The sequence below is a fragment of the Chlorocebus sabaeus genome, chromosome 21 (assembly GCF_047675955.1).
Source record: "Chlorocebus sabaeus isolate Y175 chromosome 21, mChlSab1.0.hap1, whole genome shotgun sequence".
Taxonomy (NCBI): domain Eukaryota; kingdom Metazoa; phylum Chordata; class Mammalia; order Primates; family Cercopithecidae; genus Chlorocebus; species Chlorocebus sabaeus.
In genome coordinates this window covers 122,104,667-122,174,518 of record NC_132924.1, presented here as the reverse complement: position 1 = coordinate 122,174,518, position 69,852 = coordinate 122,104,667, and the positions used below count along the sequence as shown (strand labels likewise).

The 69,852-nt window shown below is 46.8% G+C and overlaps 2 protein-coding genes across 2 annotated transcripts; both read left to right on the top strand.

Annotated features, from left to right (window-relative positions):
* Nucleotides 1–15,018: 15,018 nt before the first annotated feature.
* On the top strand, nt 15,019–36,219 carry ZNF425 (zinc finger protein 425). The gene is made up of 4 exons (XM_007983356.3): nt 15,019–16,613; nt 24,320–24,446; nt 26,992–27,150; nt 33,421–36,219. The coding sequence occupies exons 1-4, from the start codon at nt 15,840–15,842 to the stop codon at nt 35,373–35,375; spliced, it is 3,015 nt and encodes a 1,004-aa protein (XP_007981547.3). The 5' UTR covers nt 15,019–15,839; the 3' UTR covers nt 35,376–36,219.
* Nucleotides 36,220–49,460: 13,241 nt separating this feature from the next.
* On the top strand, nt 49,461–69,599 carry ZNF786 (zinc finger protein 786). Its single transcript, XM_007983355.3, has 4 exons — nt 49,461–49,636; nt 59,217–59,343; nt 64,831–64,983; nt 66,843–69,599. The coding sequence occupies exons 1-4, from the start codon at nt 49,619–49,621 to the stop codon at nt 68,888–68,890; spliced, it is 2,346 nt and encodes a 781-aa protein (XP_007981546.3). The 5' UTR covers nt 49,461–49,618; the 3' UTR covers nt 68,891–69,599.
* The last annotated feature ends 253 nt before the right edge of the window (nt 69,600–69,852 follow it).

The following is a 69,852-nucleotide window of genomic DNA, read 5'->3' as shown; positions in this document are numbered from 1 at the left end:
ATACCTATTTTGTGAATATAAAACTGAAGATGGGAACAAACTATAGTGTGCTTGTGCTCATAGCCTTTACTGTATTTTTCCATGGGAAATTAGACTTTCATGCATTTCTGTTTACTGAGTTTACATTCCATAAATTTTTCTCAAAGTCGGATTCACTGAGACCTAGGAATTTTTCATAAAGTAGGGTAAATGGAAACAGTTAAATTAATAATTGGTCGCTGTGTGGTCAAACATAAAAAATTAAGCTTTATTCTTCATATCCAAATATATACCAGATATATACAGTATCTGGTATATATACAGTTATATACTGTATATATCTGGTATATAAGACATTTTTAATATTGTTGCAGCATATTTAATATTTCATTAACCTTTTTGTGCACAGCAGAAAATGAATCAGAAAAAATATTTTAGGAATGTTTCCTAAAATAATATTTAGAATTAAGATATTGGGGAAATCGCAACCGAAAATGGTTACCAGTCTATAGCAGTTATCTCTACAAGCTCTAAAATCATTAGTCCAGGCACGGTGACTCACCTCTGTAATCTCAACACTTTGGGAGGTCGAGGTGGGAGGACTGCTTGAACCCAGGAGTCGGGGGCTGTATTGAGCCATGACTGCACCATTGCATTCCAGCCTGAGTGACAAAACGAGACCCTGTCTCAAACAAAAATAGCCTTCATGGATGCCAACCTATGATAACCTGTGTTACTAAAAGCATGCTTATAAAGTCTGTGGATTAGGGCCGGGCGCCATGGCTCATGCCTGTAATCCCAGCACTTTGGGAGGCCAAGGCAGGCAGATCACTTGAGGTCAGGAGTTCACGACCAGCCTGGCCAACATGATGAAACCCAATCTCTACAAAAATACAAAAATTTGCTGGGCATGATGGCGATGCCTGTAATCCCAGCTACTCGGGAGGCTGAGGTGGAAGAATCGCTTGAACCTGGGAGGCGGAGGTTGCAGTGAGCCAAGATCGTGCCATTGCACTCCAGCCTGGGTGACAAGAGCAAAACTCCGTCTCAAAAAAAAGAAAAGTCTGTGGATTAGAGAGAACAATTGTATTTGGAGTGCCCCATTTTAATCTAAACTTTCTCCTTTTCTTCATACGCTCTTTAAAAAAATTTTTTAATCATGTCTCAAACATGATTCAAAGATGATTTATCATATATGTGTTGTACATGAGATTCTCCCTCCTTGTGAAATTTTGAGGTGACCAAGTTGACACTGTGCTTTTTTCTCCCTAATGTGTGAAAAATTACCAAATAGGAATTTTTTTTTTTTTTTTTTTTGAGACAGGTTCTCCCTGTGTCACCTAGGCGGGAGTGCAGTGGCACAAGCGTGACTCACTGCAGCCTTGACCTCCTTGGCTCAAGCAATTCTCCTATCTCAGCCTCCCAAGTAGCTGAGACTACAGACCCGTCCTGCTACGCCTGGCTAACTTTTAAATTTTTAGTAGAGAGGAGGTCTTGCTATGTTGCCCAAGCTGGTCTCCAACTCTTGGGCTCAAGGGATGCTCCTGCCCTGACTTCCCAAAGTGCTGGGATTCCTGGTGTGAGCTACCATGCACAGCCAGGGATTTTTTTTGTTTTGTTTTTTGAGAGGAGGGAATGGAACAAAACTGTTAAACATTTGTTTCTAAAAAGTGTTTTATGGGCCTGGCTTGGTGGCTCACACCTGTAATCCCAACACTTTGGGAGGCCAAGTCAGGTGTGCATCACCTGAGGTCAGGAGTTCGAGACCAGCCTGGCCAACACGGTGAAACCCCGTGTCTACTAAAAATACAAAAATTAGCCAGACATAGTGGCATGTGACTGTAATCCCAGCTACTGGGGGGCTGAGGCAGGAGGATCACTTGAACCTGGAAGGCAGAGATTACAGTGAGCTGAGATCATGCCACTGCACACCAGCCTGGGAAACAGAGCGAGACTGTCTCCAAAAAAAAAAAAAAAAGTATTTTATGTACTGTTATGAATGCAACTGTGCAAAATAATTCCATAGTAACTAGAATGATTATATCTAATGTTCATTCTCTTTCCCTATGGTACAACTGTATTTTTATAAACATCTGTAGGCTCAAAAAGAACATAATGTTCTTTCTAAAGTTATCTAGATAACACACTCAATATCATACTGTCAATGTAACTATTTGAAAGTTCCTGTTTATTACATAAAATAACATCTTTCATAATCCTCAATAATTATTATAGTATTTCACTTTTGTAGTATTAAATATATATTCATATATAATTCAACTGACTGCCAGGATTTGAACATTAAAGCACATCATCAGATTTTTATTATTTTTAAATTTTTATTTATTTATTTATTTTGAGACAGAGTCTCTCTCTGTCGCCAGGCTGGAGTGCAGTGGTGTGATCTCACTCACTGCAACCTCCGCCTCCCGGGTTCAAGTGATTCTCCTGCCACAGCCTCCCAAGTAGCTAGGACTACAGGCATGTGCCACCACGCCCAGCTAATTTTTGTATTTTTAGTAGAGACGGGGTTTCACCATGTTGGCCAGGATGGTTTCAAATTCCTGACCTCATAATCTGCCCGCCTCAGCCTCACAAAGTGCTGGGATTACAGGTGTGAGCCACCATGCCCGGCACATCATTAGATTTTATACTTCAAGTTACATTTGGAATTTAGAATACCTAAATTTAAAAGTAGGTATTCACACAGTAACGATAGGCCAGGTACACTGGTTTATGCCTATAATCCCAGCACTTTGGGAGGCCCAGATGAGAGAATCACTTGAGCCTAGGAGTCTGAGACCAGTTTAGCAACATGTGAGACCCCATCTTTACCAAAAAAAATTAAAACTTAAAAAAAAAAAAATGGCCGGGCGCAGTGGTTCGTGCCTATAATCCCAGCACTTTGAGAGGCCGAGGCAGGTGGATCATGAGGAGGTCAAGAAATCAAGACCCATATACACTGTGGAATACTATGCAGCCATAAAAAAGGATGAGTTTGTGTCCTTTGTAGGGACATGGATGCAGCTGGAAACCATCATTCTCAGCAAACTATCGCAAGAACAGAAAACCAAACACCGCATGTTCTCAGTCATAGGTGGGAACTGAACAATGAGATCACTTGGACTCGGGAAGGGGAACATCACACACCGGGGCCTATCATGGGGGGAGGGGGAGGGATTGCATTGGGAGTTATACCTGATGTAAATGACGAGTTGATGGGTGCTGACGAGTTGATGGGTGCAGCACACCAACATGGCACAAGTGTACATATGTAACAAACCTGCACATTATGCACATGTACCCTAGAACTTAAAGTATAATAATAATTAAAAAAAAAAAAAAAGAAATCAAGACCATCCTGGTCAACATGGTGAAACCCCGTCTCTACTAAAAATCCAAAAATTAGCTGGGCGTGGTGGTGTGCTCCTGTAGTCCCAGCTACTCCGGAGGCTAAGGCAGGAAAATTGCTTGAACCCGGGAGGCAGAGGTTGCAGTGAGCCAAGATGTGCCACTGCACTCCAGCCTGGTGACAGAGCGAGACTCGTCTCAAAAAAAAAAAAAAAAAAAAAAATTAGCTGGGCATGGTGGCATGCACCTGTAGTCCCAGCTACTCAGGAGGCTGAGATGAGAGGATCAACTGAACCCCAGACGTTGAGGCTGCAGTGAGCACATTTATTATTATTTTTCTGTGCTTTGCAGAATATTTGAAATGTACAGGGATGTATGAAGACAAAAGCCACATATAATCATACAATCCAGAGATAATCACTCGAAGCATTTTGTTTCTTATCTTTCTGAGCTTATTTTATATAAATATATACACACATACACACACAATATTTATTTATTTATTTATTTTCTTAATACAGTTGAAACCGTAAATACTGTTTTTTGATTTGTTTTGTTTTGTTTTTGAGATGGAATTTCACTCTGTCACCCAGGCTGGAGTGCAGTGGCACGATCTCGGCTCGCTGCAACCTCTGCCTCCCGGATTGTAGCAATTCTCATGCCTTAGCTTCCTGAGAGTAGCTGGATGCAGGCATGTACCACCACGCCCGGATAATTTTTGTATTTTTAGTAGAGATGGTATTTTGTCATGTTATCCAGGCTGGTCTCGAACTCCTAACCTCAGGTGATCCACCCACCTCGGCCGCCCAAAGTGTTGGAATTACAGGCGTGAGCCACTGCACCCAGCCATAAATACTGTTTTGAAACCTGCCTTTGTTATTTAATATACTTGAATATCTTCCATAGCATTAAATATTTTTCTTTTTTTTTCCTTTTTTTTTGAGACAGAGGTTCGCTCTTGTTGCCTAGGCTGGAGTGCAATGGCCTGATCTCAGCTATCACAACCTCTGCCTCCCGGGTTCAAGCTATTTTCCTGCCTCAGCCTCCCGAGTAGCTGGGATCACAGGCGTGTGCCACCATGCCCAGCTAATTTTGTATTTTTAGTAGAGATGGGGTTTCTCCATGTTGGTCAGGGTGGTCTTGAACTCCTGACCTCAGGTGATCTGCCCGCCTCAGCCTCCCGAAGTGCTGGGATTAGAGGCGTGAGCCACTGCACCCGGCCAAATATTTTTCAAAAACATAAATTTAATGTCTACGTATTTCATCTTATGGGTGCTTCTGACTTATTTACATGATTAGGTTCCAGTTTTTCAAAATTAAATAGATGTGATTGTGCTTGCCCATAAATGCAGAAAAATAATTTGACAAAACAAATACTCACATTTACTCACAATAAAAACTCTCACAAAACTAGGGATGAATTAGCACAACATGATAAAAAGTATCTACACGCCAGGTGGGGTGGCTCACGCCTGTAATCCCAGCACTTTGGGAGGCCAAGGCGGGTGGATCATGAGGTCAGGAGTGCGAGACCGCCCTGACCAATATGGTGGAACCCCATCTCTACTAAAAATACAAAAATTAGCCAGACATGGTGGCATGTGCATGTTATCCCAGCTACTCAGGAGGCTGAGGCAGAATTGCTTGAACCCGGGAGGCAGAGGTCATAATGAGGGAGATCACGCCACTGCACTCCAGCCTGGGGGAAAGAGTAAGACTCTGTCTTAAAAGTATGTGCAAAAACCTGCAGTTAACATCATACTCAATAGTGAAAGACTAAATGGCTTCCCCTCAAATTGAGAAAGGCAAGGATGTCTACTCTCAACACTCCTCCAAAGCTACAGTAATCACGAGCATGTCATACTCGGGAAGGGATAGACACATGGATCAATAAAACAAGAATCCAAAAATAAACCCACATAAATTTGGACGACTGACTTTTTACAGAGGTGTAAGAGCAATTCAGTGGGCCGGGCATGGTGGCTCACACCTGTAATCCCAGCACTTTGGGAGGCTGAGGTGGGAGGATCACCTGAGGTCAGGAGTTTGAGACCAGCTTGGCTAACATGGTGAAACCCCGTCTCTACTAAAAATACAAAAATTAGCCGGGCATGCTGGTGGGCACCTGTAATCCCAGCACTTTGGGAGACCAAGGCGGGCAGATCACGAGGTCAAGAGTTCAAGACCAGCCTGGCCAACATAGTGAAATCCCGTCTCTACTAAAAATATTAAAAAATTAGCTGGGTGTGGTGGCGGGCGCCTGTAATCCCAGCTACATGGGAGGCTGAGACAGGAGAATCCCTTGAACCCAGGAGACAGAGGTTGCAGTGAGCCTAGATCATGCCACTGCACTCCAACCTGGGTGACAGTGCGAGACTCCGTCTCAAAAAAAATAAAAAATAAAAAAAAGCACTTAAATGAAGATAGAATAAGTTTTTCAACAAATTATGCCTCAACTATTGGACTTCTTTATGCAAAAAAAATGAACCTCAACCCAACTCTCACACTTTTTACGCAAAGTAAATAAAAACAGATCATAGCCGGGCGCGGTGGCTCACGCCTGTAATCCCAGCACTTTGGGAGGCCGAGGCGGGCGGATCACGAGGTCAGGAGATAGAGACCATCCTGGCTAACACTGAAAAACTGTCTCTACCACAAATAAAAATTAACCGGGCGTGGCGGCGTGCGCCTGTTGTCCCAGCTGCTGGGGGAGCTGAGGCAGGAGAATGGCAGGAACCCGGGAGGCGGAGCTTGCAGTGAGCCGAGATCCGGCCACTGCACTCCAGCCCGGGTGACAGAGCAAGACTCCGTCTCAAAAAAACAAGAAACAAACAAACAAACAAAAAAACCAGATCATAGATGTAAATTTAAACTGCAAAGTGAGGAGCGCCTCTGCCCGGCCGCCACCAGCACCTCTGCCTGGTGGCCGCACTGTCTAAAAAGTGGGGAGGGCCTCTGCTGGGCCGCCCCACCGTCTGGGAAGTGAGGAGCACCTTTGCCTGGCCGCTGTGCAACCCTCTAAATCTGAAGTGGCAGCCTTGTATGTGATCTTTATGCCCTCCCCAAGTTTGCTTTGCTTTTTTTTTTTTTTTTTTTTTGAGACGGAGTCTCGCTCTGTCCCCCAGGCTGGAGTGCAGTGGCGCGATCTCCACTCACTGCAAGCTCGCCTCCCAGGTTCAAGCCATTCTCCTGCCTCAGCCTCTGGTATAGCTGGGGCTACAGGCGCTCGCCACCACGCCCGGCTAATTTTTGTATTTTTTTAGTAAAGACGGGGTTTCACCGTGTTAGCCAGGATGGTTTCGATCTCCTGACCTCGTGATCCGCCCGTCTCGGCCTCCCAAAGTGCTGGGATTACAGGCGTGAGCCACCGCGCCGGGCCCCAAATTTGCATTTTTGACATTAAATTTTACTTTTAAATTAAAAGTTTTAAATACGGGAATATAAACATATACATAAATAAATTTAAAACATAAAACTAGGAAACTTCTAGAACAAAAAAAATCTTTATGTCCTTGAATTAGGCAGAGTTCTTACACATGACACCAAAAGTCCAATCCACCATAAGCCCAATCCACAAAAAGCAACAAAGTACAAATTGGACTTCTTCAAAATTAAAACTTCATTATTATTATTATTATTATTTTTGAGACGTAGTCTCCCTCTGTCTCCCAGGCTGGAGTGCAACGACCTTGGCTCACTGCAACCTCCGCCTCCCGGGATCAAGTGATTCTCATGCTCAGTCTCCTGAGTAGCTGGGACCACAGGTGCGCACCACCACACCCAGCTAATCTTTGAATTTTTAGTGGAGACCTGGATTCACCATGTTGGCCAGGCTGATCGTCAACTACTGCTTACCTCAAGTGATCTATCTCCTTCAGCCTCCCAAAGTGCTGGGATTACAGGCCTGAGCTACTGCACTCGGACTATTATTATTCCAATAGTTTTGGGGGGAACAGGTAGTGTTTAGTGACATGGATAAGTTCTCCAGGTGTGATTTCTGGGATTTGGTGCATTCATCACTGGAGCAGTGTACGCTGCATCCAATGTGTAGTCTTCTATCCCTCACCCCCGCTCCCACTCTTCCGAAGTCCCCATAGTCCATTATATCATTCTTATGACTTTGCGTCCTCATAGCTTAGCTCCCACTTAAAATTAAAGCTTTCTTTGTTGTTTTTTTGTTTTTGTTTTTGTTTTTTTGAGACGGAGTCTCGCTCTGTCACCCAGGCTAGAGTGCAGTGGCTCGATCTCAGCTCACTGCAAGCTCCGCCTCCCGAGTTCACGCCATTCTCCTGCCTCAGCCTACTGGGTAGCTGGGACTACAGGTGCCCGCCACCATGCCCGGCTAATTTTTTTTGTATTTTTAGTAGAGACGAAGTTTCACCGTGTTGGCCAGGATAAAATACTTATTAATCATATATCCAACAAAGGACTTACATTCAGAATAAATTAAGAACTGTCAAAACTGAACAGTAAGAAAATAAACCACTTTCAAATGCTTGCCTTCTTCAACTAGGCTTTGTTAATGTGGTTATTGCAATCAGCATTATCTCTAAGAGTCTTTAACATAATAAATGAGGTCAGGTGGTAATCCCAGCACGTTGGGAGGCGGAGCTGGGCAGGTCACTTGAGGCCAGGGATTCCAGACCAGCCTAGCCAACATGGTGAAACCCTTCTCTACTAAAAATACAAAAATTAGCCGCGCGTGGTGGTGTGTGCCTGTAGTCCCAGCTGCTCAGGAGGCTGAGGCATGAGAATCGTTTGAACCTGGGAGGCAGAGGTTGCAGTGAGCCGAGATTGCGCCACACATTCCCTCCTGGGCGACAGAGCCAGACTCTGTCCAAAAACATAAAAATAAAAGTGCTGAAGGAAAAAAAATCCAGCCTGGGCAACAGAGTGAGACTCCATCTCTAAATAAATAAGTAAATAAATAATACATGATTAGGTGTTACTCTTTTACCTATTACCTAATGTCTAGTTAATATATCTTTAGAAGTACTCAGAGTTGAAAAAATAAAATCTAAGTTGTACAGAAAGATCATTAAGAATATAACGGATGGGATGCCATGGCTCACACCTGTAGTCCCCAAAGATCCAAACTTTGGAAGGCTGAGGCGGGAGGATCTTGAGCCCAGAGGGTGGAGGCTGCAGTGAGCTATGATCACACCACTACACTCCAGCCTGGGCAAAAGAATGAGATCTCATATCGAAAAGACAAAAATGGGCCAGGCGTGGTGGCTCACACCTGTAATCCCAGCACTTTGGGAGGCCGAGGCAGGTGGATTACCTGATGTCAGGAGTTCAAGACCGCCTGGCCAACATGGTGAAACCCCGTCTCTACTAAAAATACAAAAAAAAAAAAAAAAAAAAAAATTAGCTGGGCGTGGGGGCAGGCGCCTGTAATCCCAGCTACTTGGGAGGCTGAGGCAGGAGAATTGCTTGAACCTGAGAGGCAAAGGTTGCAGTGAGCCGAGATTGCACCATTGCACTGCAGCCTGGGCAACAAGAGCAAAACTCCGTCTCAGGAAAAAAAAAAAAAAAAAAAAAAAGACGAAAACAGCACAGCTGGGCGTGGTGGCTCACAACTGTAATCCCAGCACTTCGGGAAGCCAAGGCTGGCAGATCACCTGAGGTCAGAAGTTGGAAACCAGCCTGACCAACATGGAGAAACCCCGTCTCTACTAAAAATACAAAATTAGCTGGACACAGTGGTGCATGCCTGTAATCCCAGCCACTCGGGAGGCTGAGGCAGGAGAATCGCTTGAACCCGGGAGGCGGAGGCTGTGGTGAGCCAAGATCACACCATTGTACTCCAGCCTGCACAACAAGGGCAAAACTCTGTCTCAAAAAAAAAAAAAAAAAAAAACTGAAGGTCACAAAAAACAAAAATATACATATATTTAAAAAACACAAAAATAACCAAAAAGCCAGGTGCAGTGACTCACGCCTGTAATCCCAGAATTTTGGAAAGCTGGGGCAGGTAGATCACTTTGTCAGAAGCCTTGGAACTGGAGCACCTCCATCTTGAATAGGAGCTAGGTAAAATGAGGCTGGTCTGCATTCCCGGATGGTTAAGGCATTCTAAATCACAGGATGAGATAGGAAGTCCTCACAACATACAGGTCATAAAGACCATGCTGCTGGCCTGGCACAGTGGCTCATGCCTATAATCCCAGCACTTTGGGAGGCTGGGGTGGGCAGATCACTTGAGCCCTGGAGCTCGAGATCGGCCTAGCCAACATGGTGAAACCCCATCTCTACTAAAATACAAATACGAAAGTTAGCCAGGTGTGGTGGCAGGCCTGTAATCCCAGCTACTCGGGAGGCTAAGGCAGGAGAATCGATTGAACCCATCAGAGAGGTTGCAGTGATCCAAGATTGTGCCACTGCACTCCAACCTGGGCAACAGAGCGAAACTCTATCCAAAAAAAAAAAAAAAAAAAAAAAAAAAACCTTACTGATAAAACAGGTTGCACTAAAGAAGCCAGCCTAAAATCTACCAAAACCAAGATGGCTATCAAAGTGACCTCTGGTTGTCCTCACTGCTGATACAGGAGTTAAAAAGAAATTATTTAGGCAGATAGTGAGGGTAAGAAAGTCCTCAGTAAGGGTTTCCTTTTAATAAAAAGCAGCCCCCAAATTTTATTTCTAACAAAGACCCTGTAAAATTGAGCTGCAGACATACACAAGCAAGTGGAAGCTTGCACGGGTGAATGCCGGCAGTTGTGCCAATCAGAAAAGGCTACTAGAGACTAGGCGTGTTCAAAATGGCGACACCATCTTCTCTTTTTCTTTCCAACCACTTGTGCAGTAGGGAGCAGACAACATGGCACTGGCCCAGTGGAAAGCCCATTTGCATTAAGAAGATTAGGGTGGGTGGCCAGCTTCCTGTCATGCTATGTAGATGTCACACCTGGTCCAACCCATCTTTGGGCCCCTGGTAAATCAGACACTGCCTCCTCAAGCCTGCCTATAAAATCCGGTGCACTCCCCTGAGGTCTGGAGGTCCCATTCAGGTGCCCCTCTGTCTCGAAAGAGAGAAAGTTGGTTCTCTGGGCCGGGCGGGGTGGCTCACGCCTGTATTCCCAGTGCTTTGGGAGGCCAAGGTGGGCAGATCACATGAGGTTGGGAGTTCAAGACCAGCCTGACAAACATGGAGAAACCTCCTCTCTACTAAAAACACAAAATTAGCCAGGTGTGGTGGCGCATGCCTGTAATCTCAGCTACTTGGGAGGCTGAGGCAGGAGAATCAGTTGAACCCCGGAGGTGAAGGTTGCAGTGAGCCTAGATCATGGCACTGCACTACAGCCTGGACGACAGAGCAAGACTCTGTCTCAAAAAAAAAAAAAAAAAAAAAAGAATATAAGGAAGTTGGTGGAGATATAAATTGATATAACCTCTTCTGAGCAACTTAGTAGTGTGTCAACTATAAACAAGTAGACCTTTTGATCAAGCAATTATTTTTCTAGTAATATAGTCCATAAATATATTTGCAAATGTAAGCCTCATCGAAAGCAGTATTTGATGCTTTTTGACTAAACTAAAATTTGACTATAAACAAAATGTCTAGTAGAGGACTGGATGAATAAGTTGTGGTAAATTGGTAAGCTGCATAGCTATTAAAGAAGGTGTGAACATATTTAAAATGTCTAAAACTGTTTAAAAGTGACAAAAGCAAATAATTTTCCACTAGGATAATAGACTAAGCTAAAACACGAAACCCTCCCCACTACTTCAAATTCAATAGAAATGCTAAATAAAATATATATTTTTAAATGTTTCCAAAGTTGGATTATGGCTGGGGTTTATTTTATTGTTCTCCGTATGTTTTTTGTGTGTTTTGTTTTGTTTTTGAGGCGGAGTCTTGCTCTGTCGCCAGGCTGGAGTGCAGTGGCCCAATCTTGGCTCACTGCAACCTATGCCTCCCAGGTTTAAGCAATTCTCCTGCCTCAGCCTCCCGAGTAGCTGGGACTACAGGCATTCACCACCACACCCAGCTAATTTCTGTATTTGTAGTAGAAACAGGGTTTCACCGTATTGGCCAGGAAATCTGATTTCGTGATCCACCAGCCTCGGCCTCCCAAAATGCTGGGATTACAAGTGTGAGCCACCACGCCCAGCCTGTTCTAAATACTTTAAAAGAATTGCCTATAATAAAATCTTTCCTTAATAAAAAGTCCATATTTATCAACCTGAGAAAAATACAATTTAAAAATGGGCAAGGAACAAGAACAAAAATTTAACTAAAAGTTGGCAATTTAGCACATAATTTTTTTTATATCATTAGCAACTAGGGAAATGCAAATAAAAACTACATGGAGATACCCCTACACTGAAACAGACCCAATTGCCCTATAGAGCTGATGTATACAGTTTCTTTGAATAAACACAGTAACTGATCCTTTTAAAACTTGAGACAGTTACATTTGTCTTATCTGAGTTCCTTTCTCAGGAAACCATCAGGCCTCCCAGATAGTATGAACCAGTTGAAACTCACAAGATCGGCGGTGGCTCAAGCCTGTAATCCCAGCACTTTGGGAGGCCAAGACAGGCGGATCACGAGGTCAGGAGATCGAGACCATCCTGACTAACACGGTGAAACCCCGTCTCTACTAAAAAATACAAAAAGCTAGCCGGGCAAGGTGGTGGGCGCCTGTAGTCTCAGCTACTCGGGAGGCTGAGGCAGGAGAATGGCGTGATGCCGGGAGGCAGAGCTTGCAGTGAGCTGAGATCTCACCACTGCACTCCAGCCTGGGCGACAGAGCAAGACTCTGTCTCAAAAAAAAAAAAAAAAAAAAAAAAGAAAAGAAACTCACAAGATCACTGCATTTGGACAATGAAAGTCAGATCCCTCACCTATCATGATTGCATAACCCACCACCTACTTCTTGTTGACCAAACCCTCTTCCTTACCCCTCACCAATTCATGTTTTTCCACATATAGTTACATTTCTTCCCAGCAATATAAGCCACTCGTTTTAGTCTGTCAGGGAGATGGATTTGAGACTGATCTCCCATCTCCCATCTCCTCAGCAGTAACACCCAATTAAAGCCTTCTTCCTTGGCAACACTTGCTGTCTCCCCGATTGGCTTTCTAAGCCACAAACAGCAGCACCTAGACCCAAACCCTGGTGTTTCAGTAACAACACCATTGATTAGAATGTCTAATAGTTTTTTAAAATGCTAAAAATACCAAATAAAGAACGTGGACCAACTGAACTCTCATAAGTTCACAAGGGGAACACATAATAGCACAGTCACTCTTAAAAATGGTTTGCTGGGCCAGGCACGGTGGCTCAAGCCTGTAATCCCAGCACTTTGGGAGGCCAAGACGGGTGGATCACGAGGTCAGGAGATCAAGACCATCCTGGCTAACATGGTGAAACCCCGTCTCTACTAAAAAATATAAAAAACTAGCCAGGCGAGGTGGCGGGCGCCTGTAGTCCCAGCTACTAGGGAGGCTGAGGCAGGAGAATGGCGTAAACCCGGGAGGCGGAGCTTGCAGTGACCTGAGATCGTGCCACTGCGCTCCAGCCTGGGTGACAGAGCGAGACTCGGTCTCAAAAAAGAAAAAAAAAAGTTTACTGGTTCCTTGTACAATTAAATATACATATTTACCATGACTCAGCAGTCCCACTCCTGGGTATCTACCTTAAAGAAATAAAAATTTATCTTCACACAAAAACCTGTACACAAACGTTTACAGCGGTTCTATTCAGAATTCCAAAACTTGGAAAAGGCTGGGCACGGTTGCTCATTCCTGTCATCCCAGCACTTTGGGAAGCCAAGGCAGGAGGATCACTTGAAGTTAGGAGTTTGAAACCAGCCTGGCCAACATGGTGAAACCCCTTCTCTACTAAAAATACAAAAATTAGCCAGGTGGGGTGGTGTGCACCTGTAATCCCACTTACTCGGGAGGCTGAGGCAGGGGAATCACTGGAACCCCAGAGGTGGAGGTTGCACTGAGCCAAGATCGCGCCACTGCACTCCAGCCTGGGCAACAGAGTGAGACTTCATCGCAAAAATAAATAAATAGGCCGGGCACGGTGGCTCATGCCTGTAATCCCAGCACTTTGGGAGACCGAGACAGGCAGATCACCTGAGGTCAGGGATTCGACACCAGCCTGACCAACATGGAGAAACTCTCTCTACTAAAAACAGAAAATAGCTGGGCACGGTGGCATATGCCTGTAATCCCAGCTACTAGGGAGGCTGAGGCAGGAGAATTGCTTGAACCTGGGAGGTGGAGGTTGCGGTGAGCCAAGATTGCACCATTGCACGCCTGCCTGGGCAACAAGAGCGAAATTCCATCTCAAAAAATAAATAAACAAACAAATAAATATAAAAAATAACAAAACACGGCCGGGCGTGGTGGCTCACGCCTGTAATCCCAGCACTCTGGGAGGCCAAGGCAAGCGGATCATGAGGTCAGGAGATCAAGACCATCCTGGCTAATATGGTGAAACCCCGTCTCTACTAAAAATACAAAAATTTAACCAGGCGTGGTGGCAGGCGCCTATAGTCCCTGCTACTTGGGAGGCTGAGGCAGGAGAATGGTGTGAACCCTGGAAGCGGAGCTTGTGGTGAGCTGAGATCGCACCACTGCACTCCAGCCTGGGTGATAGAGCAAGACTCCATCGCAAAAAAAAAAAAAAAAAAAAACAGGAAAAAATACAAATATCCTTCAGTGGGTAAATACTCTTCAGTATATTCATACCATGGAATACTATCAGCAATTAAAATAAAAGTGTTGTAGGCCAGGTGTAGTGGCTCATGCCTGTAATCTCAGCACTTTGGGAGGCCGAGGTGGGTGACTCACCTGAGGTAAGGAGTGGGAGAACAGCCTGACCAATATGGTGAAACCCTGTCTCTACTAAAAATATAAAAATTAGCCAGGCATGGTGGGATGCACCTGTAGTACCAGCTACACAGGAGGCTGAGACAGGAGAATCATTTGAACCTGGGAGGTGGAGGTTGCAGTGAGCCAAGATCGAGCCGCTGCACTCTAGCCTGGGCAACAGAGCAAGACTCCGTCTCAAACAAATAAAAATAAAAAATAAATAAACTGTTTTCACATACAATGATATGGATACCAACTAAATTGTGATCTTTTTTCCTTTCTTGTCTAAATTTCTAACTAAGGGACCTAGGGAGTCACGCCCTACAAACCATAAAAATCTCACCAGAAGGGTTTTATTTAACCCTATATACCAGCTTAGTTTCCAATGTGACTGTGGCATAACATTGCATGACAAAGAAGGAAATCAAAATATTTTATCCCCAAATATGCTTCTTTGCCATATATATATTTATATAAAAATATAGGGCTGGGCACAGTGGCTCATGCCTGTAATCCCAGCACTTTGGGAGGCCGAGGCATGTGGATCATGACGTCAAGAGTTTAAGAGCAGCCTGGCCAACATGGTGAATCCCAGAATCCCATCTCTACTAAGAATACAAAAATTAGCCCGGCGTGGTAGCACGTGCCTGTAATTCCAACTACTTGGGAGGCTGAGGCAGGAGAATCGCTTGAACCTGGGAGGCAGGGGTTGCAGTGAGCCGAGATCACACCACTGCACTCCAGCCGGGGCAACAGAGCAAGAGTCCGTCTCGAAAAACACCCAAAAAACAAACTATATATTTTTTATTTTATTTATTTATTTATTTAATTTTTCTTAGAGAGTCTCCCTCTGTCTTCCTCCGTCACCCAGGCTATAGTGTCATAGCACAATCTAGGCTCACTGCAACCTTCGTTTCCCAGGTTCAAGTAATCCTCCCACGTCTGCCTCCCAAATAGCTGAGATTAACGTCTTTGCCACTGTGCCGGCAAAGTTTTGTATTTTTTGTAGAGATGGGGTTTCGCCATGTTGCCCAGGCTGGTTTTCAACTCCTGGGCTCAGGCAATCCTCCTGCCTAAGCCTCCCGAAGTGCTGGGATTACAGACGTGGGCCACGGCACCCGGCCAGAGAATCTAGCACCTTTTAAGGTCTAAATAGGACATTTTTGCCATCTAAGGCCGGTCACTATGAGACATCCTAAGAACCTTGGTCTCCACAACTCCTTATCTTAACCCAGACACTCCTTTCTATGAACCTGGTCTTCCGATAACCAATTGCCAATCAGAAAATCGCTGAATCCTCCTATGACCTGTTAGCACCGCTTGGAGTTGTCCCGCCTTTCCTGACAGAACCAGTCATTTTCATTTGTTACTTTATTTAGCCTGACACCTTAAGCATGACTGGGACAGAATGCGAGGTTGATTTTCTGGGAACAATCGCCACCCTCTTCCTTGCCCTCTCTCTCCTTTCTGTCTCTCCCTGGTTGCCCCTTCTGTGTCTTCCCACCTCTCCCTTGTTTTTGCATCCCCGTGTTTCTCACGCCCTGTATCATGGTCTCCGTCTGTCTCCTCTCGCTCTGTCACAGTCTCCCGCGGGGGGCCGAGGGTGCCCGGCCCGCATCCCTGGGTGACCCTGAGTCCCCGCAGGCGGCCCCGAGACCGGGGTGGCTTCCGCATGGGGTCTCTGCCCGGGGCCGTTCTCTGCCAAGGAGGGAGCGTGGCCGCTCGGGGAGCCCAGAAGGTCCCTGGACCCACGGGGACCGGACGTGGTGGGCGGACCCCTCCTCCGCGTCCCCGAAGGGACAAACCCAGGGCCCCCACGGCCTCTGCGCCCCCGACAGAACAGACACCCACAGGCCACCGCGCGCCTCCCACCACCTATCCGGCCTCGCTGGATTCCCGGGACCCCCTCACGAACGAAGCCCTCGAGCTCATCCCTGACTCGGGGGCGGCTTTGGAAGGAACCGCACCGGACGCTCCCCTCTTGCTGCCTCTCAGTCTGGGTTTCTGTGGAGCGCGTCTCCCAGTCGCTGTCCCTACTCTCTCTCTCTCTCTGTTCCTGCTCTTTCCATGTTCACCTGCCCCTCCGTTTCCCCTCCCGTCAGCTCCCTCATCTGGTCTCCGACCGCCTCCCTCGCTTGCAGATCCCGGGAGTCCGAGGCTCCCTCAAACATCGGCGTTCTGTGGCCTGCGCGGAGGGTTCCCGGGCCCCTCCTCTGAGGACCGACCCCCCGGGCGGCGCCGCTCCTCCAGCCCGCAGGGGGCGCCATGGGGCGGAGCGGCCCCAGCCGTTGCCTGGCGCCGAGTCCCAGCATGCACGGCGCCCGGTCGGCGCTGCGTTGTGGGGCAATCCAGGCTGTGCCTGGGAGTCGGGTTGGGGCGGAGCGGAGGGGAGGCCGTGCCAGGCGGGGCCGGTTCGTGCGGAACCGCCATGGCCGAGCCGGCTTCGGTAAGAGGGGCCAATGGAGGATGCAGGACTGTCGAAACTCGGGTCCCTGTTGCAGCTGGAGTGGGGTCCGCGTCCAGGGAGTGGGGCGGCGGGGGCCTGGGTCAGGGGGTTGGCAGTGGCCCACGGACTGAACTCCGGGCCGGGCTGGAGAAGGCGCAGTCTTGCTGCGTGTGCTGTTCTGGAATTGACCTGGGCAAAAGCTGATCTGGCCAGGCTTGGCAGCGCGAGTCTGTGGCCCCGGCCACTCGGAAGGCTGAGGCGGGAGCAGTGCTTGAGCCCGGGAGCTCTGCGCTGTATATGCGCTGTGTCCATCGCGCGGTGCCTCCGAGTTCTGCATCTGTGTGGTGACCTCTCGGGAGCGGGGACCACCAGGTTCCCCAGGGAGGGGGAACCGGCCCAGCTCGGAAGCCAAGCAGAGCAAAACTCCCGTGCTGATCGTTAGTGGGATCGCGCCTGTGAATAGCCACTGCCGTCCAGCCTGGGCAACAGCCAGACCCCGTCTGTTTAATCAATAAATAAAAGTCGGTTTGGGAGAAAGAATCGGGTGGGAAAGATCTGTTTCTCGGCTTGTTGTCGGCTCAGATCAACAACGCTGTCCCTGCCTTCAGTGTCGGGACTCTGACTCTGAACCTCGGGGTCTCTCTGGGGTCCGTGCTCTCCTGCTGAAGGTAGTTTCAGAGAAGTACATCTGTGTTAAGCAGATGAGAAAAAGGAGAAGGAAAACTGGAACTGAGAGAAATTGGAGACTGCTCCCTCTAGGAAAGGACAGAAAACTTAAAATGAATTGGGTGGTTAGCGTAAATCGAATTTACCGTAAATGCTGTACTATTGTAATGGAAAATTTGAGCACCGGTTTTAGAGTTTGAAAGGCATATCCTGAGGCTTAATCCAGGAAACCCTGTTACATTCAGTTAAGTATAACCTTTTTATATGTGCAAGTTTTTCTTGTGCCCCCAATGAAATTTTATAGTCTTACGAATGTAATGCTCCTTGTTTATATTTGATTCTTCCCTTTTGCCTCCCACTCCTTTTCCCCAGCCTCCCTTGGCAAGTACAGATCCTTTTTGTACTTGATTTCTTCAAGCTGTGTTTCTGCAACCAGGCTTTCTTTTTTTCTCTCCTCTTTAAATGATTGGGAACCTCCTGGAATATTCCTCTCTGGGAAAGTTTGTGGTAGCTTTTCTTTGACTGTACATTTGAGTTCATAGAAAATGTGATAACAGTTTATTGGCTAATGTATTATTTGGGATAGGCAAGGAGAAATCGTTTTCTTGATTTTCCTTTCCACTGTAGCAGTTTAATGCTAATTGTAAATATGGTCATAAATGGGAATTTTATAGGTGGAAAACACATGGGTGGCTGGGCGTGGTGGCTCATGCCTGTAATCCCAGCACTTTGGGAGGCCAAGGCGGGCGGATCACCTGAGGTTGGGAGTTCGAGACCAACCTGACCAACATGGAGAAAGCCCGTCTCTACTAAAAATACAAAATTAGCCAGGCATGGTGGTGCATGCCTGTAATCCCAGCTACTGGGAACGCTGAGGCAGGAGAATCACTTGAACCCAGGAGGTAGAGGTTGCAGTGAGCCGACATCGTGCCATTGCACTCCAGCCTGGACAACAAGAGCAAAACTCCGTCTCAAAAACAAAACAAAACAACAACAACAAAAACACATGGGTGACGTACAAGAAAACTGTAGAGGATTTTGGTTTAAGTCGCATTATAAGAATAACAAGGCCGGGCACCGTGGCTCACGCTTGTAATCCCAGCACTTTGGGAGGCTGAGGTGGGCAGATCAACTGAGGTCAGGAGTTCCAGACTGACCAGGTCAACATGGCGAAATCCTGTCGCATGTAATCCCAACTACTCGGGAGGCTGAGACAGAAGAATCTGTTAAACCTGGGAGGTGGAGGTTGCAGTGAGCCAAGATCGTGCCACTGCACTCCAACCTGGGGACAGAGTGAGACTCCGCCTCAAAAAAAAATAAAAATAAAACAAGTTTGAACTTGTTTGTCATAATAGCTGATACTTCAGCTTTCAGGGCTTATGATAGTTTTGATGATAGAATTTTAGCTCTAAAACTTTTATCTCCAAAATCTTAAGTGTCAAATGTCAGGTCTCCTAGATTCCCTTATTGGGAGAATTGTAGTGCTTCTGACCAACATTTTCTAGACACTTGGGAAGAGCCTCAGCCATCTTTCAAAATGTCCAGTGCTTTTCTTGTAGGCTGTCATGTATATTTATAGCACAGAATCTGAAAGGAGTGAAAATGGAATTTTCAAAAGTTAACACATATTCTGTTGCTTCCCTATTGCCACAGCGGATCTGTTCTCAAACACCCAGGAAGAGCAGCCCTAGTTAGTTCAGTCCCTACTAGAGATTGTAGATTAATGGTCCACGAGCCAATCATGGCTTGCAGATATTTTGTTTGAAACACTCCTGTTAAAATTGTGAATTTTAGTTGCCAACATGAGTTCACATAAAATGATCTATGTTTCCAGTTTCTCTTTAAGAAAATGACACATCCCAGGCCGGGTGTGGTGTCTCACGCCTGTAGTCCCAGCACTTTGGGAGGCCGAGGTGGGTGGATCACCTGAGGTCAGGAGTTCAAGACCAGCCTGGCCAACATGGTGAAACCCTGTCTCTACTAAAAATACTGAAATTAGCCGGGCGTGGTTGCACATGCCTGTAATTCCAGCTACCACCAGGAGGCAGAGGCAGGAGGATTGCTTGAACACGGGAGGCAGAGGTTATAGTGAGCCGAGATTGCACCATTGCACTCCAGCCTGGGTGACAGAATGAGACTCCGTCTGTTGTAACTAAGTGAGTTATAGAGAAATGCCACACTTTGAGACAAATTATGGAGTCCTTTATTAGCCAGTGACCGAGAGACAGCGCTCAAAATTCTCTCGGCCCCGCGGAAGGGGCTACTTTTGTTTTTATACTGTGGTCTAAATGGGGGAGGGGGGAGTTTAGCTGAAGCAATTTTTACGGAAGCAGAACTGGCAAAAAGTTAAAAAAAAATTGGTTACAAAAACTATTACAAAAAATAAACAGTTCCAGGTGCAGGGGCTTAAACTATCACAAAGAGATAAATGCAGGGGCTTTGGGTGCCATCCACCGACCGCGTCCCCAGGAGCTGCTGGTGCAGCTTGCCTCATATCTTATCAGTAAGTGCATTCCTGGACGTGCTTTGAGTCAGTTTCCAATAGTTATGCCCTTAAGGGAGGGAGGTAAAGGGGCTATAAGTGAAGGAACTAAAATGGAGTGTGTCTGGCTCCCTCAGCTAAGAGAGAATCAGGTTAAAACAAGGTAGGCTATCACATGTCTACAAAAAAACAAACAAAAAACACATCTCAGTGTAAAACAAAGCTACAAACCCTGTAGAAGATGACACTGGAGAAAATCTTTAGAACCTAGGGCATGGTGGGAAGTTCCTAGATGTTGCACCACAAGCACAATCAATAAAGGGAAAAAAGGGATAAATTGGACATAATCAAAACTGAAAACTTTGGCTTTCTGAAGGATCCTATTAAGAGGGTGAAAAGATACGGACTGGGGTCAAAATTTGCAAACCACCTATCTGACAAAGGACTCCTATCTAGATTACATAAAGAGCTCAGCTAGGCAAGATGGCTCACGCCTATAATCCCAGCACTTTCAGAGCCTGAGGTAGGAGGACTGCTTGAGCCCCGGAGTTTCAGATTAGTCTACGCGACATAGCAAGACACCATCTCTATTTTAAAAATTAAGAATCTTCCTTGGACAGTTAAAAAAGATCCAATTAGAAAATGGGCAAAAAATATAAAGCGACATTTCACCAAAGAGAATATATGCATGGGAAAAAACACATAAAAAGATGTTTGGCCAGGCATGGTGGCTCACACCTGTAATCCCAGCACTTTGGGAGGCTGAGGCCAGCGGATCACAAGATCAGAAGATCGAGACCATCCTGGCTAACACGGTGAAACCCCGTCTCTACTAAAAATATAAAAAATTAGCCGGGCGTGGTGGCGTGCACCTGTGGCCCCAGCTACTGGGGAGGCTGAGGCAGGAGAATGGCGTGAACCCGGGAGGCGGAGCTTGCAGTGAACTGAGATCGTGCCACTGCACTCCAGCCTGGGCGACAGAGCAAGACTCTGTCTCAAAAAAAAAAAAAAAAAAAAAGATGTTTAACATCATTACTCATTAGGAAAAACCAAAATAAAACCACAGTTAGATATCACTATACACCTATTAGAACTGTTAAAAGTAGTGACATTGCCAAATGCTGGCGAGGGTGCTAAGAAATGCTGTCTTACAGATTGCTGGTAAGAATGTGAAATAGTGACGAAGCACAGTGGCTCAGGCCTGTAATCCCAGCACTTTGGGAGGTCGAAGTGGGCAGGTCACAAAGTCAGGAGTTCGAGACCAGCCTGACCAACATAGTGAAACCCCGTTTTTACTAAAAATACAAAAATTAGCTGCGCATGGTGGCACACCTGCAGTCCCAGCTGCTCAGGAGGCTGAGGCTGGACAATCACTTGATTCCAGGAGGTGGGGGTTGTGGTAAGCTGAGATCACACCACTGCACTCCAGCCTGGGCAACAGAGCGGTACTCCGTCTCAAAAAAAAAAAAAAAAAAAAGTAATGTAAAATGGCCCAGCCACTCTAGAATATAGTTTGGCACTTTCTTTGAAAACTAAACGTATACTTATCATATGACACAGCAGTTGTAGTCCTGGGCATTTATCCCAGAAAAATAAAAACATGTCCACCCCAAATCCTGTACATGATTGTCCATAACAGCTCTTTTGTTAATATCCAAAAAGTTAAAACCAAAATATTTCTCAGTAGGTGAATGGTTAATCAAACTGGTGCATCCATACCATGGAATACTACTCAGCAATAAAAAAGAAATGAAATACAGTCATGGGTTGCTCAACGACAAGAATGCGTTGTGAGAAACACATTGTTAGCCAATTTTGTGGTTGTGCAAACAGAGTGTGCTTCCAAAAACAGATGGTATAGCTTACTACGCACCTAGGGTATATAGTGTAGCTTATTTCTCCTAGGCTACAAACTTGTACAGCATGTTACTGTACTGAATACTGTAGGCAGTTGTAACACAATGATAAGTATTTGTGTATCTAAACATAAACGTACAGTAAACATGCAATATTATCACCTTATAGGACCACTGTTTTATATGTGGCCTCTCACCGAAGCATCATGTGGCACATGACTATATTGGTAAACATGACAACTTGGATGGATCTCAAGGACATTATGCTGAGAGAAAAAAGTCAATTTCAGAAGGTTGCATACCATGTGATTCCATTTATATAACTTTTTTTTTGTTTGTTTGTTTGTTTGAGACAGAGTGTCACTCTGTCTCCCAGGCTGGAGTGCAGTGGCACAGTCATGGCTCACTGCCATCTACGCCTCCCAGGTTCAAGCAATTCTCCTGCCTCAGCCTCCCGAGTAGCTGGTACTATAGGCATGTGCCACCATGCCCAGCTAACTTTTGTATTTTTAGTAGAGACGGGGTTTCACCATGTTGGCCAGGCTGGTCTCAAACTCCTGCCTGCCTTGGTCTCCCAAAGTACTGAGATTACAGACGTGAGCCACTGCACCCAGCCAACATTCCTGAAATGGCAGAATTGTGATGGATAATAGATTTGTGGGTGTGATTATAAAGGGTTGGAACAAGGGAGCTGTTTGTGGTGATGGGATGCAGTTGTCTCTCACTATCCTCAAGGAATGGGTTCCAGGACCCCTCACAGATACCAAAATCCATGGACGCTCAAGTGCCTTATATAAAATGGTAGAATTTACATATACCCTGTGCACATTTTCTTGTATATAAATTATCTCTCAATTGCTTATAATACCTAATACAACATAAATGCTATGTAAATAGTTATGCTGGATTTTTAAAATTTTGTAGTATATTTTATTATTGTGTTTTAAAATACGTTATTTAAATTTTTATTTTATTTTTTAATAGAGAAGAGGTCTTGCTATGTTGCTCAGGCTGGTCTCAAACGAGCTCAAGCACTCTTCCCACCTCAGCCTCCCAAAGTGCCGGGATTACCATACCTGGCTTTTATTTGTAAAGCAGTTTTGATCCAAAGTTGGTCGAATTTGTGAATGTGGAACCTGCGAATACAAAGGCTGACTGTAGTTGTGTTTTTTGATTGTAGTGGTGGTTACATGAGTGAGCACATGTGATGAAATAACAATTATATGCACACATTGTACCAATGTCAGTTTTTTTCCTTGTTTTGATATAGTACTATAATGTACAATATGACCTTTAGGGTAAACTGGGTGAAGGGTACGTGGAACCTTTTTAAAAATAATTATTTGGCCAGGTGCAGTGGCTCACGCCTATAATCCAGGCGTGCCACCACGCCCTGCTAATTTTTGTATTTTTAGTAGAGATGAGATTTTGCCATGTTGGCCAGATTGGTCTCTCGAACCAGGCATGGTGGCACACCCTGTAATCCCAGCTACTTGGGAGGCTGGGATAGGAGAATCAGTTGAACCTGGGAGTCAGACTTTGCAGTGAGCCGAGATTGCGCCACTGCACTGCAGCCTGGGCGTCAGAGTGAGACTCTATCTCAAAAAAAAAAAAAAAAAAAAAACCCAGGGTGGTTTTGAACTCCTGAACTTAAGCAGTCCTCCCGCCTCAGCCTCCCAAGTAGCTGGGACTATAGGCACACTTACAGGGAAGCCTTCTGTGCTGTTTTTGCAACATCTTGTGAATCTACATAATTATTTCAAAGTAAAACATTTTTCAAAAACTGACACATCCAACAATACTGGACCCAGTCTTCCACAGCAATAACTGGTTGCTGCTAAGTAAAGCATCCCTCTTTAGATGGTCTTTGTGTTCAAAGACCTGCTATTCATTCATTCATTCATTTTCTTTTTTTTTTTTTTGAGACGGAGTCTCGCTCTGTCGCCCAGGCTGGAGTGCAGTGGCCGGATCTCAGCTCACTGCAAGCTCCGCCTCCCGGGTTCACGCCATTCTCCTGCCTCAGCCTCCCGAGGAGCTGGGACTACAGGCGCTCGCCACCTCGCCCGGCTAGTTTTTTGTATTTTTTAGTAGAGACGGGGTTTCACCGTGTTAGCCAGTATGGTCTCGATCTCCTGACCTCGTGATCCACCCATCTCGGCCTCCCAAAGTGCTGGGATTACAGGCTTGAGCCACCGCGCCCGGCCCATTCATTCATTTTCGTTTATTTTTATTATTTTTGAGACAGTCTCACTCTATAGCACAGGCTGGAGTGCAGTGGCAGGATCTCCACTCACTGCAACCTCTGCCTTCCAGGTTCAAACAATTCTCCTGCCTCAGCCTCCCGAGTAGCTGGTACTACAGGAACGTGCCATCACGCCCAGCTAATTTTGTTATTTTTAGTAGAGATGAGGTTTTGCCATGTTGGCCAGGCTGATCTCTTGAACTCCTGACCTTAGGTGATCCACTCACTTTGGCCTCTCAAAGTGCTGGGATTACAGGCATGAGCGACCACGCCCGGCCCGTTCATTCATTTTACTTGGCTTCAATAGACATTTGTGACCCCTTTGTTGTTTATTATATAATATGGCACCATCTAGAAATAATTAACATGTTTTCTTTCTGTATCTCAATAAAGTAATGGATATTGAAAAACAAAGTAGCCGTAAAGTAAAAATGTATGTGTATACTATTTGTGATTCCAGGTAACTGTGACATTTGATGATGTGGCCTTATATTTTTCGGAACAAGAGTGGGAGATCCTGGAGAAGTGGCAGAAGCAAATGTATAAGCAAGAGATGAAGACCAATTACCAGACCCTTGATTCCCTGGGTAAGATGGGCTTCTAAGGAATCACGTTTTAGGAACCAACCTAATAGTGCCAGGCTTCCTTCCCTGTATGAGCCGTGGGCTGGTTGAAAATGATACTGGGCCCAGTTTACATTCATAATGTCTCTTCCCTTTCCTATAATGGCCTGGAAATATGAAATTCCTTTTTATCCAGTGGTATCTTTGCCTTCAGTATTATTAATATTCTGAATTCTCTGTCTCCCACCTTAACCCTCTTCCATTTCTCCCACAATTAGAATTAGTAATCTAATTGCCCCTGTTTTTTAAAAAAGTGTATTCTTTTATTTCTTTAATATTTTCATGCTTCCTTATCGTGTTGCCTGAATAAGACGAATTTCTCATCTTAAACCTGGCCTCATTAAAACCATTTCTGCTGGTATCACTGTAATAAGTGATCTCAGTCTAGCCTAAAGGACTCATTCCCTGTTTGTTGTGTGAGATATGAATGACAAGAGTCAACCATGTGAAATTAGGGGGAAGAGAATTTTAAGCAGAGAAAAACTAGGGCAAAGGCCCCAGGATAGGAGTGTCTGGGCTCAGTTTGTTGGGACCCACACTGAGCCTGTGGTAGGACATGCACAGAGGGCTGGTGAGAAAGTGATGCCGAGGCAGGAAGGGCCCCATAGGACAAGATAAGGAGTTGGATTTTATTCCTAACACAAGGGGAAGATTATGGGGGGATTTAAACAGAGGGGAGTGATTTACTTTTAAAATGGTTACTTGGGTTGCTATGTGGAGAATGAATCATAGTGGATAGCAGTGAAAGGAGAGAGACTAACCAAGAGTGTTGGCCGTTCTGGTGCAATTTCATGGCAGCTGAACCAGGTAGGTAGTAATTAAGACAGAAGAAGGTGGTCTCCAGATAGGCTTTGGAGGCAGAATCCCAGATTTTGCTGATGGATTGGATGTGGAAAAAAGAATCAACTCCTCAATTTTTGGTTTGAGTATCCTGATGGCGAGTGGCTTTGTTCACCAACAGCAGGAAGGGTCGGGAGGTCGCACATTTGGGCCACATTACATCTGAGATGCTCATAGACATTTCCATGGAAACATAAAGTATGTGAAACTGGAATTCCATGTTAAGGTCAGGACTGGATTTACAGAATTGGAAGACGTTATAGTGATGGTTTTTTAAACTATGGGGCTGGTTTGGGATCATCTAGGGAGAATGCGTAGACAGAACAGAAAGAGACCTGGGACAGGCCCTCATTTAGAGGCTAACCTGAGGACACTGAGGCCCAGTAGCCAGCAGGGTGGGACAGATGAGAGCTGTGTGCTGATCCAGTGTTGTTTTGAGGTATCACAATTAGGGTCCTTGAACTTGGAAAATTTAGCCTGATTTTTCCAAATTTCAAAAATCAAATGGTATTACCTGCCAATGATTTTCTGTATAGAACATCCAGATCCAGGCCTCAGATCTTAGGATTTAGCAGATTTGGGCTCAGGCCCAGGGATCTACATTTTTCACAAGTATTTGAGGTGCTGCTAATGGTGGTGGTACCCACTTCGGAGAAGAAGCCTTGATGTGAGGGGTGAGCTGTAGCAGACACCACGAAAAGCTCAGAGGAAGAGGCTTCCTGCTGCCTAGTCTGAAGACCCTGTACTGATTTATGAAAACCCTTTTTTTTTTTTTTTTGACGGAGTCTCACTCTGTCACCCAGGCTGTAGTGCAATGGCATGATCTCGGCTCACTGTAACCTCAGTCTCCCAGGTTCAAGCTATTCTCCTGCCTCAGCCTCCTGAGTAGCTGAGATTACAGGCACATACCACCACACCAGCTAATTTTTATATTTTTAGTAGAGACAGGGTTTCACCATGTTGGCCAGGGTGGTCTTGAATTCCTGACCTCAGGTGATCTGCCCGCCTCGGCCTCCCAAAGTGCTGGGTCTACAAGCGTGAGCCACCGCACCCGGCAAAAACCCTTCTTTTAGGCTTACACCACTAGACTGCATTACTCTCTACCTCTTAATCATTGTTATTTAACAACCTCCTGTTTCTATCACTTCACTGATCAAAAATGTTGGTACCTCGATATTCACCAGGTGTGGTAGCTCACGCCTATAATCCCAATAATTTGGGAGGCTGAGACCAGTGCACTGGCCACTGCACTCCAGCCTGGGCGACAGAGCCAGACTCCGTCTCAAAAAAAATAAAAAAATAAAAAATAAATAATAATTTTTTTAAATAATTTTTTTTGAGACGGAATCTCGGTCTGTTGCCCAGGCTGCGGTGCAGAGGCACGATCTCTACTCACTGCAGCCTCCATCTCCCAGGTTCAAGTGATTCTCGCATTCAGTCCCCGAGTAGCTGGTTTTACAGGCATGTGCTACCACACCCAGCTAATTTTTGTATTTTTAGTAGAGACGGAGTTTGCCATGCCAGGCTGGTCTCTAACTCCTGACCTCAAGAGATCTGCCTGCCTTGGCCTCCCAAAGTGCTGGGATTACAGGCATGAGCCACTACGCCTGGCCAAAAATATTATTTAAGTATGCAGTTAACTTAAAGTCTGTGTGGACTCTATTTGCAGGGTATGCTTTTTCCAAGCCAGATTTGATCACATGGATGGAACAAGGGAGAATGCTGTTCATCAGCGAACAGGGATGCTTAGATAAAACAAGAAGGACAACTAGCCCTCCTACTGATGAACAGTTGGACATGAAGGATACTGGAAAGTTGCCATGTTTTGGTGAGTAAGATGGATTTAAAGTCATGAATTATTTAATTTTCCTAGCCTTGTTTCTTGAATCTTTCTTTTTGGATACCTGGCTAGATCTAGTCAATAAGAAAAGTTGTTTTGATGGAGAGTGTTAGTTTTCTTCACTCAAGAGGGTAGCAAATGTGGCCAGGCGCGGTGGCTCACGCCTGTAATCTCAGCACTTCGGGAGGCTGAGAGGATGGATCACCTGAGGTCAGGAGTTCCAGACCAGCTTGGCCAACATGGTAAAACCCCATCTCTACCAAAAATACAAAAAAATTAGCCAGGTGTGGTGGCGGGCATCTGCAATCCCAGCTACTCTGGGGGCTGAGGCAGGAGAATTGCTTGAACCTGGGAGGAGGAGGTTGTGGTGAGCCAAGGTCGTGCCATTGCACTACAGGCTGGGTGACAGAGCGAGCCTCCATCTCAAAAAAAAAAAAAAGAAAAGAAAAAAAAAGAAAAAAGAGGGTAGCAAATGTGAGACTGTATTACGTATTACTTTCATACAGAAAGAAGTTTTATATACACATATATATAATTTTTTTTTTTTTTTTAAGACAGAGTCTTGCTCTGTCACTCAGGGTGGAGCCCAACAGTGCAATCTCAGTTCACTGCAACCTCTGCCTCCCGGGTTCCAGGGATTCTCCTGCCTCAGCCTCCAGACTAGCTGGGACTACAGGTGTCTGCCACCACACCTGGCTAATTTTTTTGTGTTTTAAGTAGAGAAGGAGTTTCACCATATTGGCCAAGCTGGTCTCGAACTCCTGACCTTGTGATCCATCCAATTCGGCCTCCCAAAGTGCTGGGATTACAGATGTGAGCCACCGTGCCTGATACCCGGCTAATTTTTAAATATTTTTAGTAGAGATGGTGTTTCACTATATTGGCCAGGCTGATCTCGAACTCCCGACCTCAAGTGATCCACCCGTTTGCTCTTCCAAAGTGCTGGGATTATAGACATGAGCCACCATGCCTGGTATGGTGATATATGTTATTTAAAAAAAAAACAAATCCTGGGAAGAAGATGACAATTCCTGTAAAAGTAAGGGATGGCCGGGTGTGATGGCTCATGCTTGTAATCCTAGCACCTTGGGAGGTCAAAGCAGGTGGATCACCTGAGGTCAGGGGTTCGAGATCAGTCCAGCCAACATGGTGAAACCCCCTCTCTACTAAAAATACAAAAATTAGCTGGGGGTGGTGGCGCGTGCTACTTGGGAGGCTGAGGCAGGAGAATTGCTGGAATGCAGGAGGCAGAGTTTGCAGTGAGCCCAGATTGCACCACTGCACTCCAGCCTGGGTGACAGAGTGAGACTCTGTCTCGAAAAAAAAAAAAGAAAAGAGCAAGGGATCCATTCGTCAAAACCCTGAGAGGAAAAACCACCTCCTTGTCACACTGCCATGTCCATTTGAATATACAGAAATGAAAAACCCTCTAATTTTCTACAAAATATTTTTTTATTGTACAGAACTTTAAAACTTGGGTTAAAACTCCTTTTGAGGCCGGATGCAGTGGCTCACGCCTGTAATCCCAGCACTTTGGGAGGCCGAGGCGGGCGGATCACAAGGTCAGGAGATCGAGACCATCCTGGCTAACATGGTGAAACCCTGTCTCTACTAAAAAAATACAAAAAATTAGCCGGGCTTGGTGGCAGGCGCCTGTAGTCCCAGCTACTCGGGAGGCTGAGGCAGGAGAATGGCGTTAACCCAGGAGGCAGAGTTTGCAGTGAGCCGAGATTGCACCACTGCACCTCCACCCTGGGCGGCAGAGTGAGACTCCGTCTCAAAAAACAAAAACAAAAAACAAACAAACAAAAAAAAAAACAACTCCTTTTGAATTCCTTATAACATAAAGGAATATTTCACTTTTTTTTTTTTTTTTTTTGACGGAGTCTCGCTCTGTCGCCCAGGCTGGAGCACAGTGGCACAATCTCGGCTCACTGCAACTTCTGCCACCTGGGTTCAAGCAATTCTCCTGCCTCAGCCTCCCAAGTAGCTGGAACTACAGGCACGTGCCACCACGCCCGGCTAATTTTTTTGTATTTTTGGTAGAGACGGGATTTCACCGTGTTAGCCAGGATGGTCTTGATCTCCTGATCTCGTGATCTACCCGCCTCAGCCTCCCAAAGTGCTGGGATTACAGGTGTGAGCCATTGCATCCAGTCAGTATTTCACTTTTTATACTGCATGAATGCTTTCCTTTTTTTTTTTTTTTTTTTTTTTGAGACAGAGTCTCACGCTGTCGCCCAGGCTGGAGTGCAGTGGCACCGTGTGGGCTCACTGCAACCTCCATCTCCTGGGTTCAAGCAATTTTCCTGCCTCAGCCTCCTGAGTAGCTGGGATTACAGGCGCCCACAACCATGCCTGGCTGGTTTTTACATTTTTAGTAGAGACAGGGTTTCACCATGTTGGCCAGGCTGGTCTTGAATTTCTGACCTCAGGTGATCCACCCACCTCAGCCTCCCAAAGTGCTGGGATTACAGACATGAGCCACTGTGCCCAGCTGCGTGAATGCTTTTCTAAGTTCTTGGGAGTCAAGGAGTCCTCTGAAGAAGGAGACTTTGAGCCCAGGAAGTGTGTCCAAGCCCCAACAACAGGATAAAAGAATTCCCTGTTCAGGCACGGTGACTCACACTTGTAATCCCAGAACTTTGGGAGGCTGAGGACGGATCACATGAGGTCAGGAGTTTGAGACCAGCCTGGACAACATTGTGAAACCCGTTTCTACTGAAAATACAAAAATTAGTTATGCGTGGTGGCAGGCACATTATTCCAGCTACTCAGGAGGCTGAGGCAGGAGAATTGGTTGAGCCCTGGAGGCGGAGGTTGCAGTGAGCCAAGATTGCACCATTGCACTCCAGCCTGGGTGACAGAGCGAGACTCCGTCTCAAAAAAAAAAAAAAGTAAAGTAAATAAAGAATTCTCAAGAGTTTCATTTCACTGCCACCGTCCATTCATTCATCTAACCAATACTGAGTGCCTACCACAGTCACAGGAGTATGTTAAATATTACTTTAGGCGAGGGCAAAATCTTTATATAATGTATGTGTATGTATACATATGAATAAAACAATTGTTATACTCTAGATGTCGATCGTCTTACTGACATGGCAATTAAGTTAGCCAATTATATTGAACTATACATAGTTGAATTAGTCAACTATAAAATAAGGTTGCGGCTGGACGCAGTGGCTCATGCCTATAATCCCAGCACTTTAGGAGGCCGAGACAGGCGGATCGCGAGGTCAGGAGATTGAGACCATCCTGGCTAACACAGTGAGACCCCGTCTCTACTAAAATACAAAAAAAATTAGCCGGGCATGGTGGCAGGCGCCTGTAGTCCCAGCTACTCGGGAGGCTGAGGCAGGAGAATGGTGTGAACCCAGGAGGCGGAGCTTGTAGTGAGCCAAGATCGTGCCACTGCACTCCAGCCTGGGCGATAGAGCGAGACTCCGTCTCAAAAAAAAAAAAAAAAAGGTTGCATATGAGTTAATAAAAGTGTAAGTAATCCCTACTTCAGTGCTATAGGGATTTAGAGGAGAGGAGCGGGGGAAAGACAGCAATATCCCAGGAGGACTCTAAAAAGAATTAAGATATAAATAGCAAAAAATAGGCAGATTTGGTTAGAAAAGAAGAATCAGTAGGGGTCATACATAAACTGAAGCTCAACGGTAGGAACAAATCCATCACATTTAGAAAACAGAGAAGACTAGGCCGGTGCCATGGCTCATGCCTGTAATCCCAGCACTTTGGGAGACTGAGGCGGGTGGATCACGAGGTCAAGAGATCGAGACCATCCTGGCTAACATGGTGAAACCCCCGTCTCTACTAAAAATACAAAAATTAGCTGGGCATGGTGGCAGCCGCCTATAGTCCCAGCTACTCAGAAGGGTGAGACAGAAGAATCGCTTGAACCTGGGAAGCAGAGGTTGCAGTGAGCCGAGATTGCTCCATTGCACTCCAGCCTGGCGACAGAGCGAGACTCCATCTCAAAAAAACAAAACAAAACAAAAAAAAACAGAGAACACACCAACCTGCCTGTAGTTGAATGTTACTCTTGGGACATAGTGGGACATGGCAGGAAAAACCTATATTAGTGTTAGATGATCTGAGGCCAGGATTGCCAAGGTGGAAAGTTTGACTTCATCCTATAGAATGGGAGGAGCTTGGAAAGTTGTTTTTTTTTTTTTTTTTTTTAAGATGGAGTCTTGCTCTGTCGCGAGACTGGAGTGCAGTAGTGCAATCTCAGCTCACTGCAACTTCCACCTCCTGGATTCAAATGATTCCCCTGCCTCAGCCTCCCAAGTAGCTGGGACTACAGGCGCACCCCACCACGCCGGGCTAATTTTTTGTATTTTAGTAGAGATAGGGTTTTCCCGTGTTGGCCAGGATGACCTCCATCTCCTGACCTCGTGATCCGCCTGCCTCAGCCTCCCAAAGTGCTGGGATTACAGGCGTGAGCCACTGCGCCCAGTCGTGGAAAGATTTTTGAGTACCAAAGAGTTAACAACTTTGGTAGCTATTCCTAAAAATAAATGTTGTTCCCTTAATACAAGGTGGTGCTTAGCCAACAATCACAGCTGCTCCTCTGCCTGGGTTAAATAGTAAAAGCATGTTTTTAGGAAGATTTAACTTCCAGTGATGTGGAAGGGGATTCAGGGTAAATATACTTTTATCACAATCCAGGCAAAAAGTATTAGTGTTAACTTACTAAATCATATGATCATGTTGAAAATATCACCTGTGGGCCGGGCGCGGTGGCTCAAGCCTGTAATCCCAGCACTTTGGGAGGCCGAGACGGGCGGATCACGAGGTCAGGAAATCGAGACCATCCTGGCTAACCCGGTGAAACCCCGTCTCTACTTAAAAAAATACAAAAAACTAGCCGGGCGAGGTGGCGGGCGCCTATAGTCCCAGCTACTCGGGAGGCTGAGGCAGGAGAATGGCGTAAACCCGGGAGGCAGAGCTTGCAGTGAGCTGAGAGCCGGCCACTGCACTCCAGCCTGGGCGGCAGAGCCAGACTCCGTCTCAAAAAAAAAAAGAAAGAAAGAAAATATCACCTGTGTTGTCCTTAAGGTGACCACAGAGCCCAAGGAGAGTCCTCTGGGGGCAGTGTCACTCGAGTTTCCTCCCAGGTTAAGAGATTTAAAAATGCCAACATGGTGAAACCCTGGATCTACTAAAAATACAAAAATTAGCCAGCCGTGGTGGTGGGCACCTGTAGGCGGAGAGTTTGCTCAGGTGCAGTGGCTCGTGCCTGTAATCCCAGCACTTTGTGAGGCTGAGGCAGGAGGATCAGTTGAAGCCAGGAGTTTGAGACTAGCCTGGGCAACATAGCAAGACCCCATCTCTACAAAAAATAAAAAAGTTAGCTGGGCATGATGGCACGTGCCTGTAGTCCCAGCTACTTGGAGGTAGGGGCTACCGTTGGAGGATCACTTGAGCCCTGGAGGCCAAGGCTGCAGTGAGATGTGATCATGCCACTGCACTGTAGCCTGGGCAACATATTTAAATAAATAAAGGGGAGAGAGTTCTATTATCCAGTTCAACAAGATTTTGGAGGAAAAGCAATTCTGAAATATAATGGCTTAAGTGAATGTCTGCAATGGTCCTTTCCAGATCTAGTGGGTAATAATGATAACTCAGGTTCCTCTATTTCTTGTCATCGTCTTTTACTTTGGGAACAGTAGTGATTATGCTATATAAATATATCATTCTTGGCCGGGCACGGTGGCTCACGCCTGTAATCCCAGCACTTTGGGAGGCTGAGGCGGTTGGATCACGAGGTCAGGAGATCGAGACCATCCTGGCTAACATGGTGAAACCCCATCTCTAAAACTACAAAAAATTAGCTAGGCGCTGTGGCGGGCGCCTGTAGTTCCAGTCACTTGGGAGGCTGAGGCAGGAGAATGGCGTGAACCCGGGAGGTGGAGCTTGCAGTGAGCTGAGATCGCGTCACTGCACTCCAGCCCGGGCGACAGAGAGAGACTCCGTCTCAAAAAAAAAAATTAGCCGTGCATGGCGGCACACGCTTATAATTCCAGCTACTCGGAAGGCTGAGGCAGGAGAATTGCTTCAACCTGGGAGGTGGAGGTTGCAGTGAGCCAAGATTGCGCCACTGCACTCCAGCCTGGGCAACAGAGCGACACTCTATCACAAATAATAATAAAATAAAATAATTTTTAAAAGTTTAAAAGGCAGCCCTAGAACCCAATTATAGGGTAGACATATCACTGATGAGAGTGATACTTCTTTCCGCTCCAGATCACGAAGGAACTCTCAGGACAAAAGAAGAGGATTGCCGTTTAAATGGTCCTCAAAAACAGGACTTGGGTGCTGCCTTACCAGGGAAGGAGAGAAAGATTTTATCAGCTCGAAGAGCCACCTTCCAGTCTCCAAGTCTCCAAGAAACAGAGATTCCAAATAAAAAAGTCAGCATCACAGCATCTGATCCAGACAAGAAAGACCTGCGGCATAAGCCTCGGGAGACCCCAGGGCGCTTAGAAATTCCCACAGGGCCAAGATGCTATTCCTGCTATGTCTGTAGGAAAGTCTTCCAAGTAAGGAGGGATTTGCTAAAGCACAAACGGAGCCACTCCAAGAGCCAGCTCTGCAGATATCCAAAGTACAGAAACACGTCCAGAGGGAAGTCCGACCTCAGGCGGACACAGAGGCTCGTGTGTCAGAAGAAGCGGTTCCAGTGCAGTGAGTGTGAGAAGAGCTACTTCCTGAAGGGCAGCCTCGTCACTCATCAGGTTGTCCACACCGGCCAGCGGCCCTACCCGTGCCCTGAGTGCGACAAGACCTTCCGGTACAGGGCCAACCTGAAGAAGCACCTGTGTCTGCACCGCGGGGAGCGGCCGTTCTGCTGCGGGGAGTGCGGCCGGGCCTTCGTGCAGCAGTGCGAGCTCACAGAGCACCTGCGGCTGCACAGCGGAGAGAAGCCCTTCCAGTGTCCGCAGTGTGACCGGTGCTTCCGCCTGAAGAGGGGCATGAAGGTCCATCTGTCCCAGCACAGCGGGAAGAGGCCCTTCCACTGTCCCGAGTGTGGCCGGAGCTTCTCCCGGAAGGCTGCCCTGAAGACCCACCAGAGGACGCACAGCGAGGAAAAGCCGTTTTCTTGTGATGAATGCGGCAGGAAATTCATCTACAAGATTAAGCTGGACGAGCACATCAGAGTTCACACGGGAGAGAAGCCCTTTTCGTGTCCCGAGTGTAACAAAAGTTTCCGCCTCAAGAGAAGCCTGAAAGCCCACGGGTTGCAGCACAGTGGGAAGAGGCCTTTCCAGTGCCCGGAGTGCAGCAGGGGCTTCTTCTGGAGGAACGCCATGCGCGCCCACCAGCGCCTGCACAGCGAGCAGAAGCCCTTCCCCTGCGCCGAGTGCGGCAAGCGCTTCACGCGGCCCTCCAAGCTCGCCTGCCACACCAGAGTCCACGACAGGCAGAAGGAGTTTCCCTGCGGTGAGTGCAAAAAGACCTTTTCTCAGCAGTCGCGGCTCACGCAGCACCTGAAGGTCCACACCACGGAAAAGCCGTTCTCCTGCGCCGAGTGCGGCCGCAGTTTCCGCCGGCGCGCGCATCTCACAGAGCACACGAGGCTTCACAGTGGCGAGGAGCCCTTCCAGTGTCCCGAGTGCGACAAGAGCTTCTCCTGGAAGGCCTCCATGAAGTTCCACCAGCGGATGCACAGGGACGAGAAGCCCTTCGCGTGCGGTGAGTGCGGCAAGACCTACACGCATCAGTCTCAGCTCACCGAGCACCTGAGGCTGCACAGCGGCGAGAAGCCCTACCAGTGTCCCGAATGCCAGAAGACATTCCGCCTCAAGGGAAATCTGAAAAGCCACCTGCTGCAGCACAGTGGTCAAAAGCCGTTCTCTTGTGTGATGTGTGGCAAAAGTTTCACTCAACAGTACCGGCTTACAGAACACATTCGAGTCCACAGCGGGGAGAAGCCCTTCCAGTGTCCGGAGTGTGACAAGAGCTACTGCATCAGGGGCAGCTTGAAGGTCCACTTGTATACGCACAGTGGAGAGAGGCCCTTCCAGTGTCCTGAGTGTGGCAAAGGCTTCCTCCAGAAGAGAAGCCTGAAGGCCCATCTGTGCCTTCACAGTGGGGAGAGGCCTTTTTCTTGTGATGAGTGTGGAAGGAGCTTCACGTACGTGGGGGCGCTCAAGACCCACGTTGCAGTGCATGCCAAGGAGAAGCCCTCCAGCCTCTAGGTCAGGCCATGCGGTAGTCAGGCAACCACAGCTTTCAGGTGGTGCCAGCAGCTCTGTTGGCTCGAGTTGAGGCAGGTTGAAGGATTCACAGGGTAAGATGGGGCACAGTGGCTCCCGCCTGTAATCCCAGCACTTTGGGAGGCCCAGGAGGGAGGATCGCTTGAGCCCAGGAGTTTGAGACCAGCCTGGGCAATATTGCAAGATTCCCTCTCTACAAAAAATACGAAAGTCAGCCAGGTGTTATGGTGCATGCTTGTGGTCCCAGCTACTTTGGGAGGCTGAGGCAGGAGGATCGCTTGAGCCCAGGAGGTAGAGGCTGCAGTGAGCCATGCTCACACCACTGCACTGTAGCCTGGGTGACACAGCAAGACCTTGTCTCACCAAAAAAAAAAAAAAAAAAATCACAAAATACTGGCTATAGACACACTGGCTGGATGTGTGGTCTGCGGAACCTGATAGCTCCTTGACAAAAGTTGCAAATAATCCGGTCAAAGACAGTCAAAGAGACATCTCCCTCAATAATCCTCATAGGAAAGACCTGCCAGTCATGGAGGAAACATTTATACTGATCTGCTAGTCCAACAGATCTCTTCAGTGTCATCCGATAATCCCTTCATTAAATTCAGAAACTACAGCCTGAGCGAAGATATGTTACAGGCAGGAACATACTCCTCAGTCAGCTTTTCCATTACCAGGCCATTTTACTTAAATCTGTATTAAAGCCTTCAGTTTTCTCTCATAGTGGATTTTCATTTTCTGTCAGATGGTGAGAGGGCATCTGCTTCTTGGAATGTTTCCATAATGCTAAAAATAAATGTCTTCCACTATCTCGTTTGTTAAAACGATTACCCATGTGTTCTTTCCTTCTGAATTTTACTTAAATCACCTAAAAATCCACCATTGTGAGTAACAGGCAGTGTTATTTATCTAACCCCCCTACATTTTTGACAGTGTTACGTCAGTTCTCAAAGAACTGTACTTAACAGGGTCTCTGAGGAAAATACCAAAGGAAAAAATACTGTCAGTCTGTGGTATCACTCTATTTTTTTTGCCCTATGGCCCAATCTAACATTATAAGATAATTTTCCAGGCTATTCTGGCAAACCCCCATCTGTCTCTCAGACTGTCAATCTTTGACATTACTCTTGTTTTTTTTCCTTGAGATGGAATCTTGCTCTGTCACCAAGGCTGGAGTGCAGGGGTGCCATCTGACTCACTGCAAACTCTGCCTCCTGGGTTCAAGCGATTCTCCTGCCTCAGCCTCCCGAGTGGCAGGGACTACAGGTGTCTGCCACCACGTCTGGCTAATTTTTTTTTTTTTTTTTTTTTTTTTTTTTTTTTTTTTGAGACGGAGTCTCACTCTGTCGCCCAGGCTGGAGTGCAGTGGCCGGATCTCAGCTCACTACAAGCTCCGCCTCCCGGGTTCACGCCATTCTCCTGCCTCAGCCTCACGAGTAGCTGGGACTACAGGCGCCCGCCACCTCGCCTGGCTAGTTTTTTGTATTTTTTAGTAGAGACGGGGTTTCACCGTGTTAACCAGGATGGTCTCGATCTCTTGACCTCGTGATCCGCCCGTCTCGGCCTCCCAAAGTGCTGGGATTACAGGCTTGAGCCACCGCGCCCGGCAATTTTTTGTATTTTTAATAGAGGCAGGGTTTCACCTTGTTAGCCAGGATGGTCTCCATCTCCTGACATCATGATCTGCCCACCTCGGCCTCCCAAAGTGCTGGGATTACAGGTATGAGCCACTGCACCCAGCCTTTGACATTACTCCTAAGAGAACTTACAGCCTTCCTTAGAAAGTTTGAGTGCCTTCATAAATGTGTGTTGCACAAAACGTGGTCCCCACTTACCGAAGTCAGAATCTGCTGGGATCAAAGTCATTACAAGAATCACAGCATGTATATGAAGAGGAAAAAGGTGCCAACTGTAGTTGGGACAGTCCTGTGGGTAGGGAATAGGCTGCTATTTATGTGTTACCCCTCAAAAAACAAAAAGTGCCAGTGATCAGATAAATGAAATGCCAACAGTTTAACAGGTAGATTCAGAACTAAGAATAAAACAATGTGAAAATAAAGACATTACACCTGTAATCTGAGCACTTTGGGAGGCCAAGGTGAGTGGATCACCTGAGGTCAGGTCAGGAATTCGAGACCAGCCTGGCCAACATGGCAAAAGCCCATCTCTACAAAAAATAGAAGAATTAGCAGGGCATGGTGGTATGTGCCTGCAGTCCCAGCTGCTTGGGACTTGAGGTGGGAGGATCGCTTGAGCCCAGGCTGGTTAAGGCTGCAGTGAGCCATGTTCGCACCACTGCACTCCAGCCTGCGTGACAGTGAGATCCCGTCTCTCAACAAATGAAAAAAAAAAAAAAAAAAGATAATGAGTACCTAACGGTACCACATGCTACAGAAAGAGGTCGAAGAAAAGGATTATAAATGTCACTGAGAGATATTACCTTGAGTGGCTGAAGCAAAAGCATAGGGCTGAGTAGAAGACAGAAGAGAAGGGGTAGTTCCGTTACATAGTTCAGAAAGCACTGGGCTTAGACTAAAACCCACAAAATATAACAGACGCTGGCTCTGGCCTTGGGCAAGACACTAGAGCTCTGTAAGTTTTACTTTCTCCATTTAATATAATGGTGAGGGGAGGGTACCTTTATGAAAATCAGCCACATCTACAAAAAAAAAAAAAAATGCTGTTTTTCAGCTATACTGGTAACACAGGCATTCTCTAGTATGAGCTAGGTGATGGATTGCAGTACATAGAGTGGCCTACAGAATCATTCCCAGTCCATACATGCGGGACTGGCACAGAAGCAGCAATAAGGAGTGCTTCTGAGGTCAAACCGAGGCAGGAATTAGGAGCAAAAAGTGAGCAAGTGCAGGTAGAGAATGGGGAGGAGCTGAGAACAAGGAGGAGGGGTAGCTTTAAGAAAGGAGGGGCCAGGTGCCGTGGCTCATGCCTACAATCCCAACACTTTGGGAGGCCAAGGTGGGCAGATCACGACGTCAAGAGATGGAGCCCATCCTGGCCAATATGGTGTAACCCCGTCTCTACTAAAAATTAGCTGAGCGTGGTGGCACGCACCTGTAGTCCCAGTTACTCAGGAGGCTGAGGCAGGAGAATCGCTTGAACTCGGGAGGCAGAGGTTGCCGTGAGCTGAGATCGCACCACTGCACTCCAGCATGGTGACACAGCGAGACTCTGTCTCAAAAACAAGAAAAGAAAAAAGAAAGGAGAAAGGGCAGGGCGTGGTGGCTCCTGCCTGTAATCCCAGCACTTTGGGAGACTGAGGCAGGTGGATCACCTGAGGTCAGGAGTTTGAGACCAGCCTGGCTAACATGGCGAAACCCTGTCTCTATTAAAAATACAAAAAATTAGCTGGGTGTGGTGGCAGGTGCCTGTAATCCCAGCTACTCGGGAGGCTAAGGCATTGCTTGAACGCTTGAACCCAGGAGGCGGAGGTCACAGTGAGCCGAGATCGCACCATTGCACTCCAGCCAGGGCAGCAAGAGTGAAACTGCATCTCAAACAAAAACAAAACCAAAACAAACAAACAAAAAAGCAAGAAAGGAGAAAGGAACTCTGGTAAACGTCACCTGGAGCTTTCCATATGCTCATGCTTATCAGGAGTCAAGCAGAAGTTTCTATCTAAGCTGTCTTTGCCCCCAAATCTGGTCACCTAAGTAAGGGAGTATAAATTGTTTCGTGACCAGTACTCAGATTCTGGAAATAAAGGCCAAGTTAATAATGGGCTCACTATAATGTGAGGATGAATGGGAGATTATGAATGTGAAATACATAGTGTCTAGTCAAGAGTAGGCATTCAGGACTGGGCGCGGTGGTTCATGCCTGCAATCCCAGCACTTTGGGAGGCCGAGATGGGCGGTTCACTTGAGGGCAGGAGGTCAAGACCAGCCTGACCAACATGGCAAAACCCTGTCTCTATTAAAAATACAAAAATTGGCCAGGCGCGGTGGCTTAAGCCTGTAATCCCAAAACTTTGGGAGGCCAAGACGGGCGGATCACGAGGTCAGGAGATGGAGACCATCCTGGCTAACATGGTGAAACCCCGTCTCTAATAAAAAATACAAAAAACTAGCCAGGCGAGGTGGTGGGCGCCTGTAGTCCCAGCTACTCGGGAGGCTGAGGCAGGAGAATGGCGTAAACCCGGGAGGCGGAGCTTGCAGTGAGCTGAGATCCAGCCACTGCACTCCAGTCTAGGCGACAGAGCAAGACTCCGTCTCAAAAAAAAAAAAAAAATTACCCAGGCGTGGTTGCATGCACCCGTAGTCCCAGCTACTGGAGATGCTAAAGTGGGAGAATCACTTGAGCCCAGGAGACAGAGGTCACAGTGAGCCAAGATCATGCCACTGCACTCCAGCCTGACAGAGCAAGACCCTGTGTCAAAAAAAAAGAGTAGGCGTTCAGTAAGATGTAACTCCATATTATGAACGGAATCATGTCCCCTCCCCTTTCCAAATTCACAGGTTGAATCCCTAACCCCCAGTGTGACTGTAAGATCAACATGACACCTTTACTAGTCATAAAACTAACACGGGAGAGCCCAGCATGCGCATGGACCTGAGCAAAGTGGGTGGGGAGGCAGAGGCTGCAAGTGCTGTGCTCCATGGAGCTCCCCATCAGTGGAAAGGAACTCCAAAAATGAGGGAGAAGCGCTCGCACCTCCAAAAACAGCAGCAGAGCAGCAAGCTGTGTCTGTCTGTGTGCATGACTATTTGGCTGTTCCGAGCTGCATTTGGTACAGCCATCTCTTCTGTTACCACATATGTGCTAATGACTTTCAAATCTATAAATCCGTATTTTCAATTTGTGCCATGAACATCTCAAACACAAAATGCCCCAAGTAAGACTTGTCACCTGTATCAACCCTCACTCTACCCCTCTTTGTTGTTATTGTTGTTGTTTTGAGACAGAGTCTCGCTTTGTCACCCAGGCTGGAGTACAGTGGCGTGATATTGACTCACTGCAACCTCTGTCTCCCGGGCAATTCTCCTGCCTCAGTATCCCGAGTAGCTGAGACTATAGACACCTGCCACCAGGCACAGCTAATTTTTTTTTTTTTTTTTGGTATTTTTAGTAGAGGCAGGGTTTCACCAGGTCAGGCTGGTCTCGAACTCCTGACCTCAAATGCTCCACCAGCGTCAGCTTCCCAAAGTGCTGGAATTACAGGCATGAGCCACCGTGCCCAGCCTCTACCCCTCTTTATTACACTGTCCTGTATTTCCTACCTCTGTATACTAAATCTACCTCATCTCCAAAGTTACAAATCTGATGATGCACCTAGATTTTCTTAAACCCAATCTAGCATCTAGCTCCTGATTCTTCCCGAAGAAGATCATTTCTCACTATCTCTATTGTTACTACTTTAAGTTCACTTTATTTATTTATTTATTTATTTATTGAGACGGAGTCTTGCTCTGTCACCCAATCTGGAGTGCAGTGGCGCGATCTTGGCTCACTGTAAGCTCTGCCTTCTGGGCTCATGCCATTCTCCTGCCTCAGCCTCCCGGGTAGCTGGGACTACAGGCACTCGCCACCACGCCCGGCTAATTTTTTTGTATTTTTTAGTAGAGATGGGGTTTCTCCGTGTTAGCCAGGATGGTCTCGATCTCCTGACCTTGTGATCCACCCACCTCAGTCTCCTAAAGTGCTGGGATTACGGGCGTGAGCCACCGCACCCGGCCCACTTTATTTATTTATTTATTTATTTATTTATTTATTTATTTATTTATTTAATAGTGTTTTCCTTGACAGGTTTCCTTGCTTCTGGCTTTTTTCCTGCAGTGCATTCATCATCCATCTGCCAGATGGGTTCTTCTAAAATGCAATTCTAATGTTGCTCCCTTCAAGAAATACTTAGAAATTTCCCATTTTGCCTGGGTGTGGTGGCTCATGCCTGTAATCCCAGCACTTTGGGAGGGCGAGATGGGCAGATCACTCGAGGTCAGGAGTTTGAGAGCAGTCTGGCCAACGTGGTGAAACCCCGTTTCCACTAAAAATACAAAAATTTGCCAGGCATGGTGGCACACACCTGCTTGGGAGGCTGAGGTGGGAGAATTGCTTCAACCCGGGCAGCGGAGGTTGCAGTCAGCCGAGATCACGCCATTGCACTCCAGCCTGGGCAACAGAGCAAGACTCCATCTCAGGAAAAAAAAAAAAAAAAAAGGAAAAGAAGTTTCCCATTTTATTGTAAATGCATTCTTTAATAAGACCTAGAAGAATCTGTGAGCTGACCGTGACCTGCCGCTGCAGTTTGACCTTCACAATGTGAGCCTCAGCCTCATCGCACAGCATGTATCTTTCTCAAGTGCATTATATTCTCTCATGACTCTCCCTCTGTCCGGAATGCCTTCCCTCCTTCACCTCACCTCCCTCACATCCCATGATTCAGTCCAGAGACCAGGAACAGTTTAGCTATATGCTTGTCTCTTCTCCCAGCACCTCTAAATTCCTTCCTCTAAAGCACTCCTCACTGAAACTCTGTCTGCTTCCCCTCATAGCCTGAAGCCCTGGAGGGCATCTGCATGCTCTTGTTTTTGCATTTTTCTCCACCTAACACACACCTGACATAGAAGACCTTCTAGGGCTAGGCGTGGTGGCACACCCAGTTACTTGAGAGGCTGCGGTGGGAGGGTTGCTTGAGCTCAGGAGTTTGAGGCCAGCCTGGAGGACACAGCAAGAGCCCATTTCTAAAAGGAAGAAAAACAAGACATTCTAGAAATTCTTCCTGAATGGTCAGAAGGAGTGATGAATTGGGCTTTTGGGTACTGAGGATAGAAAGGATGGATAAGAAAAAAATGTAAAGAAGATTAAGCAGGAGGCCGGGCGCGGTGGCTCAAGCCTGTAATCCCAGCACTTTGGGAGGCCGAGACGGGCGGATCACGAGGTCAGGAGATCGAGACCATCCTGGCTAACACGGTGAAACCCCGTCTCTACTAAAAATACAAAAAACTAGCCGGGCGAGGTGGCGGGCGCCTGTAGTCCCAGCTACTCCGGAGGCTGAGCCAGGAGAATGGCGTAAACCCGGGAGGCGGAGCTTGCAGTGAGCTGAGATCCGGCCACTGCACTCCAGCCCGGGCTACAGAGCAAGACTCCGTCTCAAAAAAAAAAAAAAAAAAAAAAGAAGATTAAGCAGGGTTTGGTGACTGGGGCACATCAGGAGGGAGAAATCATTCTTGAAATAATGTCTCTCAGTCCCACTATATGGGAAAAGAATGCATGTACATTTCAGAACTATCATAGGTGATTCTGACATGCTAATTTTACATCATTACTCTTCCCCTCCCATTTTTTTCCCAAATAGTGAATTTGAGAAAAACCACTCAAAAAAATTTTTTTTCTTTCTTTTTTTTTTTTTTTTTTTTAATTGAGATGGCTGTCACCCAAGCTGGAGTGCAGTGGTTCAATCTTGTGCAGCTGTCACCCAAGTAGGAGTGCAGTGTCACCCAAGCTGTCAGTGTCGTGTCACCCAAGCTGGAGTGCAGTGGTGCAATCTTGGCTCATTGCAATCTCTGCCTCCCAGGTTCAAGCCATTCTCCTGCCTCAGCCTCCCAAGCAGCTGGGACTACAGGTGCACACCATGCCCAGCTACTTTTTATATTTTTAGTAGAGACCGGGTTTCACCATGTTGGCCAGGCTGGTCTCAGATTCCTGACCTCAGGTGATCTGCCTACCTCGGCCTCCCAAAGTGCTGGGATTACAGGCATGTGACACCATGCCAGGCCTACAGTTAAAATTTTATGTCTTCTTCCTAAAACTAAAGACTATTTCATACTTAGGATTTTTGCAGGGTGGGGTGTTTCAAAGGTTCCTATTTGATATGTTCAGTTATCAGTGCTCTGCACTGTAGGCTTTCTTTTTTCTTTTTTAATTTTTTATTTTTTGAGTTGGAGTCTCACTCTGTTGTGCAGACTGGAGTGCAGTGGCGCGATCTCAGCTCACTGCAACCTCTGCTCTCCGAGTTCAAGCGATTCTCCTGCCTCAGCCTCCTGAGTAGCTGGGATTACAGGAGCCCGCCACCGCGCTCGACTAATTTTTTTTTCTTTTTTGTTTTTTTCCAAGACGGAGTCTCGCTCTGTCGCCCAGGCTAGAGTGCAGTGGCCAGATCTCAGCTCATTGCAAGCTCCGCCTCCCGGGTTTACGCCATTCTCCTGCCTCAGCCTTCCGAGTAGCTGGGACTATAGGCACCCGCCACCTCGCCCGGCTAATTTTTTGTATTTTTTAGTAGAGACGGGGTTTCACCGTGTTAGCCAGGATGGTCTCGATCTCCTGACCTCGTGATCCGCCCGTCTTTGCCTCCCAAAGTGCTGGGATTACAGGCTTGAGCCACTGCGCCCGGCTATCTTTTTTTTTTTTTTTTTTTTTTTTTTTTTTTTTTTGTATTTTTAGTAGAGACCAGGTTTTACCATGTCGGCCAGGCTGGTATTGAACTCCTGATCTCGTGATCCATCCGCTCAGCTCCCCAAAGTGCTGGGATTACAGGCATGAGCCACCACACCTGGCCTCTTTTTTCTTTTTAAAATAGAGACAGGGTCTTGCTATTTTGCCCAGGCTAGTCTTGAACTCCTGGCCTCAAGTTATCCTCTTCTGCCTTGGCCTCCTAAAATGCTGGGATTAAACAGATGAGACACAGCCAGGCACAGTGGCTCACACCTGTAATCCCAACACTTTGGGACGCTGAGGGGGGCGGATCATCTGAGGTCAGGAGTTCAAGACCAGCCTGGCCAACATAGTGAAACCCCGTCTCTACTAAAAATACAAAATTAGCCAGGCATGGTGGTGCATGCCTGTAATCCCAGCTACTTGGGAGGATGAGGCAGGAGAATCACTTGAACCCAGGAGGCGGAGGTTGCGGTGAGTCGAGATCAAGCCATTGCACTCCAGCCTGGGCAATAAGAGTGAAACTCCGTCTCGAAACAAAAACAAAAACAAAAAACACAGGTGAGACATGAGGCACAGCCCACTGTAGGCTTTCTACACCTTAAAATATCTGACAATACCAGCCACTATGAAGAATATGGAGCAACTAGAGTTCTCACACATTGCTGATGGGAATGCAAAACAGCATCATACCATTCTAGAAAATGGTTTGTTTCTTATAAACGTGTACTTACTGAATGACCAGCAATCCCACTCTTGGGTATTTATCCTAGACAAATGAAAACCTCTGTTTACACAAAAACATGTACATGAATGTTTGCAGCAGCTCCCTTCATAATTGCTAAAATTTGGAACAACCCTAGGCTGGGCGCGGCGGCTCACGCCTATAATCCCAGCACTTTGGGAGGCTGAGGCAGGTAGACCACAAGGTCAGGAGATGGAGACCATCCTGTCTAACACAGTGAAACCCCGTTTCTACTAAAAATACAAAAACAAAATTAGCCGGGCGTTGTGGCGGGCACCTGGAGTCCCAGCTACTCGGGAAGCTGAGGCAGGAGAATGGCATGAACCCGGGAGGCGGAGCTTGCAGTGAGCCAAGATTGTGCCACTGCACTCCAGCCTGGGTGAGAGAGTGAGACTCTGTCTCAAAAAAAAAAAAAAAAAAAAAAAAAAAAAAATTTGCAACAACCCAAATGTCCTCTGATGGATGGTGGCTATACAAACTGTAATACATCCATAGTACTAATGCATTGTTTTCTTTTCTTTTGAAACAAAGTCTTGCTTCATCTGGAGTGCAGTGGTGTGATCTCCACTCACTACAACCTCTGCTTCCCGGGTTCAAGCAATTCTCCTACCTCAGTCTCACGAGCAGCTGGGACTACAGGCAGTTGTTACCACACTCAGCTACTTTTTGTATTTTTAGTAGAGACAAGTTTTTGCCATGTTGGCCAGGCTGGTCTGAAACTCCTGACCTCAAGTGAGGTGCCCACCTTGGCCTCCCAAAGTGCTAGGATTACAGGCGTGAGCCACTGTGCCTGGCCTGCATTTATTTTTCTTTTTAGAGACAGGGGTCTCACTATATTGCCCAGGCTGGCCTTGAACTCCTGGGCTTAAGGGATCATCCCCACCTCAGGATCCCTTGAGGGGACCTACAGGTGAGAGCCACTACAGCCAGTGTTCCTCAATAACATTGATACAGATAACAGTGTAGATGACTCTCAAAGGTATACTGAGTTGAAGTATGTTGTAAACTTTTGTAAGTCTCAAAAGGTTACATACTGTATAATTCCATTTATGTGACATTCTTGAAAGGTAAAACTATGGGGCTGGGTGCAGTGGCTCATGCCTGTAATCCCAGCACTTTGGGAGGCCTAGGTGGTGGATCACGAGGTCAGGAGATCGAGACCATCCTGGCTAACACAGTGAAACCCTGTCTCTACTAAAAATACAAAAACAAAATTAGCCGGGCATTGTGGTGGGCACCTGTAGTCCCAGCTACTCTGGAGGCTGAGGCAGGAGAATGGCATGAACCCAGGAGACGGAGCTTGCAGTGAGGCGAGATTGTGCCACTGCACTCCACCCTGGGCAACAGAGTGAGACTCCGTCTGAAAAGGAGGGAGGGAGGGAGGGAGGGAGGGAAGGAAGGAAGGAAGGAAGGAAGGAAGGAAGGAAGGAAGGAAGGAAGGAAGGAAGGAAGGAAGGAAAGAAAGGTAGGGAGGGCGGGAGGGAGACAGAAATAAATCCGAAGGAAGGAAAGGTAGGGAGGGCGGGAGGGCGGGCGGGAGACAGAAATAAATCCGCCCTTGCTAAGGGTTACAGATCTAGGAAGGGAGGTGAATCAAAAGACATTACAAGCTGGCTGGGCACGGTGGCTGTCAACTGTAATCGCAGCACTTTGAGAGGCCCAGGTAGAGGATCGCTTGAGGCCAGGATTTTTAGACCAGCCTGGGCAATATAGCAAGACCCTGTCTCTACACCTTTTTTTTTTTTTTTTTTTTTTTGAGGCAGAGTCTTGCTCTGTCACACAGGCTGGAGTGCAATGGGGTGATCTTGGCTCAATGCAACTTCTACTTCCCAGGTTCAAGTGATTCTTCTGCCTCAGCCTTCTGAGTAGTTGGGATTACAGGCACCTGCCATTATGCCTGGCTAGTTTTTTTTTTTTTTTTTTTTTTGAAGATGGAGTCTTGCTCCGTTGTCCAGGCTGGAGTACAGGGGTGCAATCTCGGCTCACTGCAATCTCCACCTCCAGGATTCAAGCGATTCTTCTGCCTCAGCCTCCTGAGTAGCTGGGATTACAGTCACGTGCCACCATGCCTGGCTAATTTTTGTATTTTTAGTAGAGACAAGGGTTGCACCATGTTGGCCAGGCTGGTCTCGAACTCCTGACTTCAGGTGATCTGCCTGCCTCAGCCTCCCAAAGTGCTGAGATTACAGGCGTGAGCCACCGCACCTGACCCACAATTTTTTTAAAAAGAAAAAAAAAAAAAGGCTATTCCAAGGGCATTTTTAGAGGGTGATGAAACTTCCAATAGCCTTGTAACTGGGCCCCTTGAGAGTTCAGCATCTTGCAGTTCTTAAGGACTGAATAAATGAAAATTCTGATCAGGCCTTTACCTGTTTGCATGTTTTAACCACTTGCTTTTTGCCCAGTATCCCTTGTTCTCACACTGTAATTACATACTGCTGATGTACTGTTTCATTGTCAATGAGGAGGAGATAACTTCAGGGTCATGAAAAACTGTTGCAGGGGGAATTAATGCCTTCAGGGTTGTTGAGTCCAGCCCCTGATGCCCAGAAACCTGATTGCTCAAGGTGTTATCAGAGACTGAAGAAACACAGACTTTCCCCCTTGGTTCCCTGAAACTCCCCCTCCCTTACTCTCTAGCCCCATAAAAACTCCGTGCTTCTTTTTGTTAAGACAGATTTTAGAGATTTGCTCTGCTGCCTTCTCTCTTTGGCCAAATCTGTTAAACCTTTCTCCATCTCCAAGCACCGGTGTCTCAGTGTTTGGCCTCATCTGCCCATGAGGTACACAAGCCTGATTTTGGGGTTCTACAACAGCCTGATTATGATGTCCGTTACATGTTTATACATATGCTAAAATTTGGAGTTCTATGTAGTAGTATAGAAGCTATACTTCTATATAACTTAAATTTATTAAAAATGAGTTAATAGTTAAAAGTTCATAGCTGGGCGCGGTGGCTCATGCCTGTAATCCCAGCACTTTGGGAGGCTGAGGCGGGCGGATCACCAGGTCAGGATATCAAAACCATCCTGGCGACCACGGTTAAACCCCGTCTCTACTAAAAATACAAAAAATTAGCCAGGCGTGGTGGCCAGCGCCTGTAATCTCAGCTACTTGGGAGGTTGAAGCAGGAGCATTGCTTGAACCCAGGAGACGCAGGTTGCAGTGAGCCAAGATCACGCCACTGCACTCCAGCCTGGGCAACAAGAGCGAGACTTCGTCTCAGAAAAAAAACAAAACAAAACAAAATCATAGCAGTATGCATTTAAAAAATTGTACTGTATACACTTTGGGAGGCCGAGGCGGGTGGATCACCGGAGGCTGGGATTTTGAGACCAGCCTGACCAACACGGTGAAACCCTGTCTCTACTAAAATACAAAAAATTAGCTGGGCATGGTGGCGAGCACCTGTAGTCCCAGCTACTCGCAAGGCTGAGGCAGGAGAATCGCTTGAACCTGGGAGGAGGAGGTTGCAGTAAGCCGACATCCTGCCACTGCACTCCAGTCTGGTGACAGAGCAAGACTCCGTCTCAAAAAAAAAAAAAGTAAAAAGAAAGAAAGAAAAGGCCTGGCGCGGTGGCTCATGCCTGTATTCCCAGAACTCTGGGAGGCCAAGGCAGGTGGATCACATGGTCAGGAGTTTGAGACCAGCCTGTTCAACATGGTGAAACCCCGTCTCTACTAAAAATACAAAAATTAGCCGGGCGTGGTGGCATGCACCTGTAATTCCAGCTACTCTGGAGGCTGAGGCAGGAGAATTGCTTGAATCCGGGAGGTAGAGGTTGCAATAAGCCAAGATTGCACCACGACACTCCAGCCTGGGTGACAGAGCGAGACTCTGTCTCAAAATGAAAAAAAAAAAAAAAAATTGTACTGCATAACATTTGGAAAAATAAAAAACATTAAATAGTAAGGTACATGTACATTTCACAATTAATTCCGGGACAAATACAGATATGCACATGCTCCTCAGCCTATGCAGGGACTATTTTATTTCTCATGGACATCCTCTCCCAACTGCATACTTTTCCTTTGCTACTTTAGCCTGACACCTAAGACATGACTAGGAGAGAATGCGAGGCTTATTTTCTGGGGACAATCGCCACCCTCTTCCTCGCTCTCTCTCTTTTCTGTCTCTCCCTGGTTTCCCCTTCTGCGTCTTCACATCTCTCCCCTGCTCTTACGTTCTCGTGTTTCTCACGCCCTGTGTCATGGCCTCCTTCGTCTTCTCCCGCTCTGTCTCTGTCTCCCGCCCGGGCTGGGGTGCCCGGCCGCATCCTTGGACCACCCTGAGTCCCTGCAGGCGGCCCTGAGGCCGGGGTGGCTTCCGCACGGGGTCTCTGCCCAAGGCCGTTCTCTGCCAAGGAAGTAGCGTGGCCGTCCGGGGAGCCCAGAAGGGCTGTAGACCCACGGGGACCGGACCTGGTGGGCGGACCTCCCTCTGCTTCCCCCACGGGACAAGCACGGGGCCCCGACGGCCTCCGCGTCCCCGACGGGATGGACGCTCCGGGCCACCGCGCGCCCCCCACCCACTTTCCGGCCTCGCTGGATTCCCGGGACCCCCTCACAGACAAAGCCTGACTCGGGGGCGGCTTTGGGAGGAACCGCACCGGACACTCCCCTCTCACTGCCTCTCAGTCTGGGTTTCTGTGGAGCGCGTCTCCCTGTCCCTGTCCCTGATCTCTCCATGTCCACCTGTCCCTCCGTTTCCACTCCGGTCAGCTCCTCAGCTTGCCTCTGACCGCCTCCCTCCCCAGATCCCGGGAGTCCCAGGATCCCTCAAAGACCGGCGTGCTGCGGCCTGCACTGAGGGCGCCCAGGCCCCTGGGTCGCTCCTCTGAGGACCGACCCTCGGGCGGCGCCGCTTCTCACGCCCGCAGGGGGCGCTGTGGGGCGGAGCGTCAGCCGTGGCCGGGCGCCGGATCCCAGCATGCACTGCGCCCGACCGGCACTGCGTTTGGCTGCCACCCGGGTTATCCCTGGGAGTCGGGTTGGGGCGGAGCGGAGGGGAGTCCGTGCGCGGCAGGGCCGGTTCCCGCGGAGCCGTCGGAGACGGTCGGCGTTGCCAGGGCGGGGCGGGACCGCAGGGGCCATGGCGGAGCCGCCTCGGGTAAGCAGGCTGGCCTGCATGGACGCCCGGTTTCGGGGTCGTGGTGGGTCCTTGGGTTCCGGGCTACCCCGCGTCCTAGGGTCGCCGTGGGTGCCCGCGGTGCACGGGTTGGACGCAGTCTGCAGGCCGCTTCGGCTGGGGGTGTGGATTCAGGGCCCTCCGGTGAGCCGATGGCCTCTGCTCCTGCAGCTTGTCCGTAGCCAAACCCCTGGACAAAGCCAGGCGTGGACTGAGACCGACCTAGGAGCGGGGCGGAGCCTGGGCGAGGATGCCTGGCGGGCGGGGAGCGGACGGCGGAAAGGATAGAAAGGTTTGGGGCCAGAGGTGGATGTTACAGGTCAACCGGTTTTACACCATAGTCACAGAAATCAGAACAACTCTTCCAAAAGATTTAAGATTCCGAATGGTTGAAATGGTGTTTGGCGGGGGCTTCAGTGTCAGAATTTATATTCTAGCGTGGTTTGTGTTGAGTGTAAGACGATACGTTGGGAGGAGTAGAAGAGGATACAAGAGATTAAGTTAGTGGTTTCTTAAAATCGAGGTTTAGAGGGTATTTTATCTTGTAAACTTTTCTGTTGAGGATTTTTGCTGATTATTAAATGAATTAGACTGGGCGCTGTGGCTCACGCCTGTAATCCCACCACTTTGGGAGGCCGAGGCGGGTGGATCACCTAATATCAGGAGTTCGAGACCAGCCTGGCCAACATGGTGAAAGCCCATCTCTACTAAAAATAAAAAAAAAACTAGCTGGGCATGATGGCGGGTGCTTGTAACCCCAGCTACTCGGGAGGCTCAGGCAGGAGAATTGTTTGAACCCGGGTGACGGAGGTTGCAGTGAGCTGAGATTGTGCCATTAGACTTCAGCCTCGGCAGCAAGAGCGAAACTCTGTCTCCAAAAATACATACCTATCTATATATTTGGGGAAAGGATATAAATAGCCAAATCACAGACCTGAAAAGAAAATGATTAATGAATAAAAGAATGGATTTTAAAACTTGTGACATTCAGGCCAGGCACGGTGGCTCACGCCTGTAATCCCAGCACTTTGAGAGGCCAGGGTGGGCAGATCACTTGAGGTCAGGAGTTCAAGACCAGCCTGGCCAACACGGCGAAAACCCGTCTTTACTAAAAAATACAAAAATTAGCTGAGTGTGGTGGCAGGCGCCTGTAATCCCAGCTCCTCAGGAGTCTGAGGTGAGAGAATTGCTTGAACCCGGGAGGCAGAGCTTGCAGTGAGCAGAGATGGCGCCACTGCACTCCAGCCTGGGTGACAGAGCGAGACTCGGTCGCAAAAGCAAGAAAGACAAAAAAAAAAAAAAAAAGCCTGGGCGACATGGTGAGACCCCTCTCTAAAAAAAATTAGCCAGGTGTGGTGGCATATCCCTGTGGTCCCAGCTACTTGGGAGGCTAAGGCAAGAGGGCAAGAGAATCACTTGAACCCAGGAGATCAAAGCTATGGTAAGCTGTGTTGGCACCACTGCACTCTGGCCTGGGCAACAGAGTGAGACGCTGTTTCAAAAAAAAAAAAAAAAAAAAAACCCTAAAAGAACCACCTGAAATGTGCTAGTGGAAGTAGACATAGCAAGGGTTGCAGTTTGTGAGCTATTGTGAAGTGGTGAAAGGAAGGTTATCTGAAATGAGATGGAAAGTTGTGACCCCAGAGGTGAATAGGTAGGGGTTATAACACAGGGTAATCTGATGTTTGAAGTGTGTTGCATGTGTGCATTTTGTGTGTGTCTATGCAGCTTAGTTCTGTTTGTTCACACAGTACAGTTTCTCACCCTTGCCTCTACTAACATCCTGTGCTGGATAATTTTGTGTTTTGCGGGCTGTCCTGCACATCGTAGGTTGTTTATCACTACTCTTGGCTGCTGCGCACTAGATGCCAGTAGGCCGCCCTGCTTCCCCATATTATAACAATAAAAAATGTCTCCAGGGGACAACATTGTTCTGACTGAGAACCACTAATCTAGTGTTTCTTATAGACAGAATTGCACATAAGCAAATGCAAAATTTTGTAATATATTGTCTCCTAATATATCAATCATGTTGGAATAAATTCACGTTTCAAAACAAGCATTATCGCAGAAATGATTATATTTCCTTAAACTTAAAATAATGAATTTCTGATTTCAGTGTTGCTACATCTGCAGTTTGGATATTTGTCCCTAAACCTCATGTCAAAATTGGACTTGCAGCTGGGCACAGTGGCTCACGCCTGTAATCCCAGCACTTTGGGAGGCTGAGACAGGTGGATCACCTGAGGTCAGGAGTTCAAAACCAGCCTGACCAACAAGGTGAAACCCCGTCTCTACTAAAAATACAAAAATTAGCCGAGCATGGTAGCAGGTGCCTGTGGTGTCAGCTACTCGGGAGACCAAGACAGAATTGCTTGGACCTGGGAGGTGGAGATTGCAGTGAGCTGAGATTGCGCCACTGTACTTCAGCCTAGGTGATGGAGCAAGACTGCATCTCAAAAAAAAAAAAAAAAAAAAATTGGATCTGCAGTGTTGGAAGTGGGCTCTAATGGGAGGTGTTTAGGTCATGGGGGGTGGATCCCTCATGAATTGTCTTGGTGCTCTCCTCTATTAGTTCCTGAGGGAGCTGGTTAAAAAGAGCCCAACACATCCCCCTTTCTGTCTTGCTTCTTCTTGCCTTTGCCATGTGATCTCTGCACATGCCAGCTCACCTGTTTTTTTTTTTTGTGTGTGAGATGGAGTCTGGCTCTGTCACCCACGCTGGAGTGCAATGGTATGATCTCGGCTCACTGCAACCTCTGCCTCCTGGGTTCAAGCAATTCTCCTGCCTCAGCCTCCCGAGTAGCTGGGATTACAGGCCCCTGCCACCACGCCCAGCTAATTTTTGTATTTTTGGTAGAGACAGGGTTTAACCATATTGGCAAAGCTGGTCTTGAACTTCTGACCTCAGGTAGTCTGCCCTACCTTGGCCTCCCAAAGTGCTGGGATTACAGGTGTGAACCACAGTGCCCAGCCCCCTTCACCTTCCACCATGAACATAAGCTATCTGAGGCCTTCACCAGAAGCAGATGCTGGTGTTGTGCTTCTTATACAGCCTGCAGAACTGTGAACCAAATAAACCTCTTTTCTTTAAAAATTACCCCACCTGGGCCGGGCGCGGTGGCTCAAGCCTGTAATCCCAGCACTTTGGGAGGCCGAGACGGGCGGATCACGAGGTCAGGAGATCGAGACCATCCTGGCTAACAAGGTGAAACCCCATCTCTACTAAAAATACAAAAAATTAGCCGGGCATGGTGGTGGGTGCCTGTACTCCCAGCTACTCTGGAGGCTGAGGCAGGAGAATGGCATGAATCTGGGAGGTGGAGCTTGCAGTGAACCGAGATCGCGCCACTGCACTCCAGCCTGGGCAACAGTGAGACTCTGTCTCAAAAAAAAAAAAAAAAAATTACCCCACCTTGGTGTTCCTTTACAGCAATACTAAACAGACTAAGACAAATTTAAAGGAGTCATTAGAATTTTTAAAACTCAACTCTAAATTTCATAATGAATATAACAAAAAGATGGGAGGTCCTACCCAGAGCAGTCCAGCAAGAGAAAGAAATAAAAGTCACCAAAATAGAAATAGAAGAAGTCAAGCTATCCCTGTTTACAGACTGTATGATTCTATATGTAGAAAACCCCATAGCGTGCCCAAAGGCTCCTTGATCTGATAAACAACTTCAGCAGAGTCTGAGAATACAAAAATCTGTGTACAAAAATCAGTAGCATTCCTATACACCAACAACATCCAAGCTAAAAGCCAAATCAAGAATACAGTCCCATTCACATCTAGTCAAAAATGCCTAGGAATACAGGTAACCAAGGAGGTGAAAGATCTTTACAACAGGAATTACAAAATACTACTCAAAGAGATCAGAGATAACACAAAGGGAAAAACATTTAATGCTTATGGATAGGAAGAATCAATATTGTTAAAATGGCCATACTACCAAAGCAGTTTCCAGATTCATTGCTATTCCTATCAAACTACTAATGACAATTAGGAAAAAAACTACGTTGCTGAGAGTGGTGGCTCACGCCTGTAATCCCAACACTTCGGGAGGCCAAGACGGGCAAATCATGAGGTCAGGAGTTCGAGACCAGCCTGGCCAATATAGAAACCCCGGACTCAAGCAGTTCTCCCACCTCAGCCTCTCAGGTAGCTAGGACTACAGGCATGTGCCAAGCCCTGCTAGTTTTTGTGGATTTTGTTATTGTTTTGGTAGAGACGGGATTTAGCTATGTGGCCCAGACTGTTCTCAAACTCCTAGGCTCAAGCAATTCATTCACCTTGGCCTCCCAAATTATTGGGATTACAGGTATGAGCCAGTGTCTGGCTGAAAAAACTATTTTAAAATTCATATGTAACCAAAAAAGAGCCCAAACAGCCAAGGGAGTCCTAGGCAAAATGAACAAAGCTGGAGACATCACCACGCTACCTGACCTCAAACTATACAAGGCTACAGTAACCAAAACAGCATGGTACTGGTAAGAAAACAGATATATAGACCAATGGAACAGAATAGAGAGCCCAGAAATAATGCCACACACCTATGATCATCTTACACCTACGATCATCTCATCTTCTACAAAGTCAACAGAAACAAGCAGTGGGAAAAAGACTCGCTATTTAATAAATGGTGCTGGGATAACTGGCTAGCCACATGCAAAAGACTGACACTGCACCCCTTCCTTACACCTTACACTCAACTCAACGTGGATTAAAGACTTAAATGTAAAACCTAAAACTATAAAAACCCTGGAAGATAACCTAGGAAATAGCATTCTGGACATAGGCCCTGGCAAAGATTTTGTGATGAAGACTCCAAAAGCAACTGCAACAAAAACAAAAATTGACAAATGGGACCTAATTAAACTAAAGAGCTTCTACACAGCAAAAGAAGTTATCAGCAGAGTAAACAGACACTCTACAGAATGGGATATTTGCAAACTATGCAACTGATAAAGGTCTAATATCCAGAATCTATGGGGAACTTAAATTTACAAGCAAAAAACAACTGCATTAAAAAATGGGCAAAGGACATGAACAGACACTTCTCAAAAGAAGACATACACATGGCCAACAAGCTCATGAAAAAATGCTCAGCATCACTAATCATTTGAGAAATGCAAATCAAAACTGTATCAGGGCCGGGCACATTGGCTCATACCTGTAATCCCAGCACTTTGGGAGGCCGAGGCGGGTGGATCACGAGGTCAGGAGATCGAGACCATCCTGGCTAACACAGTGAAAACCTGTCTCTACTAAAAATACAAAAAATTAGCCGGGCGTGTTGGTGCATGCCTGTAGTCCCAGCTACTTGGGAGGCTGAGACAGGAGAATGGCGTGAACCCGGGAGGCGGAGGTTGCAGTGAGCCGAGATCGTGCCACTGCACTCCAGCCTGGTCAACAGAGCAAGACTCTGTCTCAAAAAACAAACAACCGAAAAAAAAAAAAACTATCAGTCAGAGTAGCTATTAAAAAGTAAAAAAAATAAAGTTACAGAGAAAAGAGAACACTTATACACTGCTGATGGTAATGTAAATTAGTTCAGCCATTGTGGAAAGCAGTTTGGTGATTTCTGAAAGAACTGAAAGCAGAATTACCTTTTTTTTTTTTTTTTTTTTTGAGATGGACTTTTGCTCTGTTGCCCAGGCTGGTGCCATCTCGGCTCACTGCAACCTCTGCCTCCCGGGTTCAAGCAATTCTCCTGCTTTAGCCTCCTGAGTAGCTGGGATTACAAGCATGTGCCACCACACCCAGCTAATTTTTTGTACTTTTAGTAGAGACAGGGTTTCTCCATGTTGGCCAGGCGGGTCTCGAACTCCTGACCTCAGGTGATCTGCCCACCACGGCTTCCCAAAGTGCTGTTATTACAGGCGTGAGCCACCACGCCCAGCCAAAATTACCATTTGACCCTGCAATCCCATTATTGAATATATACCCAAAGGAATATAAATTGTTTTGCATAAAGACACATGTTTGCATATGTGTTGCAGCACTATTCACAATAGCAAAGATGTGGGATCAACCTAAATGCCCATCAATGGCAGACTGGATAGAGAAAATGTACATATGCACCATGGAATACTATGCAGCCATAAGAGAAAATCATATCTTTTGCAGAAAGATAGATGGAGCTGGAGGCCATTATTTTAAGTGAGATAACACAGGAGTAGAAAACGCTTATAAGGGTGAGCTGAACACTGAGTATATATGGATACCAAGCAGGGAATAACAGACACTGGGGCCTACTTGAAGGTGGAGGGTGGGAGGAGAATGAGGACTGAAAAATTACTTACTGGGTATTATGCTTATTACCTGAGTGATGAAACAGTCTGCACACCAAACCCCCACAACACGCAATTTACCTATATAGCAAACCTGCACATGTAGACCTGAAACTAAAATTTAAAAAAAAAAAAAAAAAAAAAAAAAAACTTTGGCCAGGCGCAGTGGATCATGCCTGTAAATCCTAGCACTGGGAGGCCAAGGTGGGTGGATCACCTGAGGTCAGAATTTCGAGACCAGCCTGGCTAATGTGGCGAAACCCCGTCTCTACTAAAGATAAAAAAATTAGCTGGGCTTGGTGGCTGGCGCCTATAATCCCAGCTACTCAGGAGGCTGAGGCAGGAGAGCCGCATGAACCCCGGGGAGCAGAGGTTGCAGTGAGCTGAGATCATGCCACTTCACTCCAGCCTGGGCAAAACAGCAAAACTCCATCTCAAAAAAAAAAAAAAAAAATATATATATATATATATATATATATATATATGACTAGACTGGCTGGGCATGGTGGCTGACGCCTGTAATCCCAGTGCTTTGGTAGTCTGAGGTGGGCAGATTGCCTGAGGTAGGAGCTCAAGACCAGCCTGGCCAACATGGCAAAACCCCGTCTGTACTAAAAATACAAAAAAATTAGCCCGGTGTGGTGGCATGTGCCTGTAATCGCAGCTACTTGGGAGGCTGAGGCAGGGGAATCGCTTGAACCAGGGTGGTGGAGGTTGCAGTGAGCCGAGATCGTACCACTGCACTCCAGCCTAGGCAACACAGTGAGAGTCCATCTCAAAATAAATAAAAATAAAAGATGAATAGGCTGAGCACGGTGGCTCATGCCTGTAATCCCAGCACTTTGGGAGGCCAGGGTCGGTGGATGACTTGAGGTCAGGAGTTGGAGACCAGCCTGACCAACATGGTGAAACCCCGTCTCTACTAAAAATGCAAAAAAATTAGCCAGGTGTGGTGGTGCACACATGTAGTCCCAGCTACTCAGGAAGCTGAGGCAGGAGAATTGCTTGAATCTGGGAAGTGGAGGATGCAGTGAGCTAAGATCATGCCACTGCACTCCAGGCTGGCAACAGAGAGAGATGCCGTCTCAAAAAAAAAGATAATAAAGTTGAAACAAGATAAACTTTAATACCCATAGAAAATAAGGATATATGGCAATAACAATGGTAGTTCAATAAAAGGTGGAATGTATGCTTATGTAATTAGAGTGTTTTAAACTAACAAATATAAAATTTATGTACTCCTAGTTGTGAGCCTCAGGAAGTATCCATTTATCCCGTCAACCATAATAAACACAAATATTAAACAATACTAAACATTTGTATACATTGCATTTTTTCTAATGCAATTTTTAGAAAAGCAATAGAATTCAAAACCAATTACTCTTAGTCTTCTGCTTCTGGGGAGGCCTCAGAAGACTTACAATCATACGGTCTTCTCATGGCTGGAGCAGGAGAGAGGCAGCGAAGGGGGAAGTGCTACACACTTTTAAACAACCAGATCTGGTGAAAACTCACTATCATGAGAACGGCAAAGGAAGTCCGCCCCCATGATAAGGTCACCTCCCACCAGGCCTCTCCTCCAACCCTGGGGATTACAATTCAACAGGAGATTTGGGTGACACAGCCAAATCATATCAAGTGTATGCCTAGGCATTTTATTGTTTTTTTTCAGCCATTGTAAAAGGTACTGAGTTCTTGATTTCTCAGCTTGGTCGCTGTTGCTGTATAGCAGTGCTGCTGATTTAAATACATTAATTTTGTTACCTGAGACTTTGCAGAATTCATTTGTCAAATCTAGGAGTCTTTTGGAGGAGTCTAGGGTTTTCTAGGTAGAGGATCATATCATTGGCAAACAGAGGTAGTTTTCCAATTTGGATGCCCTTGATTTCTTTCTCTTGCCTGACTGCTCTGGCTAGGACTTCCAGCCTCACAAATTAATGTAAATTAAAATACTGAAATACAATTTGCCACCCCACATTTGCAAAAAATAAGGTTTGAGAACACCTCGTGCTGGCAAAGGTGTAAAGAAACAAGAAGTCTCATGTTAATAGCAAGGGTAAATGTGCTGGATTCTTTTTGCAAGGCAATCTGATGTTATCTATTAAAACTGAAGATGTGTATTCTCTTTGATTTAATAGTTCTCCTTTTTAGATTTTATCCTGCAGAAGTAAAAGCACTAATGCATAGGAAGCATATGAGAACACTGTAATTTTTTTTTTTTTTTTTTTAATTTTGAGACTGAGTTTCGCTCTGTCACCCAGGCTGGAGTGCAGTGGCGCGATCTCTGCTCACTGCAACCTCTGCCTCCCAGGTTCAAGCAATTCTCCTGCCTCAGCCTCCTGAGTAGGTGGGATTACAGGCGCACGCCACCACACCTGGCTAATTTTTGTATTCTTAGTAGAGACGGGGTTTCACCATGTTGGTCAGGCTGATCTCGAACTCCTGACCTCGTGATCTGCCTGCCTCGGCCTCCCAAAGTGCTGGGATTACAGGCATGACCCACTGCGCCCAGCTGAATACTGTAATTTATAAGGGAAATGGAAGGCCGGGCGCGGTGGCTCAAGCCTGTAATCCCAGCACTTTGGGAGGCCGAGACGGGCGGATCACGAGGTCAGGAGATCGAGACCATCCTGGCAAACACGGTGAAACCCCGTCTCTACTAAAAAATACAAAAAACTAGCCGGGCGAGGTGGCGGGCGCCTGTAGTCCCAGCTACTCGGGAGGCTGAGGCAGGAGAATGGCGTAAACCCGGGAGGCGGAGCTTGCAGTGAGCTGAGATCCGGCCACTGCACTCCAGCCTGGGCGACAGAGCAAGACTCCGTCTCAAAAAAAAAATAATAATAATATAAGGGAAATGGAAACTATATATGTCCCATCAGTGGGATATATCTACTGATGGAATATAAGTGCGACTTTATCAAAAAAATGAGTTTGCCTCAATATATATTATTGACCTGGAAAGAGCTCTGTGACATACTAAGTGAATGAAGTTACAAAGTGATTTGTTCCCATTTTGTAAAGAAAATAATTCCATACTCTACATATGTATATATACTTTGAACAAGCATAATGAAATGTGGAGCAGGGGATGTAGCGGTTAACAGCAGAATGATATAATTGGAGTAGGGGAAGGAGTAGTTCTCCAGGAAGAAGTTGTGGAACAACCAGAAACATGTGTCCACTGCAAAAGTCTTTTAAATTAACAAGGAGAAGGAGCTGGAGTTATTCTGAAGCAATCATGAATGCATGTGTCTTATGTCTACAATTTCAGCTACCTCTGACTTTTGAGGATGTTGCCATTTATTTCTCGGAGCAAGAATGGCAGGATCTAGAGGCATGGCAGAAGGAGCTTTACAAGCATGTGATGAGAAGCAATTATGAGACTCTCATCTCTCTAGGTAAGACCTGTTCACCTTTGTGGGTAGGTCATGGAACTGGATCGTGTAAGGGGTCACAGTCACTTGATGCTCCTGTTTCTCAGGTAGCAAGATTTCTCAGAAATTAACTTAGAAAGGTATTTTTACCCTGCAATCTATTGTTAATACTTTGGTCAACATTGTTAATCCTTACTCAAGGGTAGACATTGTTGCATGAGAATATTTGAGCAATGTAAGGTGGTCTGGGTGACTAAATATTATTTATGAGGGGCCTTTAGTCATGACTTACTGTCAGGATGCCATGATTGTCCACATAGGAGCACACCTAGCGCACATTTATGAAGTGTTCTGTATATCTTTAACCTAAGATATCCCTACCTCACAACTTTTACAGTGGGGTCTAAATACTTCAGAAAAGCTATTTTTGAAGGGTGTACAATGAAGTGTTTGTTTTTTTGAGATGTAGTCTCACTCTGTCACCCAGGCTGGAGTGCAGTGATGCAATCTTGGCTGACTGCAACCTCTGCCTTCTGGGTTCAAGCAATTCTCCTGCCTCAGCCTCCTGAGTAACTGGGACTACAGGTGCGTGCTGCCATGCCTGGCTAATCTTTGTATTTTTAGTAGAGATGGGGTTTCACCATGTTGGCGAGGATGGTCTTAATCTCCTGACCTCGCGATCTGCCCACCTTGGCTTCCCAAAGTGCTGGGATTACAGGGGTGAACCACAGCGCCGGGCCTGAAGTGTTTTAAGAGTAGCTGACTCTGCTGGGTGCGGTGGCTCATGCCTGTAATCCCAGGACTTTGGGAGGCCAAGGCGGGTGGATCACGAGGTCAAGAGATCAAGACCATCCTGGCCAACACAGTAAAACCCCGTCTCTACCAGAAATACAAAAATTAGCTGGGCGTGGTGCTGGGTGCCTGTAGTCCCAGCTACTCAAGAGGCTGAGGCAGGAGAATCACTTGAACCTGGGAGGCGGGGGTTGCAGTGGAGCCAAGATTGTGCCACTGCACTCCAGCCTGGCAAAGAGTGAGACTCCGTCCCCCCCAAAAACAAAACGCCACCACACCTGGTCCCTGTTTCATTCTTATCTCCACATTCAGTTAACCACGTGAAGGCAACCGCTTTTAATCATTTTTGTTTTAGTTTTTAAAGTGGCTTCCTCCAATCTATGCATACAGTAACACTCTCGATTTATCGAGTTTAGACAGCATTAATTAATTACTATGAAAAATTAGGTGTTCACTTATACAATCCCTCTTCTATCTTCTCCCCAGTTTTTGAGCCTCTGTTGGTCAGCTTTATAATTTAAAATAATATGTTTAAGATTCTAGATTGTATTCCATCAGTGTCATCTCTTGACTCCTTCATTATATAATGATAAGATGATTAGTTCTCTAGTACTTCCCTTCATCTCTTCTGCCAGTTGATGACAGCCATACCACTTCCTTCATACTGCGAAGCTTCTAGTATTTATATTCTGTTCTGTTACCATAGTTAACTTTTGCAGGCTGTATGTATGGATTGTTTCTAAAACATATAACTGAAAACATTACATTATTTTCGTTGTTACTGAAGAATCAGTTACAGTAAATGAATCTGTGGTGACAAAAATATAATTCTAAGCCATTAACCCTGTGCCAGCCTAATAAGAATGTTCCAAGCATCAAGATCAAATGAATTCTCTTTTTTTCATTCTTATCAGTTGTTCAAAATTATGCTACATTTTGGCCAGGTATGGTGGCTCACGCCTGTAATCCCAGCACTTTGGAAGACTGAGGTGGGTGGATCACTTGAGGTCAGGAGTTTGACACCAGCCTGGCTAACATGGTGAAACCCTGTCTCTACTAAAAGTGCAAAAAATTAGCCAGGCGTGGCGGTGGGCACCTGTAGTCCCAGCTACTTGGGAGGCTGAGGCAGGAGCATGGCGTGAACCCGAGAGGCGGAGCTTGCAGTGAGCCCAGATAGCGCCACTGCACTCCAGCCTGGGCGACTGAGCGAGTCTCCGTCTCAAAAAAAAAAAAAATACAAAAAATAGCTGGGCATGGTTGTGCATGCCTGTAATCCCAGCTACTTGGAAGACTGAGGGAGGAGAATTGCTTGAACCCAGGAGGCAGAGGCTACAGTGAGCCGAGATCGCGCCACTGCACTCCAACCTGGGCAACAGTGAGATTCCATCTCAAAAAAAAAAAAAAAAAAAGACAAAATTATGCTACATTTTAATTTGTTTCATTGTTGGGCCACGACTGTTTCTCATGCTTTCATCATATCCTTGTGATTATCCATCATCATCATCATCACGTTGCCCAGGCCGGTCTCGAATTCCTGAGGTCAAGTGATCCACCTGCCTTGGCCTCCCCAAGTTCTGGGATTACAGTCATGAGCCACTGTGACCGGCTAGGAGAACACCCATCTTCTTGATCTAATAGTCAGTCACATGGATCTTTCTGCCTTCTGTCAATTCTCTCCCCAAATCAATCTGTAGATTCAAAGCAAGTCCAGTCAGAATCCCAATAGTGCTTTCTGTGGAATTTGATAAGCTGATCCTAAAGAACATGGGAGAACCAAGACAAGAATAGTGAAGACAGTCTTATGGAACAAGATGGAAGGTGACTGATTGTCTTAATCAGATAGCAAGACTTATTATGTGGTACTATGTCAGAGATAGTAAAACATTGTGCGTTGTCAAGATGTGAAGCAAAGTGAACATTCCTACTCTCTTGAGATTGTCAATCAGCACAGCCACTTTGGAGAGTAATTTGGTAACATACAGTAAAGTTGAAGACATACTTATCCTATGATACAGCAATTCACTTCAAGAACTGTCAGTGCTTATGTGTGTATTTATAGAGGCATGCCAGGGAGCAGAAGAAAAAGACAGACTGTGATATATTCATATAATCAAAGACTATCAAACAAATGAAGCCAAGTGTTCCAAAATAGAGAAATTTTAAAAATATAATTTGAGGAGAGAAGAGCAAGTTGCAGTACGATGTGGTATGGTCTATGTAAAGTTTTTTTTTTTCAAGATGGAGTCTCGCTTTGTTGCCCAGGCTGGAGTGCAATGGCGCAATCTCAGCTCACCGCAACCTCCACCACCTAGTTTCAGTGAGTCTCCTGCCTCAGCCTCCCAAGTAACTGGGACTACAGGCACGCACCAACATGCCGGGCTAACTTTTGTATTAGACGAGGTTTCACCATATTGGTCAGGCTGGTCTCGAACTCCTGACCTCATCATCCTCCAGCCTCACCACTTCCGGTCTGGTCTGTGTAAAGATTAAAACCAGCACTATAGGCTGGGCGTGGTGGCTTATGCCTGTAATCCCAGCACTTTGGGAGGCTGAGGCAGCTGGATCACCTGAGGTCAAGAGTTTGAGACCAGCCTGACCAACATGGAGAAACCCCGTCTCTACTAAAAATACAAAAATTAGCCAGGCGTAGTGGCGCATGCCTGTAATCCCAGCTACTCAGGAGACAGGCAGGAGAGTCACTTGAATCCAGGAGGCAGAGATTGCAGTGAGCCAAGATTGTGCCATTGCACTCCAGGTTGGGCAACAAGAGCGAAACTTTGTCAAAAAAACACAACAAAACAAAAACTCAGCAATATTTTATTTATACATATATATTTTAAAATAAGAACATGCATAGGAATAATATACACCAGATTCAGAGTAGTGCTTACCTCTGGAGAGGGATATACAGGGGCTTAAACTGTATATTGTCTCATATCTTTAAAAAACCTGAAGTAAACTGGGCATGGGGGCTCATCCCTATAATCCCAGCACTTTGGGAGGCCGAGGTAGGAGGATATCTTGGGCTTAGGAGTTTGAGACCAGCCTGGACCCTGAGACCAACCTAGGGAGACCCTGTCTCTACAAAAAATTTAAAAATTAGCTGAGCACGGTGGCTCTCGCCTGTAGTCCCAGCTATCAGGAGGCTGAGGTGGGAGGATTGCTTGAGCCCAGGAGGTTGAGGCTGCAGTGGGCTGTGACTGCACCACTGCACTTCAGCCTGGGAGACATAGCGAGACCCTATCAGAAACACAAAAACAAAAAACCTGAAGTGTGTCAGCATGCTAGGATTTGACAAAGTTAGATGGCATCCAGGTTTTTTGTATATTTTTCTCCTTCTCCATGTGCCAGAAATATTTTTAATAAGTTAAACCACTGGCCAGATGCGGTGGTTCATGCCTGTACTTGCAGCACTTTGAGATGCTAGGGTCGGGTAGGGCTACTTGAGCCCAAGAGTTTGAGGTTAGCCTGGGTAACATAGTGAGACTGCATTTTAAAAACTAACAAGAATAATAATAATAATAATAATAATAATAAATAGCCAGTGTGGTAGCTCTTGCCTATAGTCCCAGCTACTCAGGAGGCTGAGGTGGGCAGATCACTGGAGCCCAGGAGGTTGAGGCTGCAGTAAGCTGTGGTCATGACCTCTGCACTCCAACCTGAGAGACAGAGTGAGACCATATCTAAAATAATGGTAATAATAGCTTAAAGCATTATTTTAAAAATGCCTTTTGACCACATTTTTGCTGTAACCAACTTGCTTTAAAATTGGACCCTATGATTTGGCTTTTATTAAATCACTATTAAGAATATTGAGGCCGGGCACGGTGGCTCATGCCTGTAATCCCAGCACTTTGGGAGGCCGAGGTGGGCGGATCACGAGGTCAGGAGATCCAGACCATACTGGCTAACATGGTGAAACCCCGTCTCTACTAAAAATAACAAAAAATTAGTCGGGCGTGGTGGTGGGCGCTTGTAGTCCCAGCTACTTGGGAGGCTGAGGCAGGAGAATGGCGTGAACTCGGGAGGTGGAGCTTGCAGTGAGCCGAGATGGCGCCACTCAACTCCAGCCTGAGCGACTCAGCCAGACTCCATCTCAGAAAAAAAAAAAAAAAAAAAAAAAAAAAATATTGAAGGCTGGGCGCAGTGGCTCACGCCTATAATCCCAGCACTTTGGGAGGCCAAGGCAGGCAGACTGCTTGAGCACAGGAATTTGAAACCAGCGCGGCAAAACCCGTCTCCACTAAAAATGCAAAAATTAGCTTGGCCTGGTGGTGCGTGCCTGTAGTCCCAGACTGAGGCTGAAGAATCACCTGAGCCCAGGAAGCTGAGGCCACAGTGAGCCATGACTGCACCACTGCACTCCAGCCTTGGCAACTGGAGTGAGACCCCATCTCAAATTTTAAAAAAATTAATTAATTAAAAAAAATACATATAGCATTAGCCATTTTGTTTTTGGACAAAATACAGCATTGCTAAATGTGTGGGGACCATGACAAAATTAAAACAACATACCTGATCTAACATGCCTGGACAGAAGCATTTGTAGGATGTGTAGGCAGTTTTTTCATCTTTGTGTAAACCTGTATTTTTTTTTTTTTTTTTTTTTTGACATGTTGTTCTCATACTTTGTCCCAGGAGTGAATGTTGAGAAATTTAGAAACTTAGTGTGCTTTAAATTCAGGAAGCCAAACTACCTTGTCTGACTTCTCTGTGCAGATGATGGACTTCCAAAACCAGAACTGATATCCTGGATTGAACACGAGGGAGAGCCCTTCAGGAACTGGAGAGAATCACAGAAATCAGGAAACATAATTTGCTCCTCTGGTGATTTGCATTTTGATCCAGGTTTTCAGGAACAGCTGTTTTGGGGTGAGTATTAAGAAATCAGGGCCCTGACCTTAAGATATCATGTTCAGATTTGTTTCCCTTCTCTGATCTTGTCATCCTGTTTGGGCGAGCTGAAGTTTGATGACTCTTATCTGCTAGATAAAGGCAGTAAAGCGTAACGGTTAGGAATGTGGGTTCTGGAGTCTCTATGTCTGGATCTTGCTTTTTCTTGGTGACCTTGGGCAAATTATTGAACCTTTGGGTAGTTTAATGCCTGATCTATAAAATGAAAGTACCCATGTTACAGGATTGAATTGGTTAATATATATAGTGTTAGGCCAGGCGTGGTGGTTCAGGCCTGTAATCCCAGCACTTTGGGTGGCCGAGGCGGGCGGATCACTTGAGGTCAGAAGTTCCAGACCAGCCTGGCCAACATGGTGAAACCCTTTCTCTACTAAAAATAAAAAAAAATTAGCCGGGCATGGTGGCAGGTGCCTGTTATCCTGCTACTCAGGAGGCTGAGGCAGAAGAATTGCTTGAACCTGGGAGGCAGAGCTTGCAGTGAGTGAGCTGAGATTACGCAACTGCACTCCAGCCTGGGTGACAGAGCACGTCTCAGTCTCAAAAAAATATATATATACACACACACACACATACACGTGTGTGTATATATAGGTATATATGTGTATATATGTATATGTATATATGTGTATATACATGTATATGTGTGTATACGTATATACGTATACATATATATATTGAGAGAGAGTTTATATAGTAAGAACTCAGCAGAAACTGGCTATCCAGATTTTTTTTTTTTAAAGACACAGGATCTTGCTTTGTCACCCAGGCTGGAGCACAGTGGCATGACCATAGCTCACTGCAGTCTTGAACTTCTGGCCTCAAGCAGTCCTGGCCTCAAGCAGTGCTCCCACCTCAGCCTCCCAAAGTGCTGGGATTATAGGTATGAGCCACCATGCCTGGCCCATGGTTATCCAGATCTTCGTGACTAACATGGCTTCCTTCCCAACTAGAGACTGTTATCTACTTGAATACTTCAATCTGAGCTCTTCTCTTTCATTTCTTGTCATGATGAGAGTCAGAGACTTCTGGATTCTTAAAGTACAGAATGAAAAAGTCAAACAGGAGCATCATTTCAAGAAATCTTGTCAAATAGTTTTAGTTTTTAGGTGCTTCTTTTGAAAGTGAAGGTTTTCCCCCACAAATTACTTAACTTCTACCATCTATTAATTATTCCAAGAAACCTTCTTGAAACCTTGGCAGAAGTGGGAGCAGGGACAGAGGAATAAGCCCAAGCCTTGCTGCCCGAGACAGGATGGCTCAAGGATCACATATAACTGTGGTATTAGGGCTCCAGCTCGGGACTCCAGGTGTGTCTGTACATCAAAATGGGATACATTGGCGTTCCTGAAGTCATGAGAGCAGTCAACACTTAGAGAGTACATGCCCTGTGCCAGGCACCATGCTAAGCTCCTCATGCACATTAGCTCATTTAATTCTCACAGTAATCTTACGTACTTTTGTTTCCATGTTTTTACAGAAGGAGCTGGAGCCAAAAGAGATTAGCTTGACAAAGGTTACACAGTGGACAGATAGGATTCAAAACCAGGTAGTCCGATTCCAGAGCTTACACTCTATATTTGCAACCTATATTTTCCTTTTTTCAATGTTATCCAAAGATATGTCTCTTCAGTTTAGTTTCAGCAGACTCAACAAACTCACTTGGCGCCATGAGACAGACCACACTGCATGGTTGGGTAGCTCAGTGGAAGCTGGGTTCCCAGGCCTCCACAAGGCACTCTTACGGGTCACTTGACTGTGAGAATCGTTAGTAGTGCTGCAGACAGGAATACCGACTGAATTTTTGTTTTCAATTGCAGGAAGCCAGCAGGCTGTGAATTCAAGAAAAAGTAAAAGCCATTTCCAATTAGATCCTCTTGAGAGCCAGTGTTCCTTTGGATCCTTTGTTTCCTTGAGGTCTGACCAAGGCATCACCCTCAGGAGCCCACAGAGGCACAACGCCAGGACTCCTCCACCACTAGCCCGCGGCCCCAGTGAATCTACCCTAAAAGGACTCCCAAGTCCCAGAAATCTGGATCTTCCTGGTTTGCGGGACGTCCCTGCCTGGGAGAGCACCCAGCACCCTTGTCCTGTCTCCGGGGAAAGCTGTTGGGAGAACAACCATTTAGTAATGCACCAGCGGGGCCAGTCAAAGGACCGACCACATAGGGCCTGGGAGAAATTCAACAAGAGGGCGGAGACACAGATGCCGCGGAGCAGCCCTCGGGTACAGAGGCACTTCCGGTGTGGCGTGTGCGCCAAGAGCTTCCGGAGGAAGCTGTGTCTGCTGACCCATCTGGCGACCCACGCGGCGAGGGTTCCCTTCCAGAGCGCTGACGGTGAAATGTGCTTCCGACATGAGCAGGCCTATCCCAGCCACCGCCTCCCGCACCAGGGGGAGAAGCCTGCCCAGTGCACCCCGTGCGGCATGCGCTCCCTCCCGGTGGACAGCACGCAGGCTCGCCGGTGCCAGCAGAGCTGGGAGGGGCCGGCCTCTTGGAGAGAAAGCCGCGGGGCCTCCAGCAGTGTGCACTCCGGAGAGAAGGCAGGCTCGCGCCTGGCCCAAGAGGAGAGCGGCCACCAGCAGGGGGACACGGAGGCTCTGCAGCACCTCGCACCGGCGCCCTGCTCTTGCTCGGAGTGTGGGGAGCGCTCCCCTACGAGCGCCCTCGCCTGCCACTGCAGGGCGCATACTGGAGAAAAGCCCTTCCAGTGTCCCCATTGCAACAAGCGTTTCTGCCTGCGCCGCCTGCTGCAGGTCCACCAGCACGCGCACGGTGGGGAGAGACCGTTCTGCTGCAGGAAATGTGGCAAGGGCTTCGCCAAGCAGTGTAAACTCACGGAGCACATTCGAGTCCACAGCGGAGAGAAGCCTTTCTGGTGTGCCAAGTGTGGCAGGAACTTCCGTCAGAGGGGACAGCTGCTGCGGCACCAGCGGCTGCACACGGACCAGAAGCCCTTTCAGTGCCCAGAGTGTGGGCTGAGCTTCCGCCTGGAGAGCATGCTGAGAGCCCACCGGCTCCGGCACGGCGGGGAGAGGCCGTTCTCCTGTAGCGAGTGTGGCAGAGGCTTCACCCACCAGTGCAAGCTCCGTGAGCACCTGAGGGTGCACAGCGGGGAGAGGCCTTTCCAGTGCCTGGAGTGCGACAAGCGCTTCCGCCTGAAGGGCATCCTGAAGGCCCACCAGCACACGCACAGCAAGGAGAGGCCGTTCTCGTGTGGGGAGTGTGGCAAGGGCTTCACCAGACAGTCCAAGCTCACGGAGCACTTGCGCGTGCACAGCGGGGAGAGACCCTTCCAGTGCCCAGAGTGCAACAGGAGCTTCCGCCTGAAGGGGCAGCTGCTCAGCCACCAGCGCCTGCACACCGGAGAGAGGCCCTTCCAGTGTCCAGAGTGTGACAAGCGCTATCGCGTGAAGGCCGACATGAAGGCCCACCAGCTGCTGCACAGCGGGGAGATGCCTTTCTCCTGTGAGTGCGGCAAGGGCTTTGTGAAACACTCGAAGCTCATCGAACACATCAGGACGCACACGGGAGAGAAGCCTTTTCAGTGTCCCAAGTGTGACAAGAGTTTCCGCCTGAAGGCGCAGTTGCTCAGCCATCAGGGCCTGCACACAGGGGAGAGGCCTTTCCACTGCCCTGACTGTGACAAGAACTTCCGGGAAAGGGGACACATGCTGAGGCACCAGCGCATCCACAGGCCCGAGAGGCCCTTTGCCTGTGGCGACTGTGGGAAGGGCTTCATTTACAAGTCTAAGCTTGCAGAGCACATCAGAGTACACACAAAATCCTGCCCTGCTCCAAATGAACTGGACATTAAGAAAAGGCTCAGCCAACTGTTTGCAATGATAGAGGCCGATTGGAGTTGAGGCAGAGTGCGACATCCAAAGCGTTGAGCAGGAGTGGTTTTGCCCGGGAATCCACAGCAACAGTAGCCAGACCTGCTGGTAGATGGGTTTTAGGAGCAGGTGTCCTTCTTTGAGCAAGAGTGTCATAGAAGTTAGGCATATGAGGAACCACAAAGGATTTTCTCTTCGGAAACATTACCAATTATATTTCTTTTTTTTCCCCCAAGACGGAGTCTTGCTCTGTCACCCAGACTGGAGTGCAGTAGCGTGATCTCGGCTATATTGGAAAAGACAGCATTATAAAACAAGGACATAATTTTATGAAAAGCACGGCATCTGCAAACAAAAACAATTTCTACGAGGTTATATGTGATTGTTAAAAAAATTTTAAGAAAAAGTGCACACAGAAATCCAGATAGAATGTGATTACCTTTTTGTATTTATATAAAAATATATCTGTGTAATTACAAAGAAGTTCTGACATTTTATTTTTTAATTTTTTATGTATTTATTTTTGAGACGGAGTCTCACTGTGTCGCCCAGACTGGAGTGCAGTGACCGGATCTCAGCTCACTGCAAGCTCCGCCTTCCAGGTTTACGCCATTCTCCTGCCTCAGCCTCCCAAGTAGCTGGGACTACAGGCTCCCGCCACCTGGCCCGGCTAGTTTTTTGTGTTTTTTAGTGGAGACAGGGTTTCACCGTGTTAGCCAGGATGGTCTCGATCTCCTGACCTCGTCATCCGCCTGTCTCGGCCTCCCAAAGTGCTGGGATTACAGGCTTGAGCCACCGTGCCCGGCCTAAGTTCTCACATTTTATAAAGTGATTGTTATAAAAGTAAATTTAGGTCAGGCACAGTGGCTCATGCCTGTAATCCCAGCACTTTGGGAGGCCGAGGCAGGAGGATCACGAGCCAAGGAGTTTGAGACCAGCTTGGGCAACATGGCAAACATTTAATGATATATTCTATAGAATGGCAAAAATTA

What these genes read in the sequence shown, in the direction of transcription:
- ZNF786 (XM_007983355.3), top strand. An exon ending in TGAGACTCTCATCTCTCTAG is followed by an intron (nt 59,344 to 64,830) that starts GTAAGACCTGTT and finishes TTCTCTGTGCAG; the next exon opens with ATGATGGACTTCCAAAACCA. An exon ending in TCAGGAACAGCTGTTTTGGG is followed by an intron (nt 64,984 to 66,842) that starts GTGAGTATTAAG and finishes TTTCAATTGCAG; the next exon opens with GAAGCCAGCAGGCTGTGAAT.
- ZNF425 (XM_007983356.3), top strand. Translation starts at nt 15,840, where the DNA reads ATGGGGTCTCTGCCCGGGGCCGTTCTCTGCCAAGGAGGGAGCGTGGCC. An exon ending in CCATGGCCGAGCCGGCTTCG is followed by an intron (nt 16,614 to 24,319) that starts GTAAGAGGGGCC and finishes TTGTGATTCCAG; the next exon opens with GTAACTGTGACATTTGATGA. An exon ending in TGGAAAGTTGCCATGTTTTG is followed by an intron (nt 27,151 to 33,420) that starts GTGAGTAAGATG and finishes TTTCCGCTCCAG; the next exon opens with ATCACGAAGGAACTCTCAGG.